General features: G+C 40.7%; 2 protein-coding genes and 1 pseudogene across 8 annotated transcripts; 1 reads left to right on the top strand and 2 right to left on the bottom strand.

Moving 5' to 3' along the window:
- Positions 1-19,113: 19,113 nt before the first annotated feature.
- Positions 19,114-48,281, bottom strand: dctn3 (dynactin 3 (p22)). The gene is made up of 7 exons (XM_043683946.2): positions 48,162-48,281; positions 33,634-33,718; positions 25,642-25,728; positions 24,105-24,188; positions 23,705-23,763; positions 23,384-23,443; positions 19,114-20,954 (listed from the first exon to the last, which is right to left on the bottom strand). The coding sequence occupies exons 1-7, from the start codon at positions 48,243-48,245 to the stop codon at positions 20,865-20,867; spliced, it is 549 nt and encodes a 182-aa protein (XP_043539881.1). The 5' UTR covers positions 48,246-48,281; the 3' UTR covers positions 19,114-20,864.
- rpp25l (ribonuclease P/MRP 25 subunit-like) lies at positions 48,280-52,424 on the top strand. Of its 7 annotated transcripts, none has more exons than XM_043683576.2 (3): positions 48,391-48,448; positions 49,507-49,604; positions 51,735-52,424. In XM_043683576.2, the coding sequence occupies exon 3, from the start codon at positions 51,778-51,780 to the stop codon at positions 52,330-52,332; it is 555 nt and encodes a 184-aa protein (XP_043539511.1). In that variant the 5' UTR covers positions 48,391-48,448; positions 49,507-49,604; positions 51,735-51,777; the 3' UTR covers positions 52,333-52,424. The 7 variants fall into 7 exon arrangements, with proteins under 7 accessions (XP_043539800.1, XP_043539427.1, XP_043539588.1 ...); XM_043683708.2 differs by lacking the exon at positions 48,391-48,448 and adding an exon at positions 48,464-48,482; XM_043683865.2 differs by lacking the exons at positions 48,391-48,448; positions 49,507-49,604 and adding an exon at positions 48,280-48,301.
- Positions 52,425-57,482: 5,058 nt separating this feature from the next.
- LOC148152199 (uncharacterized) lies at positions 57,483-58,814 on the bottom strand (annotated as a pseudogene).
- Between the last annotated feature and the right edge of the window lie 13,275 nt (positions 58,815-72,089).

Below are 72,089 nucleotides of genomic sequence, written 5' to 3'. Positions count from 1 at the left end.
CCACATTCTAATTTCTACCAAGTCTGGTTCCCCCATTGCTCGCCTGCTTGCTGACCCCACACCAGCTTCTAATTGAGCATCGACATGATTTTAAAATTCTCATTCTATTGTCAAAACCCTCACCTCTCCCTATTCCTGTAAACTCCTCCAGCTGTACAATCCTCCAAGGTATCTGTACTCCTCCAATTCTGGCCTCATGAGAATTCCTAATTTCCATTGTTCCATCATTCACAACCATGATCTGAAATGTTCAGCCTAAAAATCTCTGTCTCAACACCTCTCTTTCCTTCTCGGTGACATTCCTTCAAACCTACTTCATTGATTAAGCTTTTGGCTCATATGCCCTCGTAATTTATCTTGTGATTTTGTGTCAAATTGTATTCAACAATCTTCTTGTGAAGTACCTTGGACAAATTTACTTCATTAAGGTTGTTGTATAAATTCAAATTGTTGTCAGTGTTGGTTTAATCGAACCTTTAGCTGCACAGCTAAAACCATGGATCATAAGTACATAAGAGTCACTAATAATTCAGGAGAATCACCCTTGTTTACAAATTGTCCAAGACATGGTACACTTCACTGCATGAACTTCAAGGTCTTCCTGAGCCACAGGCTACTGATTGTCTCCACTGGTTGTATATATACACAAGTATTAGACTAGGTTTAAATCTGCATCGCATTTCCTAATAACTAATGAGATTAATACCACAGAACTACTCAAAATCTACAACACTAACACAGCTGGAGTAATTCTCAGATGGTCCTGGGCAGCAAGGGAATTGCTCATCAGAAGTTAAATCTTCTCAAGTAGTTCCTGTATAGATCTGCACATCAGGTCTCCACAGGTTCCTGACATTTGCCACTAATTCAGTCTCTTCCTGATTATTAATTAGTTTGAAACAGACTGCAGTCTCAACAACTTACTTGGTCCCAGTTCAGTTTCCAACTTAATATTGTCTCCATTATCAAAGCTAATTAATTCAACCTTTGAAATACCACCAATGCCTGCCCCATCTCTTCTGTTGCCTCTACCCACCAATTCAAGCTCTCTTTAGCCACCATGTGACCATATTCCTTCATCCTTTTTCCTTCATTCATCTGTTCAAACAAATCTTCACTGCATTCAGTTTATATCTTAACCACCAAACCCTGGAACTGAATTTCACAATTCCACACTGGTCTTTTTTAATTTCTTCTGCCTCTTTTCCAAATGTCTTAAATTTAATCTTCTATCTATGACCCTTGTTCACAATCCCTAAACTACTGGAAACAGTCTGATTCTGTCTACCCTATCCCATCATTTCATAATTAGAAATTCTTCCATGATGCTGAGTTTTATTTTTATATGGGATCAGTCATTCACTGTCACTAAAGTTTTAATTAACAGTTACTTTTAACAGTTGACATCATCTTGTTTCTTTTCAAGCTTTCTTCAAGCTTCCCATAATTTACCTTTCAGTGTTGCCCACCATCCAATTTTTCTTCTTCCTCTTTTGTTTTTCCTCATCTCCCACTTGAATTGTTGTCAGGACAAGACTATCAGACATTTTTTCAATGTCTCTTATTGGCTATCTTTCTTCATACAACTGTACTTAGCAATCTTTTGATTCCTGACCTTCTATTCCTGATCAACTCATTTGTCTTTCTGTCCATTCAGCTAGTTCCGAGCAGCCCACCACCTCGCCCCGACCCCCCAAAAACATGTGCGTGCACACACACACGCGCGCGAGCGCACACACACGTCAAAAACTATTATTCTCCCCTCATATTCTTCCTTCTAGCTGCTTAGACATCACAATTCTGACTTGTACCTTGCAAATAGAATCATAGAATCATAGAATATAGGAGCAGGCGTAAGTCGTTCAGCCATTTGAGCCTGCTCCATCACTCAGTATGATCATGACTGATGATCTAAAATGTACCTGCTCCCACCTCTCCCCTTTAGATGCAAAACAATATCTACATCTTTCTTGAAAGTCTTCAATGTTTCAGCTCCAACAGTTTCCTTTGGCAGAGAATTACACAAGAACATAGATGTAACTGGTGAGTGGGGGAGGGGATGAAGGTGATAGGTCGGGGGCGGGGAGGAGGGTGGAGTGGATAGGTGGAAAAGAAGATAGGCAGGTAGGACAGGTAATGGGGACAGTGCTGAGCTAGAAGTTTGGAACTAGGGTGAGGTGGGGGACGGGGAAATGAGGAAACTGTTGAAGTAGCGAGTTTGTTTCAGGACATGGTTGAAGAGCTTCAGGGCAGAGGAAATGACCTGGGAGTTGCAGTCGGAGAGGGACTCCCTGAGATTCTTGTAGAGTGAGGAGGAAAACTTCTTCAAGGCAGGCATCCTTGCAAGAGGATTCGCAGTAGGGTTAAAATCAACGAGGTAAAAACAATGACTGCAGATGCTGGAAACCTGGATTAGAGATTATGAAGAGGTAAAACAAGTTTATGTGTTTATGAATTGGTACCAGAAACATATAGACAGCAGTTCAGAAACATAAAGAAGGAACCAGGTCAGACTTATGTTGAGTTTGAAAGAATAAAGCATAGTCATTTTGATAGATGGATGCGTGCTTTAGAAATAGATAGGGCCTTTGAGACTCTACGAGAGATTTTTCTGCTGGAGTTTAAAAATTCACGTCGAGAGTTGGTAAGAATTCACGTGGAGGAACAGAAGGTTCAGAAAGTGAGAAGGGCAGCAGAATTAGCAGATGAGTACACGGTGCATAAGACAAGTTTCTGGCCAGAATTTCACCCTATGGGGGATAGAAATTGGAAGAATGGGAAATCTTACACTATGAAAGAAAGAGTAGAGAACACTAATAAGATTTTACCACAGGTTAAAGAATGAAGCCCAAGAGGGTGGAAAGGAGGTGAAAGGTCTCAGGTGTTTCCACCGTGTTAAAGTGTAAAGTCACAGTGCTGGTCGTTAAAGAATGGCACTGTGGGAAAAGATGTGGTAAAAGAAGCTAAGCCAGTGGCATTAGTGAAGGTAGTAAAGGAGACCCCAAATGATCCTGAAGAGCTGCAGGAGAGAGCACAGCCTAGGCAGCAGCTGGTTATGAAGTTAGTACCTGATCTCTCCAAAGAATTTGCCTCTATGGGTAAAGTTTACTCAGGGAGAACAGGGGAGAAGGACAAAAAGTTATAATCTTGAGAGATACAGGATCTAACCAGTTGCTGATAGTAAGAGCTGAGCGAATATGCACTCTTTCTGATCTGTTACCCGAGAGTATGGTAATTTGTAGGATAGATTGACAGAAATTTAGCATTTTCCCTATGTAGGATCAGGTTGGAGTGTGAACTCAAGAATGGGGAAGTAACAGTGGTAGTGATTGACAGAGTGTCAGTTCCAGGGATCCAGTTTTTTCTTGGGAATGATTTGATAGGATCCAAGGATAGGAGTGACATCCCTTGTTGTGGAGAAGCCCAAGGAAGACCAAGAAACTGAGGAGGTAAAACAGAAATACCCTGGCAGAGGGTCAGACAGAAGTGTTCAGTCTTGAAAGACATGCAACAGTGCTGCTCAATGTAAAACAGAAATACCCTGGCAGAGGGTCAGACAGAAGTGTTCAGTCTGTGAAAGACATGCAACAGCAAGACAAGATGGTAAATTATATATACGTGGATGCATACTCTGAAAAGAAGAGAATATTCCGTGGAGGGTTATTATCTGAAAGATAAAATCCTAAGACGGAAATAGAGACCACAGCACGTTAGTGTAGAGGAGAAATGGTCCGAAGTGACAGCATACAGACAAGAGGTGTTACGGGTAGCACATGAATGACCTGTTGGAGGTCATCTAGGGGTACGAAACACTCAGGCTAAGGTTCAAAAATATTTTTATTGGCCTGGAATGCAAAGAATGTGGTTAATTTTGCCATATGTCTCATACATGCCAAATGGTCGATAAACCACAGGCGGCAATAAAACCAGTACCTTTGTTGCCAATTGAAGAATCTTTCATGCTGGTTATAATTGATTGTGTAGGTCCCCTCCTGAGAACTAAAAGTGGGAACCAGTACTTGTTAACAATAATGCATGAGTCTACCAGATTTCTGGAGGCAATTCTATTACGGACTATCAAGGCAGAAGGGTAGTAGAGACGTTAGCAGCTTTCTGTACATGGTATGGGCTACCCAGAGAGATTTAGTCAGACCAAGGGTCAAATTTTACTGCTAGACTGTTTAAGGAGGTTATGGATGGCTTAGTTAAAAATCACACAACACTAGGTTATAGTCCAACAGGTTTAATTGGAAGCACACTAGCTTTCGGAGCGTCACTCCTTCATCAGGTGATAGTGGAGGGCTCAATCCTAACACAGAATTTATAGCAAAAATTTACAGTGTGATGTAACTGAAATTATACATTGAAAAATTGATTGTCTGTTAAGTCTTTCATCTGTTTGAATACCATGATAGTTTCACTTCTTTCATGTGTAAATCACAAAACCTTTTTTTAAAAGTTGCATTCTCAGGTTAGCTGTTAAGAATAGTGATAGTAGACAATACGTTGAAGGTGTTAGCCCCCTGTGTTTTCTGTCTATGCCATGATATTTAGATTGATTCTAATCTAAAAAGTGAGATAATGGAGTTTTACATAAATTCATGCAGTTTTTGAGCTCAGAGTTTTACATGAATGTATGCAGTTTTTGAACAAAGTACAATGTAACCCTGCAAGTACAAATTCACCCCATAAAATATATGTGTGCATGTGGGTCTTTGTCTGTCTGTGTGTGTGTGTGTCTGTCTGGGTTGGGGGTTGTGAGTGTGAGAAAGTGTATGTGTGTGTAGTGAGTGTAGAGTGTCTTAAGTTTGTGAGGGGGTGCATGTGTGAGTGTGGGAGTGTGTGTGTCTGTCAGGATGTGTGTGGGTGTCTGTGTATACGTGTGTCCATATGTATGTGTGTATAGGAGTGCCTCTGTGTGTGTGTGTGTGTGATTTTTAACTTTGTACACCCCAGTCCAACACCAGGATCACCAAATCATGGATAGCTTAGGTATACAACACTTTAAATCCAATGCGTATCATCCTGAATCCCAGGGAGCTTGAGAAAGGTGGCATCAAACCTTGAAGATCATGTTGAGAACATACTGTCAGGATTGCCCAAATAATTGGGATTAAGGTATCCCATTTATATTGTTTGCCATTAGAGATGCCCCAAATGAACCTACTCAGTTCACTCCCTTCAAGTTAATATTTGGGCATGATGTGAGAGGTCTTTTGAATTGCATTGAATTGAATTGAATTTATTGTCACGTTTACCAAGAGACAGTGAAAAGCTTTGTCTTGCGAGCAATACAGGCAGATCATATAGTTAAGTTGTACAGATAAGTAAATAATCGGAAACAGCAGCAAAAGCAAAAACACAGGTACAGGCAAATGTTAAGAGTTTGTGAGTCCATTCAGTATTCTAACAACAGTAGGGTAGAAACTATTGCAAAACCGCTGGTACGTGTGTTCAGGCTTCTGTACCTTCTCCCCGATGGTAGAGATTGTATAAAAACATTGCTAGTGTGGGATGGATCTTTGAGAATGCAACTATTCGTTGACAGCAGGCCTGGTAGATGAATTCTATAGATGGGAAGTTGGCCTTTGTGATTGTCCGGGCTGAGTTCACCATTCTTGTAACCATCTCCGATCTTGAATGGTACAGTTGGCATACCAGGTAGTTATACATCCAGACAGAGTTCTCTCGATGGTGCATCTATAAAAGTTGGCAAAGGTATTCGACGACATCCCAAATTTTCTCAGCTGCCTGAGGAAGAAGAGAATTGGGCCTTTGTAACCAGTGCGTCCACATGAAGAGTCCAAGGAAGCTTGTTGTGAATGAGGATAGGAGATCGCTTCAAAGCCAGGTTTAGTGGTCCCTATCAAATTGAGAAAAAGTTGATTCAGGTGAACTATCTCGTAAAGATGCCAGATAGAAAAAAAGGCATTGGATATGTCATGTGAACATGTTGAAACCTCACATACTAGAGAGAAATAGGTGTTAGATACTGCCATGCAAAGTGAGGGATCAAATCCAAATGATGTGACTTTTGATGTGCGTCAAAATAGAATTTTAAAAATGAAGAGATCTTTGAGGAGTGGGATAGCTTAGTAAGCTATCTGTCTCAGCAGCATAGAAAGCTGTTGAAAGATTTGTTACTGCAGTACAAGGACAGATGTAAGGACTATTGCTATTAGATATGAAGTAGACGTAGAAAATACTGCTCTGATAAAACAACACCCCTATCAGCTTAATCCTTTCAAAGTCTGACAGGTCCAGAAGGAGGTGGAGGCCATGCTCAATGAGGATATCATCGAACCAAGCCAGAGTGAGTGGAGTTCATTGATCGTCTTAGTTCCCACACCGGATGGGACTCAACGATTATCGGAAGGTCAATGCCGTTACAAAATCGGACTCATATCCAATTCCAAGTTTGGAAGACTGAATCAAGACAGTTGAACATGTCAGTTACATCACCAAGTTGGATTTACTGCGTGGTTACCGGCAGGTACCTTTATCAGAGACAGCAAAAGAAATTTCTGCGTTTGTAACCCCAAATGGGCTATATCAATTTAAAGTTGTCCCAGCCAAACTCTGTTCATGAGTTTTTGGAATGAAGAAGGCACCTGCCACATTCCAAAGACTCATGAACAGAGTTATGGCTGGGATAACAAACTGTGCAGTTTATTTGAGTGATACAGTGAACTTTAGTAAGCCCTGGAAAGATCACATGGCAGAGCTCTTTGAATGACTACGAGAAGCAAAATTGATAATAAACTTACATAAAACTGAATTTGCGAAATCAGAGGTGACGTTCTTGGGACATAACATTGGTCATGGAAGATTGGCCTCACGGAATACAAACAACGAAGGCCATTGAGGAATTTCCATGACCAACCTCGAAGAAAGAGGTGCTTCGATTCTTAGGACTCAGTGGATTCTATTGGAGGCTTGTTCTAAACTTCAGCGGTGTTGCTGCACCATTAAGTGATTTGCTGAAGAAGAAAACAAAGTTTCTGTGGACAGAACAATGCCAGGAGGCATTTGACCATTTGAAAGCAATATTAACCATCAAACCAGTTTTAGCTGCAGCAAACTTTTCAAGACGTTTTAAAGTCGCTATCAATGCTAGAGACATAGGAGTTGGAGCTGTACTGCCACAGGAAGATGGGGATAGGATTGAACTGCTAGTTGGTTACTTTTCGAAGAAGCTCAATATCCACCAGAGGAAATACTTCATGACCGAAAAAGAACTATTGAGTTTGTATTAGCCATACAACATTTTAATGTGTATACCACGAACAATGTGTTGAAGACGGTTGTGTGCACGGATCACAATCCTCTTACATTAAAGACAAGAATATGAGACTATTTTGTTGGACTTTTATGTTACAGACTTCTAATTTAAAACTCATACATGTTGCGGATAGTAAGAATGTAATCACAGATACATTATCATGAATTTAACTGTCAAAGTTTAGATGAGATTTGTATTTATCCAAAGTTACATAATATATAGGGAAGAAGTTAAGGTGAATTTAGATGAAAGTTATCTGTATTTTATGGTAATGTGTTTAAAGAATAGAAAAAAAAATGAAGATACCTTTTCATTATGAGGATTCATTTTTTTCTTAAGGATGGAGGTGTTATGTAGTTTTAGGAGTACTGTACCTTTAAGAGAGTAAAAAAGCTAGAAAGGACTTAGAGAAGCACACAGAGTACTGGAAAATTTAAAACATAACATTTGGTTAAACAGCTAGATTAGATGGGTTGCCTGGATACAAAAACAAATTCAAATTCAGTCATTGAGTTTAAATTATGCCCAAGATAACAAACTCCAATCAAGTTTGAATTTATTAACTTGACAAGATTAAAACCAATGAAATTATCTGATGCTTTGGGGTATAAATATCAGACATTTTGAACAGTTAGCCAGAGCGGCAAAGAGAACTGCCAAGCACCAACACAAAGAGACTGCATGCAGAAACATCTGCTCTCTTAAAGATAGCTTTATCTATCAACAACCTGTGAAACAGAATCCCCCTAAGAAGAAGAAAAGAAGACAGAGAAAAATCTACAGTGGACACTCAGCAAGCTGACTGGTTTTGAAACGTGTCTTTTTTTTAGGCAAATCCTAATCAGGATTTTTTATTGGACCAGTATTACACAGAGGAAGATAAAAGATAGGTTTGCATAAATGAGTTGTAAATAGTTGTTAGTCAATTACTCTCTGTTAGACTTGAAAAAAATGAAGTTGTTAATTTTTACTTTAAATAGTAACTTTTGGGATAGCTCTTTGCATCTCAAATTTTCACAGATTACAGCACGGGGTAAACCTTTTCTGTGTTGCTGGTTTAAGTTAGCAGGGTGGGGTTTACCCTTTGTCATAACACATACTTAAAATTTAAAATACAAGTTAAAAATACAACCCCATTACTCCTAACAGCATCCAAATACAGTATTGAAACACCAGAGACAATGCTCTTCTCTATCCCACATAGGGTTTGACTTAGCTGTGAACTTAATCCCATTCATGAAAATCTGATAGTCTCTTCCTGATCCATCATACAACTGTGCTCAGACTTCCTCTGCTTCAACCCCTTCAGGGTTTTAACCAAAGTAGTCTGGAATGCCTACTTAACTCCTTACACTAAAGTAACCGAAGTTTAATAATCCAAAGCTATCTTAGACCAGCAGACCTGGGAGCAGAAATTAGGCCGCTCAGCCCATCGAGTCCACTCTGCCATTTAATCATGGCTGATAAGTTTCTCAACTCCATTCTCCTACTTTCTTCCCATAATCCTTGATCCCCTTGGCAATCAAGAACCTATCTATCTCCGTCTTAAATATATTCAATGACCTGGCCTCCACAGCCTTCTTTGGTAGTGAATTCCATAGATTCACCACTCTCTGCCTGAAGAAGTTTCTCCGTATCTTCATTCCAAGAGGTCTTCCCTTTACTCTAAGGCTGTGCCCTTGGCTCCTAGTCTTCTCTTTTCCACCGGAGTGACAGCTTGACATAGCCAGCTTCAGCTAAGAACCTTGCATACCTTTCTAAATGAAAACTAAGAAACTGTTTTCCAACTTATATGTGTTCCACCTACAAAAGACTCTGAATCTTCACCTGAAAAGTTTATGCATGAAACTGTTTACTTTGTTTGCTTGTAAATTCTCCCAACATAAACATATTTTAAAAGCAATCACCATGGCTATAGATATACTTTCAAGTTAATTAAACTCTTTCAGACACACTGAACAGCCATCTGTCACGAGTTCAAACTCATAAATTCAAACAAAAAAAAGACATTAATATATATTCCTCACATCACAATAATTTCTGCCAGGACTCTAGCAGGGAGCCTGACTCACTTGCAGTGCATGTTGAAAATGAACAGCATTCTGTGGAGGAATTCGAAACAATACACTGGTAGCTGAGGTCAGTGTATTTTATCAAAGTCACCACTAACTACAGAGAATTACACAGAACATGCAACACAGACACCGACTGTTTGGCCAATCATATCCAGCATAGTACTAATTCTCCACAACAGCTTCCAATCCTCTCCAAACCCAATTGACATAAAATTCAACTCCTCTCTCACTGGTGTCTATATCATTTACCTTTAAATACATAATGAGTGGGGAAGCAATACATCAGAATATACTCAATATCGAAACATGCTGATTATTCTGACAGGTCAAATGCTTTTTTTAACTCAAATGTCATCTTTTTAGGCATTCTCTAGCTGCATTCTGACAAATTCTAGGTCATTTGTCTTTCTGTCTGTCAGGTCTCCATCTAACATTATACTGTGCAGCACCTTTCCTCAATTGCTCACCTTTGCTCTAACTGTTTAATGGTGCAGATGAAGCAATTCTACTTGATTGCAGTTTTTTCATAACTTAAGTTTCACACGGGAGTCAAATTACATAGTTTGTTGTAAAATTCCTGCATCCATTAAAGGAAAGGCATTTTGTAATTAAGTAAATTGGTAAATTTCTTGCTGGAATGTTTTTATGAATAAGGACAAGCACAATAAACAAGGGGAAAACATTAAGCAGTTGGCTGGACTTTGTGCAGTTTTCCATAAACATTCTGCTCTTGCTCTGTAATTGAATTTAAAAAAAACATGAATAGCCCAATTCTTATACAGCTATATATGCTAGTTTGTGAGCTCTGGGGTTTATCCACTCCCTGCAGTCGATTTGATGAAAACTCTTGAAGAAATACCAGTCCCAGAAATTGCTGGGACATTAATAGTAGGTTTATGTAACACATAGAGAAACAGAAATTGATGTATAATAGACAGCCCATAAGTTGTGAATTGCTACAAGTTGCTAGGTGATTTGTATTGCTTCATTAACCTTGCAAAAGCAGGAAATCACTACCAGTGTCCCTGACCAATGGTAAGAAATTGCTGAATTTGCACCATAAACATTAACAAAATGCACTGCAGGCACTTAGGGTTGGATTTTCACCTGATAAAGACAAAGTTACTAGTGAAAGTCAACCTTTCAGGCTGAAAAAAAAACAAAAGAAAACAATGGAGTGTCACACCTGCAGAACTCAAAGCATTTTCACAATGATTTTATTAACTTTTCATTTCTTGGATTTTTGTTTCTTTCAATCACCTCCTTTTCTGCACCTGATTTGACCATTTCATTATGTTTCCTTCTCTGTCTTGTTTTCAACCTTTGCATGAGACTTATTAAAGAGATGTCCTTTTGGATTCAGAATCACAAGGTCTTAGACACGTTGCTACAAGGATGAATCCTAGCGTCTCACTTATTTACTACCTATTTAACTGGCTTGGAGGAGAGGTCAGTGTAATGTATCCAAATTTGCTGACAGCACAGAAATAGGTGGGAAGGTAACTTGTCATGAGTACATAAACTTGGCAAATGGAGTTTAATGTTGGAAAGTGTGAGGTCATGCACTTTGCTCAGAAGAATCAAAAGATTACTTAAACGGAGTCTGAAAAACTGCAGCACAGAAAGATCTGAATGCTTTTCTGCACGAAACACAAAAGATAGCATGCAGATGCAGAAAATAATTAGGAAAGCAAGTGGAATTTTTGCCCTAATCGTTAGGATTTGGAGTTTAAAAATATGTAAGTCTTGTTACAACTGTGCAGAGTGTTGGTGAGGCCACACCTTGAGTTATTGTATTTGAGAAAGGATATACTGGCTTTGTAAGCAATTTAAAATTGATTCATTACATTTATTTTTGGGACATGTCTTACCAAAGGTGTTGTCTTACCAAGAATGGCGAAACAGGAGCCCTACGCTTGCTCCTATATTTTTAGCGTTCTTATGTATCAACTAATCCTGGTTAAATAAATTCTTTCCAAAAAAACAAAACACCTGAACATCCAAAAAATACTTTTACTTTCACTGAGTTACTTTTGATCCTAGTTTAAAATATCTCTGCTTTCTCACCTCCCTCCAAAACAAAAATACCAAGGAATGTTTATTACAGATTTGGTTCCATTGTAAATAAAGCAATTTCTTGTTTAGAATTAGGTACAATGAGACTGCTACCCTTAAGGGTTCAAAATGAACAATTTATAAAATAGAAATCTCAAGGGAGATAGTTAGGTGCTCCAGGAGTGAGCCAAGAACCATACATTAGAAATTTGTAATATATAAATTGTAGGCCTATATTTGTGTGTTCCAGTTTGGAACTCCTACTCAAATATTCTTTCTTGTTCTGATGGTACTGATCATTTGCTTATAATTCTGTAAAGTGCTCTAGGAAATTTTATTCTTTTAAGTGCCATATAAATGCAGGTTGTCATTATTTGTAGTAACATACGCTCAGTAATTCAGCCAAAAAAAAATTACCCCGATCAATGTATAATGAGATATATGATGTGAAACATAGAAATCTAGAAATACAGAAGATGGGGACAGGAGTAGGACATTGGATCCCTCCAGCCTGCTCCACCATTCAATATGATCCTGCCTATCACTAAGCTCAATACCCTAATCCCTCCCCTCCTGCCCTCCCCATATCCCTTGATGTTGGAGGCAGAGAGTAGGATTAAAGGGGTCTTTTTCATAATGGCAGCCAGTGACTAGTGGAGTTCCACAGGGGTTCATGTTGGGACCACAACTATTTGCATTATACATTAACGATCTGGACGAAGGAACTAAGAGCATTGTTGCTAAATTTATAGATGACACAAAGATAGGCAGAGGTTTACAAGAATAATCTCAGGAGTGAAGAGCTTATTCTGAGGAATGGTTGACGACTGTAAGTTTGTACTCAGTAGAGGTTAGAAGGATGAGGGAGGATCTGATTGAGACTTAGAGAATACTGAGCAGCATTGATAGAGTGGACAGGGAGAAAGTGCTTCCATTAGTAAGAGAGACTAGGACCCAAGGGCACAGCCTCAGAGTGAAGTGATAGAACTCAATTGAGGAGGGATTTCTTCAGCCAGAGGGTGGTTAATCTTTGGAACGGATTGCTGCAGAAAACTATCTAGGCCACGTCATTGAAAGTATTTAAGACAGAGATAGATACTTGATTGGTACGGGGATCAGGGGTTACAGGGAGAAGGCAGGAGAATGGGATTGAGAAACATATCAGCCATGACCAAATGGTGGAGACTCGATAGGGTGAATGGCCGAATTCTGCTCCGATATCTCATGGTCTTGTCCCATTAGCCACAAGAGCTATATCTACTTCCTTCTTGAAAATCACAATGGCCTCAACCACTTTCTGTGATAGTGAATTCCACAGACTCATCATTCTCTGGGTGAAAAACGTGTCTCCTCATCACAGTCCTAAAATGTTTGCCTCTTATTCTTAAATCATGACACCTGGTTCTGAACTCCCCACCATCAAGAACAGTCTTCCTGGATCTATACTGTCTAATCCTGTGAGAATTGTTTAGGTTTCTATGAGATCCACCCGCATTCTTCTAAACGTCTGTAAATGAAACCCTAATTCAATCTTTTCTCATACATCAGTCTTGCTATCTCAAGTATTGATTTGGTAATCCTTTTCCACACTCCCTCTACAAGACCAGACTACATACAGTATTCCAGGTGTGGCCTCACTAATGCTTTGTACAATTGCAGCAAGATGTCTTTGTTCCTGTGCTTGAATCCTCTTACTATGAAGCCCAACAAATAGTTTGGCACCTTTACTACCTACTGTACCTGCACACTTACTTTCACCAACTGGTGCATGTGGACACCAGGTCTCTCTGACAATTCCCCTCTCTCAAGTTACAGCCATTCAAGTAATGATCTGCCTTCTTATTTTCATACTAAAACATTCATTCACATTATACTGCATTTGCCCGACTCAGCCTGTCTGAATCACACTGCAACATTTCTGCATCCTCCTTACAATTTACAATCCCACCCAGCTTTGTCTCATCCGCAAATTTTGAGATATTACATTCAGTTCCCACATTTATATCCTTTAATATACATTGTGAACAGCTGAGATCCCAGTACCGGTCTCTGCAAGACCCCTACCTTTCAGAAAGAGACCTATTTATTCTTTCTCTTTGTTTCTTGTCTGACAATGTTCTAATCATTTCTATACACTACCCCAATTCTATGCACTTTAATTTTACACATTAATTTCAAATAGGACTTTGTCAGAAGCTCCCTGATAGTGCAAATGAACCACATCCACTGGCTCTCCTGATGAAATCTGCTATGTTCTCAGATTTGTTAGAAATAACTTCGCATTTTGTAAATCCATACTGTCTGATTCTGTCATTGATTTTCAATTGCTCTGCTATAAACTCTTGATAATAGGCTCTAGCAACTTCAGTACTACTGACTTCAGACTCATTGGTCTATAATTCCGATTCCTCCTATGTCCCTTTTTAAATCATGGGGCTATATTAGCTACTCTTCAACCTGTAGGAATTGTTACAGAGTCTAAACTATCTTGGAAGTTGACGTCAGCATCATCATCAGCTGCTGGAGATTCCATTACAATAGAACTGCAGTAAGAAACAGGGTTTTCTTTACCTTTTTCAATGCAACAAACTGCTGATTAGTGTGTAAAGTCTCTACAAACTGCTTCCAGGAGGAGGAACTTTACTGATAAAGATAGACTTGAGAATATAATCATAGAATTTTACAGTACAAATGCAGACCATTCAACCTATCATCTCTGTACCTGATCCCAAAAGAGCTACCCAGCTAGTGCAATATCCACCCGTCATCCCACTCCCCCCCACCCTACTATACAGCTCTCTAACTTCATTCCTCTCAAATATATATCCAGCTTTTCTTTGAACCCTCCTCCATCACTCTCCCAAGAAGCATAGTTGAAGTCCTTACAACTCTCTGAGTAAAGACATTTCTCTTAATCTCACTCCTAGCTCTCTTGCTTACAACCTTGAAGCTGTGATCCCTCGTTACTTACATCCCAACTAGTGGAAATAGAATGTCTTTCTTTACCCTGTCAAAATTGTTTGTAATCCTGTCAAAATTGTTTGTAATCACCTTAATCAGGCCACCTCTTAATCTTCTCTGCTCAAAGGAGATCAAGCCCAATCTCTCTAATCTTTCCTTGTATCAAAAATACCTAATTTTTGGCATCATTTTAATAAATCTTCTTTGAACTCTCTCCAGAACTTTAATATCTTTCTTTAAATAACTGAACACAATACTCAAAATGTAGTCTTCAAAATGATTTGTCAAGGTGTAGCATCACTTCCTTGCTTTTATGCTCTATGCCACTATTTATAAACCAAATGAATCTATAAGCCTTTCTAACAACTGTTTCAACTTGCCTGGCCACCTTCAAAGAATCATGTACTTGAACCCCGAGGTCCCTCTGTTCCTGTACTCTCATCAAATTTGTGCCATTAAGCCTGTATTGCCTTTCCATGTTTCGTCAAGCAAAATGCATTGCCTCATTTTTTTGCATTGAATCTTTGCTAACTTGTCAACCTCCCTCCGCAGTCAGTCAGTATTATCCTCACAATTATTCTCCTTAGAGAATAAAATCTACAAATGTAGAAATTTTGTCAAAACCATCTCCAAGTTGTTTAAAATATATCAGAAAAGGCGAGGGTTCCAATACCAATTTCTGGGGAACACTACTTTCAACTCATCTCCAATCTGAGAAGTGCCCATCTATAATTACTCTCTCTTTCCAATCCTTTAGCCACCTTCGAAGCTATGCTGCCAAGGGCCCATCAATCCCAAACATTTCTAATTTGCTAATTTCCATGTGGTACCATTTCAAATGCTTTTTAAAAGTTTTAATATACAACATCCACAGCACTACCTTCAACTACTGCCTCTGTCACTTTGTCAAAGAACTCAATTAAATTTATCAGACATGACCTGCTCTTGCCAAAGCCAGATTGACTGTCTTGTATTAATTTAGAAGTTAAGATTATTTTCCTCAAAGGGTTCAGAAAAAGTTTGATAGCAGTATTCAAAATTATGAGTAATCTGTACAATGTGAAAGGGGTCGAGTGTGTTGTTGATTATGAAGTGATAAAGAGGAATAGATTTCAAAAATTAGCTGAAAAAGCAAAAACAATAAAAACAAGTATTATTGTGCAGCAAGTGGTTAGGTTCAGGCATGCATTGCCTGAAAGTGTGATGGAGGCAGGTGCAGTCAAGATATTTAAAAGCATGTTAGATAATTTGAAACAAAAACATTGAGGATTTGACTCCTGTTTCAGATGTTAATACATCTTGACAAGTACTTCAGTGCATCACTATGTATGCAATGTATTTTTCAGAGCTATGATTCCTCAGACAAGATGCTCAGAGCCCATGGCCCTATCTGAAGAAGTGCAGGGAAATCTTCTGATGTCCTGGCAAATATTAACTTAAATCAACACAATGAAAAAAAAGGAGAAAGTGAGGACTGCAGATGCTGGAGATCAGAGCTGAAAAATGTGTTGCTGGAAAAGCGCAGCAGGTCAGGCAGCATCCAAGGAGCAGGATTCCTGAAGAAGGGCTTATGCCCGAAATGTCGATTCTCCTGCTCCTTGGATGCTGCCTGACCTGCTGTGCTTTTCAGGCAACACATTTTTCAACCATGAGAAAAAAATCTAGTCACTCATTTGTCTTTTGTCACACTGTGCAGTACCTTTGGTTGATGATTTTGGCCAAATGACTGTAATTAAAGCCAATTTGAGTGAGTGCTTTGAGGCAGATAACCAAATGCTGTGCACTCCAAAATTGAAACCTAATCTTGCAATGTTATTTCAAAACTAATTTCAAAACTCGTTTAGTGAGCATTCTTGAATGAGAATTTTATTAGTTAATGCCACTTTAAAGTCAGACAGCTAATCAGAAGGGAACTAGACTGTTCTTCTGACAGTCAAACTGTTCAAATTGAAATAGGATTTTTCCACATAATCATGGAACTTTAGGTTTATAACATTTGGGAGTTCTAGGCATATTTTATTTAAAAAGAAAATCAATTCTCACAACTGCAGAGAAAAAAATAACTTGGGAATTGATGGCGCCTAAATCTCTGATGGCTGCTGTAAAAGTAAAAACATGCTAGGACATATTAGCAGAACAATTCAAGACAAAATTGCTCCTCAAATCAGGGCAGTCAGCTGAAATACATTGGTTCATTTGTAGATATTTTTAATCAACCTGTTCAGATATGTTATAACACATATCTGGAGCAATGATTTGGAGGTGCTGGTGTTGGATTGGGGTGTATAAAAATCACACATCAGGTATAGTCCAACAGATTTATTTGGAAGCACCAGCTTTCAGAGCGCTGTTCCTTCATTAGGTGGTTGCAGAGTATATGATCATAGGACAGAATTTATACCAAAAGTTACAATGTGATGTAACTGAAATTATATATTGAGAAAAACTTGGTATGTTTGTTAAGTCTCTCATCTTATAGAATGGGCATGTTGGTTTCAGTTCTTTCATATGTAAATCTCAGAACTTGCTTAAAAGTTACATTTGCAAGTAAACTTCAACAATAGGTGTCACGTTGGCCCAAATAATGCATTGAAGGTAAAAGATGCCCTGTGTGAAGCCATCTGTGCCCCAATGTTCAGATTGATTCTAATCAAAAAAATGGATTTACAGAATCTTACATAGATTCATAGTTTTTGAGCAAAATAAGATGTCGAAATTCACCCCACAAATGTATATGTACTTGCATGTGTGTGCGCACATGTGGGTGTGCAGCAGGCAGGCAGTTATGAGTGTCTGTGAGAGAGTGTATGTGTGTGTGAGTGTAAAGGGTTTTAAGTCTGAGAGGGTCTGCGCATGTGTGTGTGTGTGTGTGTGGTGCTGTGGGGGCACCTATAGTGTGACATAAACTCAAGGTCCTAGTTAAGGCCATCCCCATGGGTACTGAACTTGGCTATCAGCCTCTACTCGGCCACTTTGCGTTGTTGCCTGTCCTGAAGTCAACCTTGGAGGATGGTCACCCAAAGATCAGAGTCCGAATGTCACAGACTGCTGAAGTGTTCTCCGGCTGGGAGGGAATACGCCAGTCTGTTGATTGTTGTGTGGTGTCCATTCATCCATTGCCGTAGCTTCTGCTCAGTCTCACCAATGTACCATACATGAAAGCATCTTTGCTTGCAGTGTATGAAATAGACAATGTTGGCCGAGTTACATGAGTACCTGCCATGTACATAGTGGGTGGTTTCCCCACGTGTAATGGCGGTATCCGTGTCGACACTCTGACACATCTCGCAGCCTCTGCCGTGACAAGGTTGGATGGTGTTGTCCTGAAAGCCAGGCAGTTTGCTGCAACAATGATCTGTTTGCAGTGTAGTGGTTGTTTAAAGGCGAGAAGTGGAGGCTTAGGGAAAGTCGCACCAAGAGTCTAGGTTGTTTGACCTCCGACCTCTGGGTGACCACCCTCCAAGTCTGACTTCAGGACAGGCAAAAACACAAAGTGACTGAACAGAGGCTGATAGCCACATTCGGTACCCATGGGGTGGCCTCAACTGGGACCTTGGGTTCATGTCACACGACAGGTGACCCTACAGCACCACACACACACACACACACACACACACACAGACCCTCTCTCATATGCTCACACATTCCTATATGCACCCTTTTATACACTTATACCCCTTTACACTCTCACACATACACACACACAGGTTTGTGGGGTGAATTTGTACTTACAGAATTACATTTTATTTTGGTCAAAAACTGCATGAATCCATGCAAGGTTCTGTAAATCCCTTCTTTAGATTAGAATCAGTCTGACCATTGGGGCGTAGACAGCATCACACAGGGCACCTCACACTTTCAATGCATTAACAATAGGTGCCATGTTGGCCTAGTTAAAATTCATTTGAAAATGTAACTTTAAGAAAGTTCTGGGATTTATGTATGAAAGAACGGAAACCAACACGCCCATTCTAAAAGATGAGAGGCTTAACAAACAATCCAGGTCTTTCTCAATATATAATTTCAGTTACATCACATTGTAAACTTTTGCTATAGATTCTGTGCCCTACAATCTTATTCTCCACAACCACTTGATGAAGGAGCAGCACTCCAAAAGCTAGTGATTCCAAATAAACCAAGTATTGTGCGATTTTTAACTTTATATCTGGAGAAAGTGGGACTTGAAACCAAGCCCCCTGATTCAGAGGTAGGGACATGACCGCTATACATCCTGAGCCCCATGCTCGGTTCTCTTAAATACTGGACATGATCGAAACCTTGCAAAAGGTTCATTTGACAGCTAATAAACTGTTACACTGTTTAATAACCATCAATTACCACAACATAGCACATGGGAAATTTTTAAACTGTTGAATAGCAGAAATTTCAGATATTATAAAAGTTAACCTTAGTTGAGACACACAGGGAATGAGGCTGGAAGATACAATTATTACCTACACGGCACAGTCCTATATTAGACAGTGAAAGATCCGGGACTGTTGGAAGAAATTGTTGGCGCATGCAGCGTGTGGGTGCGCCACAAGTGTTCAGAAATTACCTCAGTGAATTCAAAAGTGGTCAATATAAAATCAGATGTTTCTCACTGTAGTCTCCTGCAACTTCCCTTCACAACGTTAAGGGAGGAACATTCCAGCTTAGCCCTGAACAGCAGACCCAGATTAACACATGAATGAGCTCATATCCTAGGTAAACCCACTATGAAAACTTCAGTCACTGCACTAAAGTTACCATTGCACTTTAATAAAAAATATTGTCAAGGAAGCAAGACAAAGTTGGCAGTTTTGTTACAATATAAATATTGACACGTGCCATTGCAGTTCACATATTACCAAAGATTTATTTGTTCAGATATGAGAAAACTTAGAAGCAGTGGCATTAAGAACATTGAACGAATAAAAAAAAGATGGTCGATATGGAAAAGAAACTCCACAACTTTAAAAAAAATATAGAATTACTTAAGATACCAGATGGTAGATGACTGACACCCCAATGTGGAAGGAAAAGATATTCAAGTAATATTTTATATTTTAATGGATGGAATAAGGGCAGAGGAAAGAAAAAAAATTAAGCAGGGAAAACAAAGCTGCTGCTAGATAAGTTCTGAGCCCAGACTGTTTTACTTCTCTTGGCTGAGGGGGAAATGGGATGAAAGCTTGGAAAGGTTATGCCTAGCCCAGATGCACGATAGCTCAATTGACTGGTTAGTCATCACCTGCCCCTTTCTGCATGTGTACATGTACATGTGCACAGCTCAGTGGATAACTCATGGTTTACTGCCTAGAATTCTTGTGATGACATTCCTGTGAAATGACACACTGCAATCCAGTTATTGTAGTGAATGGAATACTTCCATGACCACTAAGTTTTGGGACTTTAATATATGCATTTGATTTAGTTATTTAGATTTGGTTTATTTTAACAATATTACATGAGTCATATCTCCCTCACGAGCTTTTCATAGCTTTGTCCTCTTAATGGGAAACACCTGCTGCATCATCATAAAATTGGATTAGCTCCACCATTCCATTAGCTCAAATTAAAACAGAACCTGAACCAGGTCTGAGCTTGTTAACACTTAGATGGGAAACTGTCTGGGAATATCGGACACAGATGACTTTCAAACCTCTTTAAATTTAATCAAGAGTCCTTTCTTCAGGGGGAGGTGTCTTAATATTTCCTTGGGAGTGGGCAATAGCAAATTAATCTAATGGCTAATACAAAGGAAGAACCTTGCTTGGCATAACCAGGTGACTTTATTAGCTATTTTCGCTAATACCAATTTTTGCTCAAGACTTTAAGTGTATAATGTATTCTTTAAGCATATTGCTCAAACCAAACCATCCCCCTTTCATATTGTGCTCAGTGAACTCTTTTGGTATCTAGCCATAATTGGCAGGGATTGCACTGGAACTTATTAAATTCCTCCCCCCTCCCATAACATTGTATTTAGTTCTCAGACTGCAGATTAATTATCATAGTAGCCAACAAAACAGAAAAGGATTTAATATAACTATATACAATCCTCTTAACAAACTGTCGAATGAGATAGTAAACTGCAAAATATTCTATATTACAGAGGTTGCACAAAATAGTTTTGCATCATATTATACTAATACCCAATCTTTAAATGCTGTAAAAGGAAGGCAATCATTGGCAAATATGAATAAACCATTGCTTTTAAAATATGAATAATTACATTATATGGTTAGCTCAAGTTTTAAATATTAGAATGTAAACCTAGAAATGTGACACTCCAAATTAATAGGACATTCATCCTGCCACACTATAATACAATGCTAGTTCTCCAATTGCAAGACATTTTAATAGGAAATACATCCTAGAGAATATTTTCAAATAATAATATTTTCAGTATTACTAATTACATATACAATACTATATAGATAGCAAAAAGAATGGTTTGTTCCACTTCCACATAATATTTTGATCCACCCAGGGTATGTGATGTGATATCAGTCAGCGATTGGCTTCATTTGCTTTGCCGCTTCAAGCTTGGTTAGTAGTTCTTCCCACTGAACAAACTGCTTTGAGAGGAGTAGAATCTGAAGGTCATTGTCAAGATCAAACTATCTATAGGATCCTGAAAGGTCTCAAACTGTAAAATTTAAATATTTACTCCAAATGTAAATTAAATTCCATTCAATAAATCAAGTTGATTTTAAAAAGTTACTTATTCATGTGCTTCGGAAGCACAAAGTGTCAAAATGAGAAATATGTCAATAACAATTTCATGTTGAAGTTACCATGAGGGATGGATTCACTAAAAGCAACTGCTATAACACACTTAAAATGACATAGCCCACTTTTGGACCAAAGCTCAATGCATCTTTCATTTTGTCTCAAATCTGTTGACCCCTGTCAATGAGATTCTTGAAATATTAGCAGTTCAATTCCCTGCAGAAGTCCCTATTCTAACAAGAATATAAGAACTAGGATCAGGAGTAGGTAACTCAGCCCTTGAGTCTGCTCTGCCAGTTAACTTGATTATGGCTGATCTCATCTCAGCCTTAAATCCACTTTTCTGCCTGCTTTACATAACCCTTTAACCTGTTACTAATTAATAATAGCTCTGTAACCTCCTTAAGTGCCCCTGCATCCATTGCACTCTGGGGTAGTGAATTCCACAGTCTCACAACCCTTTGAGAGAAATAATTTTTCCTCAGCTGTTTTAAATCTGCTACCCCTTACTCTAAAACTATGATTTTCTGTTTTAGATTGGCTCACGAGGAAACATCCTTCTATGTTTACTTTACCAATTCCCTTTGCCATTGTGTTTCAAGTACACCTCGTCTTGTTCTTCTAAACTCCAAAACGTATAGGTCTAAACCACTCAATCTCTCTTATTAAGACAACCTTGAGAACCAATCTAGTGAAACTTCTCTGAACTGCCTCCAGTGCAACTACAGAACAATCTCGGTTATCCGAACATCAATTATCCGAATTCCGGATTATCTGAACAAGATCTCAAGATCCCATAAATGCTTCCTTTGCTTATGATCAGATCAGTTATCCGAACAAAATACTCCCCACCCATCTTGTTTGGATAATCGAGGTTGTTTTATACATTCTTCCTCAAATAAGGGGACCAAAATTATGTACAAAATTCCAGATGCGGTCTCACTAATGCTTATACAGTTGCAGTATTACTTCCCTACTTTTATACACTTCTCCTTTAGCAACAAAAGCCAAAATTCCAATTTGCCATAATTACCTGTTGTACCTGCAAAGCCGTTTTCTGCAAATCATGCATGAGACACCCACACCACTTTACACCAAAGCACCCTGACATTTCTATTTAAATAAGTTGCTTTTCTATTTCTCTGACCAAAATGGATAACTTCACACTTACCTATGTTAAACTCCATCTACCAAGTTTTAGCCAATGACCTATTCTATCCATATCTATTTGTAAATTTCTTATTACAACTTATCTCTAGAGTGTCACTTGCAAATTTGGCCATGGTAAATACTAGAAACCTTGTTAACAAAATCAATGAAATATATTTTTACAACCATCTAAAAATATATTTAATTGATGAGACGGTTTAAATTTCAAATCATCTAGATGTCATTTGGATTAGCTACAAGTGATGGTATTTAAACGAAAAAAAGGGTTTGGCGATGGAGGAGGCCCAGGACCTGCATGCATTGGTGGAGTAGGAGAGGGAGTTGAAATGTTTAGTCATGGGGTGTTGGGGTTGGTTGGTGCGGGTGCCCTAGACATGCTCTCTGAAACAATCCGCAACCCTTACCACCTGACTCCTGGAGGAAGAATGCCGCATATTCTGCCTTGGGGTCCTGCAACCACACAGGGTCAATGTGGTTTGCACTAGTTTCCTCATTTCCCCTCCGCCCACATTATCCCAGTCCCAAGCCTCCAACTTGGCACGGTCCTCTCTGACCTGTCCATCACCTTTCCCTTCTCCCCACTTTCATCTACCTATTGCATTCTCAGCTACCCTCGCTCCCACTCTCTTCTCCTTTCCTCCCCCCCCCCCCGCCACCCTCCCATTTTATCTCTCAGCACCCCGGAACACAAGCCTCAATTCTGATGAAGAGTTTATGCCCGAAAAGTCGATTCTCCTACTCCTCAGATGCTGCTTGACCTGTTGTGCTTTTCCAGCATCACACTCTCAACCCTGATCTCCAGCCCTCACTTTCTCCTCCCTGAATATTAAACATGACAAGATCAATCCATATTAGAACCCAAAAGTAATTCAAAATAGTGAAACAAGGAAGTGGATTCTGACTGCATTACAATCACAAGATTAAAAGACTCAAGTCAGGTCTGGGGCTAAACAGACCTCCCACCCACCCCTATATCCAGATGAGTTGCCCCTAAAGGAGGCAGCTGTGACTCTTTCAAACCACATAAAGAGGAGGTAATGTTACTGTGGTAAGTGAGAATTCTATAATCAAGTTAATCTGATAGACCATTACAAAAACCTGGATTATAGAAACCAAAGGATACCATTTTGTTATACTCATCCAGCATCTTGCTTACATCTTTTGTAATCGCATTACATTGATCCTGCAATAAAACATGAGAAAAAATTGACAGAAAGAGGATTACCAATGAAAACAAAATGATCAATAAAAATGATGAAAGGACTGGCAGATTTTATTTATTTTGTTGCATTTATTTCAAAAAAATAGAAAGAATTAAAACAACACATATAGAAAGAAAGCCTGTAGTATCACAAGTTTTACCACAATTGATCATTAACTGACGTTCATTCCATATAAGAAAATCAATTAGAGAAATACTAAATATTTGCAGTACATACAGTACCTGCTCCTGAATTTGAACCTGGGTCAATGCTTGCACCTTTGATGAATAGTTTGGAACAGCTGCAAGTACATAAGCAACAAATTGGATTTTTGCATTATATCCTTTAATCTCGAGAATTTGTCCCCACACATTCAAAGCAACGAGGTGGAAATGAGAGCAATTTGGGGGGGGAGAGAGAACTGGGCTAAGGGATAGAAGTGGGAAAAGACAAGGGCAGTTTTGGTTGTAACCAACCATTTCACATCCTTAATCCAATTTTAAGAGCAAACTTGTACCCAGAAGACAGTAAATTTGAAGAAAATGAGAACCATTGGCTGGATAAATAAGCAGTGCTATGATTAAAAAAACTGACAGGATTGAGTTAAGTGATACACTTTCTCAGGTAATTGCTTGCACTTACCTTTAATGTGTTCACTCTCAAGGTATGGTTGATGCTTTTTCACAGATTCTAAAAGGCGCACTTGAGAATGGATAAAATGTTCCTCTGTAATGCAAAGAAAACAGAGTTAATAAAAATAGTGTCTCTCAAATAATGCACACATATCCTGTTCTCAGAATTAAATGCAAAATAAATATTTTCATATTAAAAACTATTTCCTTAATCAAGACAGGAAATCAGTCATAATGGTCACTGAAACTGCAATGACAACAACAATTGTCAAATTGGTAATTTTGTTTAATGATCAGGTGAGAAACTGCAATACATTATGCCCTTGATAAGAGAGCTCTTTTGGTACAGTGGTAGTGACCCACCTCTGGGCCAGAAGGTTGGGGTTCAATCCCTATCTGCCCCAGACATGTCTCATAACGTGTTTGAATGGATTAATTAGAAATATCTACATCTGTACCCTTTATGTCGTGCACTCCTTTAGTAAAGGAGCATATGGTGTAGTCCTCAAAGCTGAGTTGGATTTGTAGCACTACTGTCACAATTAATTACTTACCAATTCACTCTCCTTCAATTTCACCAATTATCCTTTTCCAGATTCTAATAGCAGTCCAATGAATTCAAATTATTATTTAGCACTTTGACCACAAATAAAATGTCAGCAGACATCAACTATAGGATGCAAGAATGTCACTGAAACTCAGCCAGTTCCAGCCATAACATGTCCATGGCACCCACCGCTTAAGTAAGTACACTATCAAATTATGGTTGACTGTAGATTGCTGAAACTATTTTATTGGTTAGTGGTGACATCCTAGTACAAGCGGAGTACGATATTTGCTGATTAGAAAATTACAAATACAGTCATTGTGGATATGAATGTCCCATAACAATTATTTGACTCTTATAAACTTTTGGAGGGCTCGACAGTTGCATACATGATGTAGACTTTACAACTACTGGTTATAGTTTCAGATCAAGGAGGACCAAATTGGAAGGACCTAAGAGGACTCAAGCTCGTAGCTTTTAAAAACATTGTGAAAGTTCATTGCATAATGCACTTGTACTGGACATGGCATAGTAATAGGTGAATAAGCAATGTTGTGAGAAAATAGAGTTGATGCCGAAGATCAGCCATAGTTATAGTGGATGAAGAAGCAGACTTAAAGGGTCGTATGGCCCACTCCTCCTCCTATTTATCTTCTCACTGATGTCCACTGGCATGCTTGTTAATGAGTCAGCAGTGTATTATAATTTCTGTAGAATCTCTTTTATTCACTCCTTCAATTTTTGTGAACTTGAAGGATCAAACAATAATTTTCTAGAAATTAAAGCAAACTCAAGTACACACATCTTTCACTTTGAAAGTAAAGTTAATCATGAATGAATAATCAGAGGTAATTTGTGAAGTACCTTTGAACATTAAAGTTTAACAGATAACATTCAATTTTCTTCCTGCACTCCTTTTTTTCCCCCCTCAAAATCTGTCTTAAATTTCAAAACATTTAAAAGATCATTGTTCTCCTTACCTCAATAAACAGACAGTTACCTGCTAGGATGAATTCTAGTTTCATGGCATCTGGTATAGCAATTCTATCAATATACTGAGGGTCCAAGTACTTTATCAGATCATCAACTGAAAGTATAGAAATTATACAATAACTAGTTACATTCTTATATTAAAAAGGGGAAAATTAGTAGTTTTTTTTGGATTCTACATGAATGGATTATATCAGCATCCAGAAACAAAAGTGTTTTGAATATTTTTTTTGAAAAGGATGAATTCCAGAATATCAACAGTATGCTTAAGGACTTTTAATAAAATTTGATCAAACATGCCAACTGATAATAGACAATGACAAACAAGGTTCTGCATATTCTTCTACAAGAGATAACAAGGTGATGTTGTAAAGTTAGTTGTTTGATTACATACCATGACCTAAAGCTAAAACGTTATTCGGCTTTGATGTACAAAGATTACTAGGTGATGACAAGAACAAAAGAATGTCCTTAATCTCTTCAACTTATTTCCAGAAATGTATGCTGACCTAAACTGTGCTACAGCAGCTTCTCCAAAAATCCTATCACACAAAACTATTGAAAGTAAAAGCCACCAAAGTAAGCATGTTAAATATAAAGGGAAGACATCCAAACAGAACAACTAGAAAAGCAGCCCATTATTTGAAATATTTTACTATAATGTACATAGCACAATAAAGACAGTTTATCAGAAATCATTAAGGCATATTATCGCTTTACATTGGACCATCAAATATTGTAATACTGAAACTGGACAAGTTATTTTTTTTAAAAGGGTATGGATTCTCCACACAAAATAGCACCTACTGAAATAATGGACCACCTTGATAAAAGTCTCTTGGACAAGATACTAACTATATTCTCACAGAGGAAATATAGATCTTCTTCTTTAGATCAAGGATGGACAGCTGAGACCTTCTGTTTGCATTCTCAGTGACATGTGATATTAAGAGTTGTTTCATGAGCATTGGGGAATGGTGTGTGGAGGAGCAGTCTCTAGCTGCTGAAGCCCAAGCGCAGAATTTCCAAATGTTTCCTGGATTTTATGTCCCGAGAGACGTCTACCCAGACAATGAGAGCTCAGTACAGTTGATGGACAGTCATCCGGAAGTGGAACTGCAAAGAAGTGCAGGAGTTTTTGGAGATGCGCCACTCCCAACCAGTCCTCAGCACTGGAATCAGCCAAAAATGATAACAATTAAAGTAGTGCAGTCCAGATCATGGCAGCAATGAGCAAGTGACTACATGAGATTCCAGAGTTTAGGGAATAGCAACTCACTTCTATAACTACCATTAGAGTCCTACATGTTGTGTTGCTTCTCTGGTTCCAGAACTGAAGGCATCACCAAAGGGGGTAATATTATCCAGAAAAGTAAGTGAGCCAGAGGTTTTGCAACACAGCCGTACTAATGATAGAAAAGCAAGATATTGTGGTCATAGGGCAGATTTTCAGGCTTTAAGGAGGAAGGTTAATAGTATTATAAAGGTACTGATCTCAGGATTAGTTCCAGCGCCGTATGCTATTATGGTTAAATAGGTAACACAAACATAGAACATTACAGTATAGTACAGGCCCTTCGGCACCTGATGCTGCGCCAACCTGTGGAACCAATCTGAAGCCTATCTGTCCTATACTATTCCATTTTCATCCATATGTTTATCCAATGACCATTTAAATGTCCTTACAGTTGGCGAGTCGAATACTGTTGCAGGCAGTGCGGTCCACACCCCTACTACTCTCTGAATAAAGATTAGATTAGATTAGATTAGATTAGATTACAGTGTGGAAACAGGCCCTTCGGCCCAACAAGTCCACACCGACCCGCCGAAGCGAAACCCACCTATACCCCAACATTTACCCATTTCCTAACACTACGGGCAATTTAGTATGGCCAATTCACCTGACCCTGCACATCTTTGGACTGTGGGAGGAAACCGGAGCACCCGGAGGAAACCCACGCAGACACGGGGAGAACGTGCAAACTCCACACAGTCAGTCGCCTGAGTCGGGAATTGAACCCGGGTCTCTGGCGCTGCGAGGCAGCAGTGCTAACCACTGTGCCATCGTGCCGCCCACAAAGAAACAATAAAGAAACTATCTCTGACATCTGTCCTATATCTATCATCCCTCAACTTAAAGCTATGTCCCCCGTGCATGCCATCATCATCCGAGGAAAAAGGATCTCAATGTCCACCCTACCTAACCCTCTGATTATCTTGTATGTCTCAATTAAGTCACCTCTCAGCCTTCTACTCTCTAATGAAAACAGCTCAAGTCCCTCAGCCCTTCCACATAAGACCTTCCCTCCATACCAGGCAACATCAGAGTAAATTTCCTCTGAACTCTTTCCAAAGCCAAACAGCCTGTACTGCGCTGTAATGTTCTATATCCTTTCTGTAATGTGGTGTTCGTAATACTTCAAGTGAGGCCTCACCAGAGTTTCATACAGCTGCAGTATGACCTTGTGACGCTGAAACTCAATCTCTCTACTAATAAAAGCTAACACACCGTATGCCTTCTTAACAATCCTATCAACCTGGGTGGCAACTTTCAGGGATCAATGCACATGGACACCAAGATCTTTCTGCTCATCTACACTACCAAGAACCTTACCATTAGCCCAGTACCCTGTATTCCTGTACTCCTTCCAAAGTGAATCATCTCACACTTTTCTGCATTAAACTCCATTTGCCACCTCTTAGGCCAGCTCTGCAGCTTACCCATGTCCCTCTGTAACCTGTAGCATCCTTCAGCAATATCCACAACTCCACAGATCTTAGTGTCATCTGCAAATTTACTAACCCATCCTTCTACGCCCTCATCTAGGTCATTTATAAAAATTACCAACAGCAGTGGCTCCAAAACAGATCCTTGCGGTACACTACTAGTGACTGAACTCCAGGATGAACATTTTCCATCAACCACCATCCTCCGTCTTCTTTCAACTAGCAAATCTCAAATTCAAACCACTAAATCACCCTCAATCCCATGCCTCTGTATTTTGCGCAATAGCCTACTGTGGGGAACCTTATCAAATGCCTTATTGAAATCCATACACACTACATCAACTGCTTTACTCACATCCACCTGTTTGGTCACCATCTCAAAGAACACAGTAAGGTTTGTGAGGCACGATCTACCCTTCACAAAACCATGTTGACTACCCCTAATCAACTTATTCCTCTCTAGATGATCATAAATCCTATCTCTCCTAACCTTTTCCAACACTTTACCCACAACTGAAGCAAGGCTCACTGGTCTATAATTAACAGACCAGTCTCTACTCCCCTTCTTGAACAAGGGGATAACATTTTCTATCCTCCAGTTTTCTGACACTATTCCTGTAGATAATGACGACATAAAGATCAAAGCCAAAGGCTTGGCAATTTCCTTCCTGGCTTCCCAGAGAATCCTAGAATAAATCCCTGTATTCCTGATGAAGGGCTTTTGCCCGAAACGTCGATTTTACAGCTCCTCGGATACTAATCCAGAATCTGGTTTCCAGCATCTACAGTCATTGTTTTTACCTAATCCTAGAATAAATCCCATCCAGCCTGGGGACTTGACTATTTTCACACATTCCAAAATTACCAACACCTCCTCCTTGTGAACCTCAATCTTGTTTAGTCTAGTAGCCTGCATCTCAGTATTCTCCTCGACAACACTGTCTTTTCCATTTGTGAATTCTGATGAAAAATATTCATTTAGTGCTTCCTCTCGCTCCTTGAACCCCATGTGCAACTACAATTATCCTTGATTGGCCCTAATCTTTCTCCAGTCATTTTTTCATTCCTGATATACCTATAGAAAGTTTTGGGGTGTTCCTTGATGTCATCTGCCAATGACTTCTCACGTTCCCTCCTAGCTTCTCTTCACACTCTCTTTAGGTCTTTCCTAGCTAACTTGTAACTCTCATGTGCCCTAACTGAGCCTTCACGTCTCATCCTAACATAAGCCTCCTTCTTCCTCTTGACAAGAGATTTGATTTCTTTAGTAAACCACAGCTTCCTAGCTTGACTACTTCCTATGAGGCTGGCTGAGTCTTAGTGATGACAAAGAAAATGACATATGCTTCGAGGTGTAGAGGAAAATAAGAATACTTATTGAGTACTTTTAATTAACGTTTACCAAGGAACAGGATACAAACAAAATATCAGCAGAAGCAGTGATAATAGAAGTAACTCATCATGTGAAAACGGACAGATGGGGTATGCTGGAAAGGCTGGCTATACTTACAGTGGAAAACATTACCTGTCTGGATGATGTGTACTTCAGAAATACAAAGGAAGTGGAGGTGAAGATAGCAGAAGGATTCCTCATAATCTTTCAGTTTTCACAGCACACGAGGGAAGGTTATGAAGAGTGGAGTATAGCAAATGTAACACCTTTATTCAAGAAAGGTCATAAGGGCATTTGGAGTAACTACGTGCTGGTTGGTTTACCACCAATTATACGTATGGCTAACAGGTGCTTGGAGAAATTTGAATTAATTATGGGAAGTCAGTATAGATTTGTAAAATATTTGTAAGTATTTGTAAAATCACACTTGACTAATCTATTTGCACTTTTGAATCAAAACCAGAGTAAATGGGATTCAAGGGAAATCCCTCAAGTTGGAGTCATACCTGGCACAAAGGAACATAAATATGGTTATTGGAGGTCAGCCAGCTCAGCTCAGCTCTGGGACACCTCTGCAAGAGTTCCACATGGCAATGTCTTAAGCACAGACATCTTGCTGCTTCATAAGGCCAAAACCTGAGAGGTTTGCTGATGGCTGCCCAACATTAAGCACCATTTGCAACTTCTCGGATACTGAAGCAGTTCCCTGACTAAATGCAGCAAGATCTGGATAATATCCAGGCTTGGGCTGACAAGTGGCAAGTAACATGCATGCCACACAAACACCAGACAATATATATTTCTATTTCTTCAGTATTGCTGGAGCAAAATCCTGGAACTCTCTCCCTAACAGCATTGAAGTCTACCCACAGGACGTGCAGTGCAGTGGTTCAAGGAAGCAGCTCACCACTACCTTCTTAAGGGCAACTAAGGAATGGCTATTAATGCTGGTTCAGGCAACCCATGAGTAAATAAATTAGTGGAGAAGATTATTGAAGATAATACAATGAATGCTTCTATATGGATTTTCAAGAAAACAACTAACCAAGTATAGACAACAGGCTTTTTATCAGAATTCAGTCTCAAGGAATTGGGGAACCATTGTCAACTTTGATAAAAAGGAAATAAAACAGCAAGTGGTGGTAAGTTGTTTTGCAGACTGGGGGATAGTAGAAGGAGGTGTTCTTCAAGGACCAGTGCATGGACCACTGCTGTTTTGATATATGTAAAAACATTGGATATGGAATGCAAAGTAAGTAGGCCAATTTGCCGATGATACCAAACTTGAAGATGTACCAAACAGTGATGATACCAATGCCTACTGAAAAGGAGTGACGTAGGAAGCATAAAGCAGAGAAGTACAGAGAGGTGCGATAGGTGTTATGGCACAATTGCATAGGAAATTGTGCTTAAGCTTTGTAATGTTTTGGCCAGGCTGCAGTTAGAGATCTGCACAGTTTTGTGCAACAATTTAGGAGATATGTGAAGGACCATGACATGGTTAAGAGAAGACTTTCCAATTCAGGGAGAGAGAATTTATGTTTTCTCTGTAAGGTCAAGTTGGAGAAATTAGGACAGTTTTTTTTGAGATATCAGATCACAAGGAAAAATCGAAGAGATGCACAAGATGATGATATGGATAAAGGCAGACAAAGAAATGCTACTGCTATGAGCATCTGCTTCTTTGACCAACTTCAAATGAATTCTGGAAAGCCCAATTTCTTTGAGATGCCTTGTGATGCGTAACAGCTTTACTCCATCCATTTATGTACCTATAAAATTAGAGTCAATTGCACAATGCATTAACTGAGCACTTCAAACCTCAATTCTTAGTTCCCGTATGAAATTGCCATGAGGAATCCGTCTAGATGTTCAATGTTCTTTAATGGATCAGGTACGTTCTTCAGCAATAAGAAAAACACATTTTGTTTTTCTCAATGTTTGTAATATTTCTTCTTCCTTGGCTTATCCAAATAAATGACTTATGTCCCTTGCCACCTTTGCAATTCACAAGTATATTTTTGTATTCAAAAAGGGATAGAGACAAAAAAGGTAATTGTGGGCAAGTTAGCTTAACAAGTGCTATTGTGAAACTGTTAAGAGTCTATTATAAGGAACATAAAGCAGAGCACTTAGAAATGTATAATATAATTACAATCAGCATGGCTTCATGAAATGAAAGTCATGCCTCACAAAAGTATCAGAAATCTTTGAGGATGTATTAAGCAAGATACATTACATAGAAACCAGTGGGTGCAATATATTTGAATTTCCAAAATAGGATATTGCATATAAAGCTACTGAAGAGCCCACAGGGTTGGGAATAGAATATGAGCATGGATACAGGATTGGCTAATTGCAAGAGTTAGGAAGGGGGTGCATATGCTAACTAGTGAGATACTGAAGCACTATTACACATAACATGACTTGAATGATACAAGCAAATGTACGATTGCATTTGTAGATGTTTGTAGATGACACAAAAATAGGTGGGAAGCAAGTGGTGAGGATGATACAAAGAGGGTACAGGGTTTTTGGGACAGGTGGAGTAAAAGGCACTGCCATTTTCGATCAACGATTATCATATTAAACAGCAGGGCACGCTCAATTCTTGTTCCTATCTTTCTACCCGAAGGATGTTGTGAAACTTGAACAGGTTCAGAAAAAACTTTACAAGGATGTCGCCAGTGTTGGAGGATTTGAGCTGTAGGGAGAGGTTGAATAGGCTGGGGCTGTTTTCCCTGGAGCGTCGGAGGCTGAGAGGTGACCTTATAGAAGTTTATAAAATCATGAGGGGCATGGATAGGGTAAATAAACAAAGTCTTTTCCCTGGGGTGGGGGAGTCCAGAACTAGAGGGCATAGGTTTAGGGTGAGAGGGGAAAGATATAAAAGAGACCTAAGGGGCAATCTTTTCACTCAGAGGGTGGTACGTATATGGAATGAGCTGCCAGAGGAAGTGGTGGAGGTTAGTACAATTGCAACATTTAAAAGGCATCTGGATGGGTATATGAATAGGATGGGTTTGGAGGGATATGGTCCAGGTGCTGGCAGGTGGTTCTAGATTGTGTTGGGATATCTGGTCGGCATGGACAAGTTGGACCAAAGGGTCTGTTTCTGTGCTGTACATCTCTATGACCAGATAGCTATATTCGCATTAGACAGCGACATCTAGTCACGGCTTATTTTAAGGATCACCACACCTCAGGCGAGATAAACAAGGAAGAAACTTTATAATGACTTCAGCAAGTACAGGAATTGAGTTCACAATGTTGGAATCACTCTGCATCGCAAACAGACATCCAGTAACAGAGCCAACCAAATCCTCTTTCCTCCTAGTACAGCTGAGAGCAATAATCACCTGACTAGAAACAGATTATCAGTACCACCTCCACTGCTGAAGCTGTCACCAACAACTTAAGTCTCATTTTTTCCCTCAACACTCTGTTCCCTATATATTCTAAAAATGGTCAAGATTGTCTTGCATCTAAAAGGGCCAACATTATTCTACTGTGTGGACTTCCAATTTCTCTTCCTAAAAACATGAAAGTTCTCACTTTTCTGTTTAACGTACACTACCAAAGCTCTGAAGCCTAAACTTGCAGTTACTTGATTACCACTTCTTGATTCATCCTTTCTCTATTTCTCCAATTTTTTCATCTATGGGTTTCAAACAGCTGTGCTATTTGTTTTCCATCTTAGCTCCTAAATTTAAGAAAATGACTTTTAAAAGGAAATGGGTCAAGAGATACTTTTATGAGCAATAGCGAAATGAAGGATGTAAATGTTCAAAATCTCTTTGCAGACAAGAAAAACATGAAGAATTAGCACAAGTGCAATCTACATAGCTCAAACTTGCTTTAAACAGAGTAGTCTGTACTTACTCTTCTTATACAAAGTTTTTATCCTCTCTCTTTTGCTGGAAATATTCCCCAGTGCAGCCTGAACTTTTACGATGCCATCTGTAAACTGGAAACAACAAAGTAAATTATGGGTCAATAATGCTTAAACAAACTAATTTTAAATTTGACCTTTCCTTGTATTTTCAGTAAAAAGCTGTAACTGATCTCCAAAAGAAACTCATGAGTTTTTGAGAAGATTTGTAGCTCAGGTTGAGGTTCTGGATGGAGGTTTGCTCGCTGAGCTCGAAGGTTCATTTTCAGACGTTTCATCACCATACTAGATAACATCTTCAGTGAGCCTCCAGATGAAGTGAAGCCTCTGTTTGGATACTCGTGGGTACCCAATGAACACAGTCTGCTGATTTGATAGCAACAAACCCAAACAAGCAGATAAAACGCATCCAGAAACCCTAGCCACTCTCCCCTACATCAACGACATCTTGGAAATGACTGCCAGACTACTCAGACCCCTTGGCATCATGGTATCCCACAAACCCACCAACACACTAAAAGTGGAGCTAATGAACTTGGAGCACCCTATACAGACAACAAGCAAAATTAATGTCATTTACTAAATACCATGTAAGAATTGTAACACACACTACATTGGACAAACAGGCAGGAAACTAGCCACCAGGATACCTGAACATCCTCAACTAGCCACAAAATGACATGATCCTCTCTCACTAGTATCCTTACATACCCGATAAGGAAGGACACCACTTCAACTGGGACATCCTAGGACAAGCCAAACAGAGATACGCATGAGAATTCCTAGAAGCATGGCATTCCAACTGGAACTCTATCAACAAACACATTGACTTGGACCCCATTTACCACCCCTGAGAAAAAGAACAAGAAATGACATCACAATCCAAAGAAACCTGAACATATAAATAGAAAGCAGGACTCATCAGCAGTGCTTCGTCTGGAGGCTCACTGAAGATGTTACCTAGTATGGTGATGAAACGTCTGAAAACAAACTTTCCAGCTCAGTGAGCAAACCTACATCCAAAGAAACTAGAAACCTGAAATAAAAACAAAAACGATGGAAATATGCAGCAGATTTGGCAAGAAATGTACAGGTAACGTCTCAGGTTTGTGATTTTCCATCTACATGGGGTAAAATTAGAAAAGCAATAACTTTAAACATATTATTTTGGGATGGTTTGGGGGTTGGGAGGGTGGAAAAACAGGACAAAAGGGTGGAGCTCCACCCTATCACAAACTATCCTTCTCTCACCTCCCCTTCTTAGAACTAGAATAGGGTACCCCATGATCTCATCATGTGCTTCTGCCATTTCTGACACATCCTATGACATGAAGCTTTCAAGAACATCTTCACTCTACTCTAACATAAAAGTGAAAGGATGAGAAAAGAAGTGCATTAATTAAAATAGGTTACTTCTACTTGTATTTTTCAAGATTTCTGAGCATGTGTTTAATAGTGTTACTCTTTTAATATTCTGTTAATGTATTCTTAGAGGAGGTAGCTGCCTGATGTTGGCTGGTGGGATTCCACCTTTTGAATTCTTTTCTCTAAATGAGATGTTGATAGCTGTCGCTCAACAATTTCTCTGAAAAGACATTTATAAGAATGGAAAGTCATTTTCTGTGCAGTTACTAAGGAGCACTGTCAGTGTGCACAAGACCTCAGCTGAGTAGAACAAAGACTGAGCAAGATACTGACTATTCTATTGGAAATTTGGTTCAAAGTGGAAAAGGAGGACAGAAGTGCTTTAACTAGGGTCTTTGTAAGAAGTACATTGTCCAGAGCGACAGGCAGATGAAGAGGATAAAAGACATGGATCAAGAGACTGACCTCCAGTGAAACCAGTTACTTGGTGAGGATTGTTGAATATTTTTATTCTTTAAAGAAAAAGTAAGGTCTTTAGTTTCTTTAGGTCTCTACTGTTTTACTTCAATATTTTCTTAAAAATAATTGCTCAAGTATTAGATTAATATTGGTGAGTTTTTTTTCCTTTAGTTTATAAAAGAACAAAATATCATTAGAGTGAAGTGTAAAGAGCAGGAAATCTCAACTAATAAATCGTCAGTTAAACCAAATACAACAGTGATGGCATGACAGGTGTTCTTGCTGAAACATGTGGAAACTGTTGGACATCAATATGATTCAGAGCAAACATCTGTACTCAGTCTTTACAGCTCAAGGAAGTTCAGATCCAAGTTGAGGAGCTGTAGTTTGAATTGTAGAGATTGTGCCACCTTAGGAAACAGGAAAGTTACCTGGACATTTTGCTCCAGATAATCTCTGAATTAGTACCAGTCATGGGCAAACTGACACAGGGTAAAGGAAGTCAAAGAGATAAATGAGTGGCTCAAAGATTGCTGTGGGTGAAATAGTTTTCAGTTTATGGTGTATAGGACCAGACCTGGGATAGAAGGAAGCTGACCTGGTTATATGTGCCTCATTTGAACCATACAGGGACCAATGTTCTGGCAAATCAAATAACTAGTGCTCTACAGAGGACATAAATTAATCAGAAGGGGAATGGATTTAATAAGCGGGAAAACATAGGCTTACAAGGCAAAGGGATATTGCAGCTATTTAGATAACAATATCCATCGTGGGTCAGAAAGGGACAGAGTCTACAAACATAACTAAACAACAATAAATAGTGTCAAAGGGGGAAAAGACAAAATTAGTAGTTCTTTACCTGAATGCACACAGTATTCAGAACAAAATAAATGACTTAACAGCACAAATACACATTAAAGGGTCTGATCTTACGACCATGTGATTTTAAGGAGATTAAAGCTAGGAACTGAACATCAGCAGTATGTGATTTTTCAAAGGACAGACAGGAAAGAAACAAGAGGATTGTTGATATGGATGGAATAAGTACAATTGCAAGAAATAATCTTAGATCCATTTGGATGGAGGTAGAACATAAAAAGGGAAAGAAGAGTAGAAATAGTCTACAGGACCCCAACAGTAGCTATATGGTGGAATATAGAATAAATCAGGAGATCATGGCAGCATGTAACAAATGCAGTATATTAATCATGGGTGACTTTAATCTTTATGTAACTTGGGATAATCAAATTGGCACAGGAAGCCATGAGAATGAATTCAGAGTATATTTGGGACAGCTTCCTAGAAAAGTATCCTGTGATTCCAACAGGCTATTTTAGACCTAGTGATGTGTAATAAATGATGCCAAAGTAAAAGGTTCCCTAGGACACCGTGACTATATTGTTACAGAGTTTAACATTCAGCTTGAGAGGGAGAAACTTGAGTCGGAAACAACTGTTCTAAACTTAATTAACGGTAATTACAAAGTAATGAAGGTGGAAATGGCGGGAGTGGACTGGGGAAAAGGCATTTAGCAGCAAAGATAGTTAAGGAACAACATTCAACATTTAAGAAAATAATTCATGGCTCACAGCAAAGGCACATTCTTGTGAAGTTGAAGGAGTTAAAGAAGGGAATAAGCTAACCATGGTTAACTGGAGAAGTTAAAAATAGCATCAAATTGAATGAAAAAGCATATAACGTTACGAAGATTAGTAGTAAGTCAGAGGATTGGGAAAGTTTTAAAAACCAACAAAAGATAAACTAAAAAAAATGAGAAGGGTGAAAGTAAACTCACAAGTCATATCAAGCTTATTTAAATATTTATAAGGAAAAAGAAGCTGAGGGGCTAATAATGGGGAACTATGAAATGACAAATACTATGCATCAGGTTTCACAGTAGAAAACATTAATAGCATTACAAAATTACCAAATAATCAAGGGGCAAAAGGAGAGAAAATAAATACAAGAAATGTCACTTAAAAGTGCTAGGGAAATCAGTGGAGCTAGAGAAGATAAAATCCCCTAGACCTGACAGGATGCATCCTAGTACATTAAAGGAAGCAGCTACAGAGCAAGTTGATATATTGCTAGCAATCTTCCAGAAATCATTAGAAAAGTCCTCCACAGTATTGGGAAACAGTCAATATAACAGCTTTATTAAAAAGGGAAGAAGCCGAAAAAATAACAAAAGGCCAGTTAGCTTAATAAGTGTTATTGGAAAAATGCTAGACTGTGTTCTAAAAGTTGTATTTTCAAAGCATTTAAAAATACATAATATGTTCAAAGTTTGTGAGAAGATTTGTAGCTCGGGTGCTCGTTGTTATGGTTCTGTTCGCCGAGCTGGGAATTTGTGTTGCAGACGTTTCGTCCCCTGTCTAGGTGACATCCTCAGTGCTTGGGAGCCTCCTGTGAAGCGCTTCTGTGTTGTTTCCTCTGGCATTTATACTGGTTTGTCTCTGCCGCTTCCGGTTGTCAGTTCCAGCTGTCCGCTGCAGTGGCCGGTATATTGGGTCCAGGTCGATGTGTTTGTTGATAGAATCTGTGGATGAGTGCCATGCCTCTAGGAATTCCCTGGCTGTTCTCGGTTTGGCTTGTCCTATAACAGTAGTGTTGTCCCAGTCGAACTCATATTGCTTGATATCTGCATGTGTGGCTACTAAGAATAGCTGGTCGTGTTGTTTCATGGCTACTTGGTGTTCATAATACATAATATGATCGAACAGAATTAGCATGGCTTCATGAAGGGGAAATCATATCGACAAATTTATCAAACTTTTTTCGAGGTGGAACAAAGAACAAAAAGCATAGGAACAGGATCCTTGGCTCTCCAAGCCTGCGTGACACATTTTGCCCTTCCATACTAAAACTGTCTTCACTCACAATATCTGCATCCCTCTATTCCCTTCCTATTCACATTCTTCCAGGTGCTTCTTGAATGCTACTATTGTGTCTGCTTCCATCACCTCCTCTGGCAATGTACTCCAGGCACTCTCCACCTTTTGTGGTGGAAATATTCCCTCACACATCTCTTTTAAACAGTGCACCCCGCACCTCCCCACACCTTGAACTTGTGCCCCCTAGTAATTGACACCTCCATCCTGAGAAAATCCACTCTCTCCATGCCATTTACAATCATATAAATCCTTGGCCCTCCAAGCCTGCGCCGACACATTTTGCCCTTCCATACTAAAACTGTCTTCACTCACAGTATCTGCAAGGATTGGAGGGCCATTCGTGGGTGGCACGGTGGCACAGTGGTTAGCACTGCTGCCTCACAGCACCTGAGACCCGGGTTCAATTCCCGCCTTAGGTGACTGACTGTGTGGAGTTTGCACGTTCTCCCTGTGTCTGCGTGGATTTCCTCCGGGTGCTCCGGTTTACTCCCACAGTCCAAAGATGTGCAGGTCAGGTGAATTGGCCATGCTAAATTGCCCGTAGTGTTAGGTAAGGGGTAAATGTAGGGGCATGGGTGGGTTGCGCTTCGGCGGGTCGGTGTGAACTTGTTGGGCCGAAGGGCCTGTTTCCACGCTGTAATGTAATCTAATCTAATCTAATATAAACTTCTATCAGGTTGCCCCTCAATCTCCTGGTTCCAGTGAAAACAAACCCAGTCTATCCAACTGAGTAGCAGTGGATGTAATATATTTGGATTTTCAGGAAGTGTTTGATAAAATACCACACATTAGATTACTTAATAAGAAAAGAGCCTATGGCATTGAAGATAGCATATTAGTGTGGATGGAGGATTGGCTAACTAATAGAAGAGAGGGAGAGTTGGGATAAGAGGTCATTTTCAGGATGGCAACCTGTAACTAGTTGAATGCTACAGGTATCAGTGCTGGGATCACAATTATTTACAATATATATTAATGGCCTTGATGAGGAAAGTGAACATACTATAGGCAAGTTTGGAGATGACAGAAAAATAAATGGGAATGCAAGTGGTGAGGATGTCACAAAGTCTGTAGAGGGTTGTGACCCAGTTGAATAAGTGAGGAAAAACTTGGCAGACGGAACTTAATGTGGGAAAACGACAGGTTATGCATCTTAGCAGAACGATAAAGAAGTTCAATGTTATTTAAATAGAGAAAGACTGCAGAATACTACACAACGATATGGGTGAGTTCATCTATGAATCACAAAAAGCTAGCATCAGGATCCAGCAGGTAATAGGGAAGACAAATGGAATGTTGGTCTTTATTCAAAGTGAATAGAGTTCAAAGTTCGGAAAGTTACGCTCAAACAATATGAGGCACTAGTCAGACCATAGCTGGAACAGTGTGAACAGTTCTGAGGCCCTTATCGAAAGACAAATATCCGGACATTGGAGCTGGTCCACAGTAGCTCACTAGGTTGACAGCAGGTATGGAGGGGCTGTCTTATGAGCAGAGGTTGAGCAGGTTAGATTTGTACTCATTGGTATTTCGAAGAATCAAAGGTGATTTTATTGAAAGACAGAAGATTCTTAGAAGACATGACAGGAGAGACGCATTCTCTTGAAGGAGTCCAAGACCAGAGAGCATATCGCAGAATAAGGAGCTTTACATTTGAGACAGAGATGAGGAGAAACGTCTTCTCTCAGAGGATAAAGAAGCTGTGGTATTCTTTACAAGAAGGCTGTCGAGGCTAGGTCATTAAGTACATTCAAGGCGGAGATAGATTTTTAATCAGTAAGAGAATCAAGAGTTATGGGAAAAAGGCTGTACAGTGCAGTTGAGAATTATCAGATCAGCCACGGACCCACTGAATGGTGGAGCAGACTTGTTGGGCTACATGTCAAACTTACTGTTCATACACCTTTAGGTCCAATGAGTAGGATGTTGAAAATAAGTGAAATTCCAAACACGCATTGCCTTTGAAGCTTACGGTTTGATCTATGCAACAAAGTGGGCTTTCTCGAAAAATTCCAGTTTAGCTGACAATCTTTTAACAGAACTGATTAATGGTAATTATAGTTTTAATATTGCCAAGATTTTATCTCATCTCCTTTGTTTTCAGTTCATCAATTGTGAAATTCAAATTATCACATACTGAAGACCACCAATTAACCATGAGAAGGTAACCCACAAATGGGTCATTTTTCTTAAGTGCATTTATTTTTATCATCTAGAATGGATTATTTGAGGAGGAATATTGTGAACTATGATCCCCAAGAGCTGAAAATACCAAATAAAAATCTCTTGTAAACCTGATTTGGAGATGTGGGTGTTGGACTGGGGTGTACAAAGTTAAAAATCACACAACACCAGGTTACAGCCCAACAGGTTTAATTGGAAGCACTAGCTTTGGGAGCACCTCTCCTTCGTCAGGTGGTTTCGGACCGCCGCTCCTTCATCCACCTGATGAAGGAGTGGTGTTCTGAAAGCTAGTGCTTCGAATTAAACCTATTGGACTATAACCTGATGTTGTGTGATTTTTAACCTTGTAAACCTGAAATACTTAATGTTGGCCACTAGAGCCTGCAAGTGATCCGAAACAAAAGAAGCAAAATCTTTCCAGAATTATCAAATGTAAGACAAGTCAGTAAACAAGCAGGTAACTGGAAAATGGCTTTCAAAAATCAGTCCATATAAATATTCCTAAGCAATTTTTATGCATTGATTGACTTTTTAAAACAAATAAGCTATTCATTGAAGTTCATTTTTAAAACTGACAATATTTAAATTTATTGAAAATTGTGAATGAACCAAGAGTTCTGTCCTCTCTAACTGCAAGTGGGAGTTCCGAAAGTTGTGTTTTTCACAAGTTGTGGAAGCATACTTCGAATTACCAATGATGTAATTCCTCAAACTCACCTGATTCCATGGTCAAAAGTAAGATGATGGTGGCATAGAAATAATGTCACTGGACTAATAATTCACAACCCAGCCTAATGTAATGAATATGAATTCTACTGTGGCAGATGGATTTTGAGTATAATTTTTAAAAACTGAAATTAAAAGTCAAATGATGTCCATAAAATTATTTGTCATTAAAAACCCATCTCATTGTCCTTTAGGGGTGGAAAATGCCATCCTTGCCTGGCATCCATGATTCCAGACTCACAGCAATGTACGTGACCTGTAACTGCTGTCCAGGCAATTAGAAAAAGGCAATAAATGCAAGCAATGACCACATCCCAGCAACGTATAATAAAAAAATGTCACAACGTCTGATTAATTTACTGAGCCACACAGCTACTGGCATAATGTACAGCAAATTCAAACATCAATGTGGTGACTCAAAGAATGGTGTAAGAAAAAAGGCCTTTGATTCTTAACAGAAATACAGAGGGAGCTGTTCAAATGGGTTTCATGTGAATTAGGATGAGATCTCTGGCCTGACAAAATAAGCAGGGACATGGAGAACATTTAAACTCAAAGGGAGGAAGGGAAGGGAAATTAAACTGCTCATTGGTTTATTTTCCTTGTTTCATGCATTCAGACAGTCACTCAGATAGAGGTAAATAACTGAAATTGCAGGGATACAGCTACAAGGTAACCAAGACATTTAATATATTGAAAAAAACAATAGAAAGACAGTAGTGAGAAAGGATCTTGGCTCAGAAGATAAGAAAGCCAAAACAGTATGCGCTAAGATCAGAAATAACAAGGGAAACATTGGTGGGAGAGTTTATAGGATCCTAATAATAGCAATACTATGTCACAGTAGGCGACAACTGGTATCAGACTGCAAGGATCAATTTAGGGCACAGGTATTCATAATGTACTTGTAGATAAAGCAACTAAGAGTAACAAATCCATACTTGTAGAAGATACAAAGATGGTTGGGAATCTAAGCTATAAAGTGAGGAAGACATAAAGAGGCTCCAAGGAAATATGGACAGACTAAGCGAGTGGGCAACAATGTGGCAAATGGAATGATATGCTGGGTAGTGCAAGGTGAGTATTCATTTTGGTATTAAAAACAAGAAAAGCAGAATATTTAAAAAGGTGTGAAACTTATAAATGCTGATGTTCAGAAAGAGTTGGCATTCATACATATTCAGGCACAGTAAGCAATTAAGGCAAATAGCATGTTTGCCTGTATTACAATATGATCAGAATACAGGAATAGGATCTGTTCATTGACACCAGTACACAAATGATTCCATACTATACATGTGGCACTGTGATTATTGCAGATTGCAAAGAAAACTTTACTTCGTAGTCTGTAACCCGTTATACTATTTCATTAAAATTGTCTCATTAATTGGTATTTTTATTCTTATATGTATAACAGATATCATTGCTAATGGTGGCAGAAAACACTGCCACAGAAATAAGGAAGGCTTGCTTAAACACTGGGACCAGACCTGTAAGGCTGACTGTAGCTTCAATCTCTATATTTAGGGACAGAATTGAGTTGGAGGCTGTACAGTGGTTTCAATAGATTGACTCGTGTGATAAAAGGCTAAGTACACTGGATCTATATTATTTGGAAAACAGACAAATGAGGGATGTTTCCACATAATACACAAGATTTTGAAGGGGCTTAGACTATAATGAGAAACTAGGGAACTACAGACCTATGAGTCCAACTTTGGTTGTGGATAAGTTGCTGGAAGTGATTATAAAAGATAGGATTATGGACATTTAGAGAGGCAAAAGTTGATTAAGAATAATCAGCATGATTTTGTGTGAGGAAAACCACGTCTCAAAACTTGATTGAGTGTTTTTGAGAAAGTTACCAAAAAGACTGATGATGGCAGAGCAGCAGACGTTGTTTATTTGGACTTTAGTAAAACCTTTGACAAGGTTTCACATGGTAGACTAATTAGTAAAGTTAGGACACATGGGATTCAGGATGAGCTAGCCAGTTGGATACATAATTAGCTGAGCAGCAAAAGACAGTAAGATGGAGGGTTGCTTTTCAGACTGGAGGCCTATGACCAAGAGTGTTCCATGTGGATCTTTTCTGGGTCCTCTTTTGCTTGTCATTTATATAGATGATTTGGATGAGAATATAGAAGGCATTGTTAGTAAGTTTGCGGATGACACCAACACTGCTGGCATTGTAGACAATGAAAAAGGTTTTCTACGATTACAAAGGGATCTTGATCAAATGGGTCAATGGGCTGAAAAATGGCAGACGGAGTTCAATCTGGAAAAATGTGAGGTATTGCATTTTGGTACAACAAACAAGGGTAGGGCTTACACAACTAATGGTAGGGCCTTGGGGAAGTGTTATAGGACAGAGGGACTTAGGGATGCGGATACATAATTCTTTGAAGTTTACATCACATATAAACAGGTGGTTTAAAAGGCATTTGGAACGCTTGCCTTCACTGCTCAGTCCTTTGAGTAAAGGAGTTAGAAAGTCATGTTGATGTTGTACAGGACATTGGTGAGGCTTTGTCTGGAATGCTGTGTCTAGATCTGGTCGCCCAGTTACAGCAAGGATATTATCAAGCTGGAGAGGGTTCAGAAGACGTTGACCAGTATGTTACCAGGTATGGAAGGTTTGAGTTATAAAGAAAGGTTTGATAGGCTGGGATTTTCTTCACTGGAGTGCAGGAGGTTGAGAGGCGATACAATAGAAGTTTATGAAATAGTGTGGGGTATAGACAGGTAGAGTTAATGGTAGTTGTGTCATCCCTAGGATGGGGGATTTACTTTTAAGAGGAGAGAAATTTAAAAAAGACAAGAGGCAAATCTTTTATACAGAGGGTGGTGCACGTGTGGAATGAACTTGCTGAGAAAGTGGTGGATATAATTATAAAGTTTAAAAGACGTTTGGAGAGATACATGAATAGGAAAAATTTGGAGGGATTTGGGGCAGGTGCAGGCAGGTGGACGAGTTTAGTTTGGGATTATATTTGGCATGGATTGGTTGGTCTGAAGGGTCTGTTTCTGTGCTATATGACTACTACCTGAAAGGGTGGATAGAGAACCCAATTCAAACCCCATCACCATGCTCCACATTCCTGTCCCCGATTCTATCCCCTCCCTTCACTCCTTCATCTCTCTCCCCTTTCTCCATTGTGCTATCCCTGCACAAATGTGAGGTACTGGATTTTGGAAGGGCAAATCAGGACAGGACTGATACAGTTAATGGTAAGGTCCTGAGAGTGTTGCTGAACAAAGAGATCTTGAAGTGCAGGTTCAGAGTTCCTTGAAAGCGGAGTTGTATTTTGGATAGTGAAGAAGCATTTGGTATGTTTTCTTTTATTGGTCAGAGCTACAGCTATACAGGACATTGGGTAGCCACTTTTGGAATAGTGTGTGCAATTCTGGTCTCGTCAGAAGGATGTTGTGAAAATTGAAACAGTTCAGAAAAGACTTACAAGAATGTTGCCAGGGTTGGAGAATTTGAGCCAAAGGGAGAGGCTGAATAGGCTGGGGCTGTTCTCCCTGGAGCATCAGAGGCTGAAGGGTAACCTTATAGAGGTTTACAAGATCATGAGGGGTGTGGATACAGTAAATAGACATGATCTTTTCCCTGCAGTCAGGCAGTCCAGAACTATAGGGCATAGGCTTAGGGTGAGAGGGAAAAGATTTAAAAGGGAACTAAAGGGCAACGTTTTCACAGAAGGTGGTGCGTGTATGGAACGAGCTGCCAGAGGAAGTGGGGGAGGCTGGTACAATTGCAACGAAGTATATGAATTGAAGTATACGAAATAAGGTAGGTGAACTTGCAGCGTGGGTTGGTACCAGGGACTTCGATGTTGTGGCTATTACGGAGACATGGGTAGAACAGGGACAGGATTGGCTGTTGCAGGTTCCAGGGTTTAAATGTTTTAGTAGGGTCAGAGGTGGGGGTAAAAGAGGGGGAGGTGTGGCATTGCTTGTCAAAGATAGTATTACAGCTGTGGAAAGGATGATGGATGAAGACTCGCCATCTGAGGTAGTTTGGGCTGAGGTTAGGAATAGGAAAGGTGAGCTCACCCTGTTAGGAGTTTTTTGCAGGCCTCCTAATAGTCCTAGAAACGTAGAAGAAAGGATTGCGAGGATGATTCAAGAGAAGAGTGAAAGTAATAGGGTGGTTGTTATGAGGGACTTTAACTTTCCTGATATTGATTGGGAAAGCTATAGCTCAAGTTCATTAGATGGGTCAGTGTTTGTCCAATATGTGCAGGAGGGTTACCTGACACAATATGTAGATAGGCCAACAAGAGGTGAGGCCATACTGGATTTGGTTCTGGGTAATGAACCAGGCCAGGTGTTAAAATTAGAGGTAGGTGAGCACTTTGGGGACAGTGACCACAATTCGGTGACTTTTACTCTAGTGATGGAGAGGGATAAGTGTGCACTACAGGGCAAGAGTTATAGCTGGGGGCAGGGAAATTATGATGCGGTGAGGCATGACTTAGGATGTGTGGCTTGGAAAAGTAAGCTTCAAGGCAAGGGCGTAATTGATATGTGGAACTTGTTCAAGGAGCAACTATTGAGTGTCCTTGATAAGTATGTACCCCTCAGGCAGGGAGGAAAGGGTCGTGTGAGGGAGCCGTGGTTTAATAAGGAATTGGAATCCCTTGTTAAATGGAAGAGGGCGGCCTATATAAAGATGAGGCGTGAAGGTTCAATTGGGGCGATTGAGAGTTATAAGGTAGCCAGGAAGGACCTGAAGAGGGAGCTAAGAGCAGCAAGGAGGGGACATGAAAGGTCCTTAGTTGGTAGGATTAGGGAAAACTCTAAGGCTTTCTATAGGTATGTCAGGAATAAAAGAATGACTAGGGTAGGAATAGGTCCAGTCAAGGATAGTGGTGGGAAGTTGCGTGTGGAGGCTGAAGAGATTGGGGAGACACTGAATGAATACTTTTCGTCAGTATTCACTCAGGAACAGGACATTGTTGTCAATGTGAGTACTGAGTCACAATTAAGTAGAATGGATGGCTTTGAGGTATGTAGAGAAGAGGTGTTGGAAATTCTGGAAAGGGTGAAAATAGATAAGTCCCCTGGGCCTGATGGCATTTATCCTAGGATTATCTGGGAAGCAAGGGAGGAGATTGCAGAGCCATTGGCCTCGATTTTTATGTCCTCGTTGTCTACAGGAGTAGTGCCAGAAGATTGGAGGCTAGCAAATGTGGTTCCCTTGTTCAAGAAGGGGAGTAGGGATAACCCTAGTAACTATAGGCCGGTGAGTCTCACTTCTGTTGTGGGCAAAATCTTAGAGAGAATTGTAAGGGATAGGATTTATGAACATCTGGATAGGAATAATGTGATCAAGGATAGTCAGCATGGTTTTGTGAAGGGCAGGTCGTGCCTCACAAACCTTATTGAATTCTTTGAGAAGGTGACTAAGGAGGTGGACGAGGGGAAAGCGGTAGATGTGGTGTATATGGATTTTAGTAAGGCATTTGATAAGGTTCCCCATGGTAGACTACTGCAAAAAATACGGAGGTATGGCATTGAGGGTGAGTTGGAGGTTTGGATTAGGAGTTGGCTGGCTGGAAGAAGACAGAGGGTAGTAGTTGATGGTAAAGGTTCATCTTGGAGTGCCGTCACTAGCGGTGTTCCGCAAGGATCTGTTTTGGGACCATTGCTGTTTGTCATTTTTATAAATGACCTGGAGGAGGGGTTAGAAGGTTGGGTGAGCAAGTTTGCGGATGATACGAAAGTCGGAGGAGTTGTAGACAGTGAGGAAGGATGTGGCAGGTTATAGCGGGATATAGATAAGCTGCAGAACTGGGCAGAAAGGTGGCAAATGGAGTTCAATGTAGCTAAGTGTGAGGTGATTCACTTTGGTAAGAGTAATAAAAAGATGGGGTACTGGGCTAATGGTCAGATACTTGGTAGTGTGGATGAGCAGAGGGATCTTAGTGTCCATGTACACAGATCTTTGAAAGTTGCCACCCAGGTAAATAGTGCGGTGAAGAAGGCATATGGCGTACTGGCTTTTATTGGTAGAGGAATTGAGTTCCGGAGTACTGAGGTCATGTTGCAGTTGTATAAGACTCTGGTGCGGCCACATCTGGAGTATTGTGTGCAGTTTTGGTCGCCATAATCTAGGAAGGATGTGGAGGCACTGGACCGGGTGCAGAGGAGGTTTACCAGGATGTTGCCTGGTATGGTAGAAAGATCGTATGAGGAAAGGCTGAGGCACTTGGGGTTGTTTTCATTGGAGAAAAGAAGGTTTAGGGGTGACTTGATAGAGGTGTACAAGATGATTAGGGGTTTAGATAGGGTCGACAGTGAGAATCTTTTTTCACATATGGAGTCAGCTATTACAAGGGGGCATAGCTTTAAATTAAGGTGGGGGTAGGTATAGGACAGATGTTAGGGGTAGGTTCTTTACTCAGCGAGTCGTGAGTTCATGGAATGCCCTGCCAGTAGCAGTGGTGGACTCTCCCTCTTTATGGGCATTTAAGCGGGCATTGGATAGGCATATGGAGGATAGTGGGCTAGTGTAGGTTAGGTGGGCTTGGATCGGCGCAACATCGAGGGCCGAAGGGCTTGTACTGCGCTGTATTCTTCTATGTTCTATTTAAAAAAGCATCTGGATGGGTATATGAACAGGGAGGGCTATGGGCCAAATGCTAGCATTGGTTAGACCAGACAATCTGTTTCCGTGCTTTACATCTCTGACTCTATTCTCTCTCAACTCAGTCCCAATTCATTCCACTCCCTCATCCCTCTACCATTCTCCTGCCCCCTCATTCTCTCACACACTACCCCTCCCCAGCCTCCTACTTCTCGCCTCGCTCTCACCAACAGCCTTCTCTGCACCACACCAGCTCCCAGGCGCTCTCCTTCCCCCCTCCCCCCGGTACCTGTCCGGCCTGTCTCCCTCTCTCTCCGTACAGCTGAGTCTCGAGCTTCTCCAGACGGTTCTGCAACCTCTTCAGCTCCGCCATTGTCAGCGCCACTTCCGCCCACCGGCAGGAAATTACGTCAGAGGGCCGAGGACAAGGTGTGGGGCCTGGTGGTGGTGGTGGGACCCCGGAGCGGCGGGCGGACTCGGGGCCGGGATCCCGGGGAGGGTTCGTGAGAACTCGGGGCCCGGGAGCTGCGGGGAGGGGCACCGTCAGGAGCTGGAAGAGCAGCTGCTGAACATTCGGTGCGTTGGCAACGAAACTGGAAAAGCTCGGCAGGTCTAGTAAAGAAAAACAGTTAACGTTTGTTGAGAAGCGGGATGGGTTAGAATATCAGAGCATTGGAGCTGAGAAAGTGAACTCAGTGGTTAGCACTGCACCCTCACAGCACCAGGAACCCAGCCTTGGGTGACTGTGTGGAGGTTTGCACATTCTCCTCGTGTCTGCGTGGGTTTCCTCCCACAGTCCAAAGATGTGCAGGTCGGGTGAATTGGCCACGCTAAATTGCCCGAAGTGTTAGGTGCATTACTTAGAGGGAAAAGGGGTTTGGGTGGGTTACTCTTCGGAGGGTCGGTGTGTACACTGTAGGGAATCTAATCTAATCTACAAATAATGTCAGACGGGAAAGTTGCAAAGTGTAAATGATTAAAGGGGAGAAAGGTGGTGAGGAGCAGCTGTATCAATTCCAGATCATAACAATTGCTGGACACTGCCCTCCCATTTAGTATAGACATGACTGTTAAACACTCGTGTGTTTTACCCACCCCAAGCCCATAACCTCGTATGGCACCAGTTTTCTGAAACGTATCCATCCCCACCTTAAACATACTCAAAGGCTGAGCCTTCACAATCCACTATGATAGAAAATTCTGAAAGTTCACAATTTTCAAAGGTAAAGATTTCTTTTCATCTCAGGCCCATTTGGCAGACCCCTCATTTGAAATCTGCCCCCTATAGACAGAGGAAATATCTCACCTCCATCTGTATTGTCTTGCTTTAAAATACAGTTTTTTTTTTATCAATGAGATCACTATTCATCCTTCAATACTATAGAAAAGGCAGGTCCACTTTGCTCAGTCTCTCTTCGCAGGATAGGTATGCCATACTGGAAAAATTCTGATGAACTTTCACTGCACTCTATCTCAGAAAAGATGTTTTTGCTGAATACAAAGAGACCAAAATTGCACACACTACTGCATGTGTGATCCAAGCCCTTATAAATTGTCACAAATGTGTATTTGATCTGTACAACTTCTTTCTTCTTACACCATCCTTGATCCTCTCATCTCTCTTCCATCCACAGTATCACACCTGCACGTTTTTCCTCATCACCACCTTTGCTTGTCTCTCAACTTGCTTGAAAAATTTTACATCTCCAATTTTGGATAGTTTTGATGAAAGGTAATTAAAAGCATTGTCTCTGGAGAGAGAAGCAGGGTTACTGCCTGGCCTGCTGATGTTTTAAATTCTTATTTTAGATCTCCAGTAGCCATGTACTTTCCTTTATTTAAGTGCCATCCATGACTTAACCTCAGAGTTGGAATGATGGTGTGTTGCAGTCACCACTGGACTGAATTCGACAAAATGTGAAGGCTGATACTCTTGTGTAGTACTGAGGAGTCAGTGATATTGTATTACACATAAGATGTTAAATCAAGGCTCTGGCTGCTCTCATCGAAATAAAAGACCAGATGCTACTGTGGCAGCGAAGAGTAGTTATTCCGAGCTAGAATGAAAATAATTGGATAATTTCCTTGTTCACCTTACTTGGAGAATGAAGTTCCAAGTGCATGGGATTTATTAATTTACTCATGTAATTGGATACAATTATTCTTCACTCAGTGTTTTGCTGCTGAAATCACCCAGCTTTCATATCGTGCATTTTTTGGTGATGCTTTCCCTTTTCTGTGTTTTACAGAAAATTTTCCATGTAGACACCTGTACATTATTTATTATTGTATACTGTCAAGTTGCATTTCCAGCTCATCACTTGATGGTATATTGGAAATTATTTATCTGCATATGCATTTTGAGAAAATCTGTGCGTTTCTGGGGTTTATAGACATCAGAGATTGGAAATGGTGCAGAAGGACCCATTTGACACCCTGTCTGTATAGCGGTAGATTGACAAGCTAAGACGAGAGGGATTCATGCTCAGTTTGTATAAAGTAGAATCCAGAATTCAGTGATTCTCAGGATATAAGAAAATGGACTGGCTGTAATAAAAGTTAGAAAATAGAAATGTTTCAATTGAAATTCAAATACTTAAAATGAAGGTTGGGTAAGAAGGAATTGGTGTGTACAATTAAAATTATGCACAAAGCACTAGCTGCTAAAGTAGCACCACAAGTGCAGGCAGGACCTGAACACCTTAATGGTAAGGTCGGGGGGGGGGGTGTTACTACACAAAGAGACCTTGGAGTGCAGGTTCATAGTTCCTTGAAAGTGGTGTCGCGGGTAGATAGGTTAGTGAAGAATGTATTTGATATAATTTCCTTTATTGGTCAGAGCATTGAGTATAGGAGTTGGGAGGTCATGTTGCAGTTCTACAGTTCATTGGTTAGGCCACTTTGGAATATTGAGTGCAATTCTGGCCTCCCTCCAATAGAAAGGATGTTGTGGAACTTGAAGTAAATTACAAGGATGTTGCCAGGGTTGGAGGTTTGAGCTATAGGGAGAGGCTGAATACGCTGGGGCTGTTTTCCCAGGAGTGTTGGAGACTGAGGGGTGACCTTATAGATGTTTATAAAATCATGAGGGGCATGGATGGGGTAAATAGCTACAGTTTTTTCCCTGGGTGGGGGAGTCCAGAACTAAAGGACATTGGTTTGGGATGAGAGGGGAAAGATTTCAAAGGGGCCTAAGGGGTAATGTTTTCACACAGAGGGTGATGTGTGTATGGAATAAGCTGCCAGAAGAAGTGGTGGAGGCTGGTACAATTCCAACATTTAAAAAGCATCTGGATGGGTATATGAATAGGAAGGGTTTTGAGAGATATGGGCCAAATGCTGGCAAATGGGACTAGATTGGGATATCTGGCCAGCATGGACGAGTTGGACCAAAGGGTCTGTGTCTGTGCTGTGCATCTCTATGACTCTTAAGTGGAATTTTACTCTGAAATGTTTTCTAACATCAAGAATATATGCACCACTCGATTGTAACTGAACAATAGCTTGTGAAGAATCAGTTCAATCTGCTGTCTATGTTGTGCTGGTTTACCTCAGTTGCTGCAGTAGCATGTCTTCAATCTTCTAAATAGCAGAAGCCACACTTGGTGGTATTCTCCAAAATTCAGCACTCGTGCATATTTGAATGTCAGACAATGTCAGTCACCTCCATTGTCAAGTTATTGTCATGTTTAATGGTCGCCAAAAAGAACTACTCGGATTGTCAGTTTCTACCATTAGACTGAGTCAGCACTTTCAGTAAGACACAGTATAATGCATTTTAAAGTTTGTAATAAATTAGAATGAAAGTCAAAGTAGACACTCTAGATTCTTAGTTTTAATATTTATACATTTATGTTTACAGGTTCTGATTTCTATCACCATAGAATTGTAAGGCATTTCTTGAAATGGAAAACTACCAAAAAACGAAGATCACAGAACTCCCTTGTCCACTACCAATTGCCAATCTTCGAAAAGATATTATTGAAATGAAGGTGAAGGAAGGTAGCAAAATCCGAAATCTCATGGGATACGCTATTGGAAAGATGGAATCAGCCAATATCAGAGAGATCCTTTTCACCGGCACTGGGAAGGCTGTCAGCAAAGCAATCACCTGTGTGGAGATCATGAAGAGAAGATTAAAAGGCCTCCATCAAATTACCAAATTGTTTTATAAACAGGTTGAGGAACTCTGGGAGCCTGTTGTTTCAGAGGCAGGGTTAGATAGCTTAACTGTGAAAAGAAACCTTCCTGCTATTTGCATTCTGTTGTCTAAAGACATTCTGCATACAAATGAGCCTGGCTACCAAGCTCCTGGGTCCTTTGATGCTTTGTGGATACATTCTTTAAAAGAGGAGGGTCAGGCTCAAAGGAAAAAAAGACAGGGGGGAGATGGGCTGGGGAAAGGGGGTAAACATCATGGATCTGGAAGAGGAGAAAGGCCTAAAAAGTCCAAAAGTTGAGGTGCTGGGAATACAAAAAAAAATTAGAAGGATGCTGTTGATAACACATGATGTTCTATTTGTTTATCAAATTAAAAAAATTTTGGAAATAACTTTTGCTTTTTATGTGTTCCAGTTTTATTCCTTTTTTTTCTGAAAATGTTAGATTCTTCTTTCTGACACCTTTGCTCAAATGGTCATTCTTCTTGTGTTAAATGTAGACTTATAACAATTTTCTTCAAATTAGTTAATCACATTAATGTTACCCATCGCTAATTGTTTATGACAATCTGATACTGAGGCACCTTCTGGAACCTTTGCTAACCTTGTGATGCAGGTACAACTACAGTTCTGTTATGATAGAAATTCTCCAATTTAGCAGACTATAGTTCCAAACTGGAATGCAGGTGAATTTACAGCTGCTGGTATACAGGCTGCCCTTTATAGTAGTAAAACTCATAAGTTTCATTATTCAACCGCATTTTCACAGTGGACCCTGATCTTGACATCTGAACACGTGGACAATACATCAAGACTGAATAGTAACCAAGAGTGCAAACATTAACCCTTATATTTTTCGATTAGATTAGATTTATTTATTGTCACATTTATTACGTATACAATGAAATGTGGTTTTTAGTGTCATCAGTCTTCAGCACCACCTTGAAACACGGAATATAAAGTTAGAAAATACGGCAATAAAGTTGATCTTGACATTTCCTTCTTGTTTTGGGCTCTGGGATCTTTGAAACGGGCTCTGGGTCTCGAATATGATCATTGCCTCTGCCAGTGCTCCTACAGCTGCCGAGTCCTGGCTGAGCCATGGGCCCGGCTCCGGGCTCCTCCCTGATGCTGCGACTTCTGCATCGAGCGAGAACCGGCATGAGGCTAACCTTTGCTCCCACACTGAGGTCAGCAATGCAAAGCACTCAGCCAGCCTGAGACCCCACTACTCCTTTAGGCACTCGGTGGGCCTAGCAACACTGCTGCTGCAAGGGAGTCTGTGCCAAGCCCACCAATGCATCACTATTGGATCTGGTACCCAGCTTGCCATGAGTCCCAAGGTGTGCCCACTTCGTCACCACTGTCGCTGTGGCTAAGCCCATCAAAAGAAGGCAAAAAGGTAAAAGAAAAGATTGAGAAACGGTAAAAAGAGAAAAATGTGGAGAGAAGAAAGGAGTGGACAAGGCCCAGGTCTAGGAACCTGAATCGAGAGTGTAGGGCTTCCTGATGAAGAGTATATGCCCAAAACGTTGATTCTCCTGCTCCTCAGATGCTGCCTGACCTGCTGTGCTTTTCCAGCACGACACTCAACTCTGAGCTCCAGCATCGGCAGTCCTCACTTTCTCCTTCCGAGACTGAATGCTGCCTATCATGGGGAGGTTTTGAGATCATTAAGACAGCAAGAAACCTGGAATTTGAGCCTCTTGTTCAGGACAAAAGTAATTTTGCTCCCAGTATTTATTGAATTTTGCTGAACTTATATTAGTTCTGATTGCAAAAGATTTGAAAGTCTGATGTTACCAAATGTTGTACGATGGGATGAGTTGAAGCTAAAACTTTGTTTAAGTATTGATAGAACAACTGTTCCTTTTTTTTAAAACTGGAAAAGATAATAGCTATGAGCTGCAAAGAAGTATTCACTTTCATATACAACAAAGCAACTATAAAAGCTAGTGCCTTGCAAACAATATGTTCAAAACATTCCCACTCATTCACTGGAATATTGTTTTATCACAAACTGTTTGATTTAAGATACTAAGAAAATTTTGTTTTAATTAACATTTTATGGATCAAGTTCTTAAAGCTGTGTGTCTCAATAATTATTTCTGAAAGTGCAAGTTTACATCAAAGGATGTTTCAAATATCAGAGTTGGTATTTTTACATTTCAGTTGAGTTGATGAACGCCACTCTTTACTTATGAATAGAACTGTTCTTGCTCTTTCCTGACAGAATTAAATTAAGATTAGGAGAGACAACATGAGCTGAGGACAATTCCATTTGTAATAAAACACATCTCAGCATGCTGGTTTAAGTGAAAATATATGCAGAACATAAGAAACCAACATCTATTTTTGGCAGTTGTCAAATTTTAAACATTTGCCAGGTTCAATAATGAATGGACAATGTGAGCTCATTGCAATTCTGTTAATAGCATGGCAATAATACAAAAGGTCAGCTTCAAAGATTTGAGCTTCTTTTAACTTAAATATTGACAGCTACTGTATGTGGACTGAGTAATGTGTTTTAATGAATTGTGCCCCTTTATTGTTTACTAATGCCTGGAATTCATTAGCATCAACTGTGAAGAACTGAGTTTTCAGTAAAGGATCACTTGTTCACAGATTCATTTATGATGCAAAAAAAGGCCATTCAGGCTATCAAGTCTGATCCAGCTTTCTGTGCAGTCAGTCCCATTTGCCTGCTCAATTCTGGAAGACCTGTAAGTTTATCATGTATATTTTATACTACGTGGAATATTGAAATTGTGAACATGTCACTTATTAAAAATTTTTGTTTATGTAAGAGCTTCTTTTTGAATCAGTTCCAATTATTAAATTTACAAATTATTTTCATCTCTAACTTTATTGTCTAATACTTTGAGGATATGAAAAATTGCAATCATCTTTCAACATAAATTTAAAGCTAATATGTTTGAGAAAATATTTATGATTTGTGTATTAGTAAAATATTTAGAGTAACTATTAAGATTTTATCTGGTTTGTTCAGTTGTAGACCAAGATCCAATATACCGATCACTGCAATGAACTACTGGAACCGGAACAGCAACATGAACAAAACCAAACAAATTCCAACCCTCACAGTACAGCAGCACTGCACAGGAGGCTCCACACCACTGAGGATGTCACCTAGAAAGGGGATGAAACATCTGTAAACCAACTTCCCAGCTCGGTGAACATACCCACAACAGCTGTTATACGTGTGTCTTTATTCCAGATGAAGTTTATCAAATGGATCAAAAGTTGTCAGATTCCATATATGCAGTCCCTTAATATTGCAGTAAGATGTACATCTGCTGTTGATTTATTTATTGGCAATGCTGAGAGCCAAGCTGGTTATCTTCCTCTGAGACAGCAGCCCTATGGTCTGGCAAGTCTCGTGACTTTACCCTCCAATATTGCAATGAATACGAAGATAAAAAAATAAACAGCAGCTCTTAGATTATCCTGAAGGTGGCAGCATATGAGCTGCAATCAGTTATTCCATTATAGTAACGATAAAGTTGCCATTGTCTTAACTCTGTCATTAGACAGAAGTGGTGATGTAACCCAAACGACACCACACCTCAGGCAAGGGGAAAGGTTGTTCTGGTGAATCCTTCACAGTCATAGCTGGTATAAGAATTAAACCCATGTTGTGGTATCACTCTACTTTGGAAACTAGCAGTTGAGAGTGTGGTGCTGGAGAAGCACAGCAGGTCAGGCAACATCTGAGGAGCTGGAGAATCAATGTTTTGGGCAAAAGCCCTTCATTCCTGATGAATGGCTTTTGCCTGAAACTTCGATTCTCCTGCTCCTCGGATGCTGCCTGGCCTTCTGTGCTCCTCCAGCACCACACTCTTGACTAATCTCCAGCATCAGCAGTCCTCACGTTCGCCTTTGCAAACTAGCATTCCAGGCAGCTGGCCCACATGCCGATATGATGAATAATACACATAGCAACTGACTGAAAATAACAGCTACACAACATCTGAAAAACCAGGAACTTATCGCACAAGCAGGAATTTTCTTAGAATATCTGAACATTTATATATAAGTATAGGGTGACATTTCTGACTAATTACCATGTGGAATTGATACAGTGAGCTTGTAAAATTGAAGTGAACAAAGTTTCTACACTTCTCAAGTTTCTACACTGCACAGGGTCATTTCAAGGCAGCTACAACTAACAATTTGCAACATCAGCCAGGGAGCAATAAGAACATTTTTCCAAATCACCGATGTAGAGAGTTGCAGCCCAGTAAAAACTCCAGCAAGTCAGCAGAGAAGCAGAGCCATATCATTTTCTGTGTGGCTGATTTCCCCAAGACTCTCAGTGTAATAGATGATAATTGCATTTCTTTGAGGGTAGTTACAGAACACGCATTCACTTCTGCAGACAGGAAGGGATATACCTAAACAATGGTAGTATCGTGCAAGTGAATTGCAGCTTTCACCATTCCACTTGGCACTGGATCTGTGGCTCCAACTACCAACGCATATTTAGATGAGCAGAAGCTGCCAGAATTGTAAGGCCCTGAGAAATGTTTGTCACAATGTCTGGGAGCTACATTTCATTCTGCACTCCATCCGGTCCCCTATTTCTTCCAACTTGTGTTTCCATAGAGGTTTAGACACCATCTGTTTAATAGCAGGGTTCAATGATACCACCAGTCACTTCATTGGAGCCTGCAAAGAAGACAGGTTACAGCGATGTTGCCATACAAAGAGTACAGTTAACATATGATATGTTGCACACTGTGAGTGTGCTGGGGTAGGATGGGGGAGAGGGTGACAAATGAGGGGGTAGGTGGAGATTGTGAGAGTGGCTGGTGATCAGGGAGTGGGAAAGAATAGGGTAGCAGGTAAAACTGTCCAGGGAGCAAGGGAGTGCATGGGGATGGGGGAAGTCTTGGTGATCAAGAGAGTGGGTGAGGATTGAAGAAATGGGTGGCAATTGAGAAGTGGACAGGGATTTTGGATTGGGCAGAGAACAGTGTACTCGGGGCAATGGAGGAATACGTAGAAACCAGAGGAATGTGTAGGATCAGGGAAGTGAATGGAACGTGTGCACGGGTTGGGGTGGGACGGCGATTGAGAAATGGGTGGTCAAGGGTATTGGGTGATGGTCATCAGAGGGGAAGGTGGATGCTCATGGGAAACAGGGACAATGGTAACAGTGAGAGTGTAGGACATCAATTTCAGCCCTCTGTTAGTTCTAATAACAACATTTTGTTTATTTCAAAAATATATTTTATTCATAAAATTATTTGGATCTCTATACAATTGGTCATGCCATTCTTGTGCACACATTACATGGCTTTACATAATGACATCGAAATTTATTTTTCATATATACAAGTCTGTACATTTGCTATACAGATCTTCTGCTGAGGCATCAGCAGAGCCCAAATGGCTGGGTGGGCCCCCTGTTCTTTGGCAGGCAGGTGCTACATGGTGGTCTTTCCCCACCGCGCCTTGGCGGCAGCTGCCTCACGCTTCAGCGTATCCCTCAACACGTAGTCCTGGACCTTGGAATGTGCCAGTCTGCAACATTCAGTCGGGGTCAACTCCTTCAGCTGGAAGATCAACAGGTTTCGGACAGACCAAAGAGCATCTTTCACCGAGTTGATGATCCTCCAGGCACAGTTGATGTTCATCTCGGTGTGCGTCCCGGGGAACAGACCGTAGAGCACGGAGTCCTGTGTCACAGTGCTGCTCGGGATGAACCTCGACAAACACCACTGCATTCCTTCTGCATAGGCACATTCCAGAAGGAGGTGTGTGACAGCCTCGTCCCCTCCGCAGCCGCTTCGAGGGCAGCGTGCGGTGTGGCAGAGAGTCCGGGCGTACATAAAGGATCTCACAGGCAGAGCTCTTCTCACCACCAGCCAAGCCATGTCTTGGTGCTTGTTGGAAAGTTGTGGTGATGAGGCATTCTGCCAAATGACTTTGACAGTCTGCTCAGGGAATCGCTCGTTAGGATCAGCCCTCTCCTTTTCTCGAAGAGTCTCAAGGACACTATGTGCTGACCACTTCCTGATGGACTTGTGGTCAAAGGTTTTTTTCTTCATAAACTTCTCCACGAAGGAGAGGTGATACAGAACGGTCCAACTACTCGGAGCGTTCCGCGGCAGCGAGGCCAGGCCCATCCTTCGCAACACCAGGGACAGGTAGAACCTCAATATGTGGTGACACTTGGTGTTTGCGTACCGGGGATCCACGCACAGCTTGATGCAGCAACACACAAAGGTGGCCATCAGGTTGAGGGTGGCATTGGGTGTGTTTTGTCCCCCATTGCCCAGATCTTTATATAACGAATCCCTTCGGACCCGGTCCATCTTTGATCTCCATATAAAACGGAAAATGGCCCGGGTGACTGCAGCGGCACAGGTTCTGGGAATAGGCCAGACCTGTGCCACGTATAACAGCAATGACAGTGCCTCACACCTGATGACCAGGTTTTTTCCCACGATAGAGAGTGACCGTAGCTACCATTTGCCCAGTTTCTGCCTCACCTTGCTGATACGCTCCTCCCAAGACTTGGCCCACGCCCCAGCCCCCCCCCCCCCCCCCCCGCCGTACCAAATACCCAGCACCTTCAGGTGGTCAGTCCTGACAGTGAAGGGGATCGGAGATTGGTCGGCCCAGGTCCCAAAGAGCGTGGCCTCGCTCTTGCCTCGGATTACCTTGGCTCCCGAGGCCGGTTCGAACTGGTCACATATGCACATGATTCTGTGCACGGACAGCGGATCCGAGCAGAAAACAGTGATATGATCCATGCATAGGGAGGCTTAACTTATAGGCTCCTGCTGCCAGGAATAGTCATCCCTCTCAGGCTCGCATCCTTCCTGATGGACTCAGCAACAACATTCTGCAGAATTACATAAGTCTAAATTGTTACACTCAATTTTAACCGTGCAAGGTGAATGTCATGCTTACATCACCTATCTCCATTCATGCAGTGACTGCCAAAACAACAATGGTCATTCATCAGAAAGCAATGTCCAAAGCAATTTCTTTCATCCTGGTGTTTAGATTTTACAGGCAGTTGTGCATTAACTCTTAGAATGCCTCCAACTGCAGTAGAGAATCAAACAAACATTTCTACAGCATTACTGAATTGTTTTGTCTGATCAGATTAATCTGTGCACAATGTCTTTATATCTTAAATTTCAGTGTCATTAAATTTTCAAAGCCCTCAGATTACAATGAGATCTTGATCAGAAGGGCCAATGGGCTGAGAAGTGGCAGATGGAATTTCATTTAGATAAATGTGAGGTGCTGCATTTTGGGAAAGCAATCCTTAGCAGGACTTAAACACTTAATGGTAAGGTCGTGGGGAGTGTTGCTGAGCAAAGAGACCTTGGAGTGCAGGTTCATAGCTCCTTGAAAGTGGAGTCGCAGATAGATAGGATAGTGAAGAAAGTGTTTGGTATGCTTTCCTTTATTAGTCAGAGTATTGAGTACAGGAGTTGGGAGGTCATAGTGAGTTTTGAGAAGATTTGTAGCTCAGATGAAGGTTTGCTTGCTGAGCTGAAAGGTTCATTTCCAGACGTTTTGTTACCTTACGAGGTAACATCTTCAGTGGACCTCAAGCGAAGCAATGCTGAAAATTCCTGCTTTCTATTCATATGTTTGGGTTTCTTTGGGTTGGTGATGTCATTTCCTGTGGTGATGTCACTTCTGGTTCCTTTTCTCAGGGGGTGGTAGATGGGGCCTAACTCGATGTGGTTGTTGATAGAGTTCCAGTTGGAATGCCATCCTTGTAGGAATTCTCGTGATGTCTTTGTTTGGCTTGTCCTCGCATGGATGAATTGTCCCAGTAGAAGTGGTGTCCTTCCTCATCCGTATGTGAGGATACTAGTGAGAGAGGGTCATGTCTTTTTGTGCCTAGTTGGTGTTCATGTATCCTGGTGGCTAGTTTTCTGCCTGTTTGACCAATGTAGTGTTTGTTACAGTCCTTGCACGGTATTTTGTAAATGACGTTAGTTTTGCTCATTGTCTGTATAGGGTCTTTCAAGTTCATTAGTTGCTGTTTTAGTGTGTTGGTGGGTTTGTGGGCTCCCATGATGCCAAGGGGTCTGAGTAGTCTGGCAGTCATTTTTCAGATGTCTTTGATGTAGGGGAGAGTGGCTAGGTTTTCTGGATGTGTTTTGTCTGCTTGTTTGGGTTTGTTACTGAGAAATCGGCGGACTGTGTTCATTGGGTACCCATTCTTTTTGGATACACGGTATAGGTGATTTTCATCTGCTCTGCGTAGTTCCTCTGTGCTGCAGTGTGTGTTGGCTCATTGAAATAATGTTCTGAGGTCATGTTGCGGTTGTACAAGACGTTGGTTAGGCCACTGTTGGAATATTGCGTGCAATTCTGGTCTCCTTCCTATCAGAAAGATGTTGCAAAACTTGAAAGTGTTCAGAAAAGATTTACAAGGATATTGGCAGGGTTGGAGAATTTGAGCTATAGGGAGAGGTTGAACCAGCTGGGGTTGCTTTGCCTGGAGCGTTGGAGGCTTAGTGGTGACCTTATAGAGGTTTATAAAATCATGACGAGCATGAACCGGATAAGTGGACAAAGTCTCTTGCTTGGAGTGGGGGAGTCCAAAACTGGAGGGCATAGGTTTAGAGTGAGAGGGGAAAGATATCAAAGAAACCTAAGGGGCAACGTTTTCACACAAAGGGTTGAGCTGCCGGAGGAAGTGGTGAAAGCTAGTACAATTGCAATATTTAAAAGGCATTGGATGGATATATGAATAGAATGGGTTTGGAGGGATATGGGCCGGGTGCTGGTAGGTGGGACTAGATTAGGATGGGATATCTGGTCGGCATGGACGGGTTGGACCAAAGGGTTTGTTTCTGTGCTGTACATCTCTATGACTCTATGACTCTGATTTCAGCTTTTGAAGTCATAGTTGTCAATTTAATAATAAATAATTATTTGATTCATTCAGCTGTTGATAATGCCTCAAAAGGCATGTACCACCAATGCTTAATCCTTTTGAAGCAGTTTTATCTTCATAAACTCCTTTCCCATGTTTCTCCACCATGAGCTGCAAAGTGCAAAGAACTAACAAACTTCATCACTGAGAGTCTGAGACAATCCAGTCAGTTGCTGCTTTCATGTTCATGCTTTCCCCTAAATCCCAAATGGCAGTCAATTTAAATAAATACAGATAGACTATCACTCATCGTCCTTTTTAACATCTCCGAAGTGTTTGACGTAATTGACCACACTAACCTCCTCCAATGTTTCTGTGCCATTGTCCAGCTGAGTGACTGTTGTCATCCAGTTCCAATTTTATTTCTCTAATCATGCCTGGACTATCAATTGGCTTTCCTTCTGCTCCTGCTGTTGCATCACTACCTTTGGTGTCTCTCAATGGTCTATTCTTAGCTTCCTCATATACCTCATCCATATGTAACTCCTTGGTGGTGTCATGCAAAAATATAATATCAATTTTTGTATGTTCGCTGTAATAAAACAAGTATAATACATGTTTAGATTTGAATATCAACATTAAGGCAGATGGATGTGAAGATATTTCAAAAGGTCAGCAAAAGCTCATCAGCTCTAAGAAGGCATATGACTGCAGTCAAGTGCCAAGCAGACCCTAATGGTTAATGGGCAAAATGTTTATACTTTTGAGTTTATGACAGATCGAATAAACAGGAAAAAAAAATATTGATTTTATTTTGACTTCAATTCAGAAAAAAACAGTTCAGCTCAAAAGGGGAACAGTTTTTTTTTTCTGAACTGGATTTGGAAAGGAACTACCTCTACAGTTTAAGAAAGAAATGAGAAAGCCTCAGTTTAGTCAAGATTAAATCGTTGAGAAAGGAGTGCTTTTCTCTGGAATTGACACTAGTGGATACTATTATGAAGATGTTAAACTTGTTTTTTGATGTTTGTGTTTAGACCTTTCTAATTGTTTGCTTTTTTCTTGTGTAATAAAAAGAATATAAGGTTACCTAAACTCTTCTGCTCATGTCCTAACTTGCACTCAAGTCCTGTTCACCTTTTCTCTCTGCTGACTGACATTGGCACGATGTAAGCAATATTGTGTTTTTGAATTTCTCAACCTTTTCAAATTTCTTCACGACCTTGTCCCTCTCTGTCTCTGTAATCTCTTCCAGCTATACTAAAACCCCTCTATCTCTTGCACATCCTCCTCTCTTTTCTTCTTGACCGAATAAGCTTTTGACCATCTGATGGAATATGTAGCTAGGTGTCAAGATTTTATATTTTTGTGAAGTACCTTACAGTGTTTTGTTATATTAAGAGAATTATAAAAATAAGTTGGGATGTCATGTTGCAATTCTACAAGACATCGGTTAGGCCACTTTTAGAATATTGCGTGCAATTCTGGTCTCTCTGCTACAAGAAGGATGTTGTGAAATTTGAAAGGGTTCAGAAAATATTTACAAGGATGTTGCCAGGGTTGGAGGATTTGAATTACAGGGAGAGGCTGAATAGACTGGAGCTGGTTTCTCTGGAGTGTCGGAGGCTGATGAGTAACCTTACAGAGGTGTATAAAATCATGAGGGGCGTGGATACAGTAACTAGACAAGGTCTTTTCCCTTGGGTTGTGAGTCCAGAACTAGAGGGTATACGTTTAGGATGAGAGGGGGAAAATGTAAAAGGGTCCTAAGGGCAACTTTTTCATGCAGAGGGTGATGTGTGTATGGAATGAGCTGCCAGAGGAAATGGTGGACGCTGGTATAATTTCAATGTTTCAAAGGCATCTGGATGAGTATGTGAACAGGAAAGGTGTTGAGGGAAATGGGTCAAGTGCTGGAAAGTGGGACGAGATTAATTACGGACATTTGGTCAGCATGGATGAGTTGGACTGAAGGGTTTGTTTCCATGGTGTACATCTTTATGACTCCATGACTCTAAATACAGGTTGTTGGTGTCATAAAGCAGAAAATTAACCTAGCAGCTACATATGCATGATAAGTAGACAGGCAGGAGACTGGAAGAACACAGCAAGCCAGGCAGCATCAGGAGGTGGAGAAGTCGACGTTTTGAGTGAAGCCCTTCTTCGGGACTGGGGGTAGGTGTAGGGGGAGTTGCAAATAAAGGGGGTGGCAGGGGCAGGGTGGTGAAGTGGGGATAGGTGAAGAAAGGCAGAGGGTATGACCTGGTTGGTCAATGGGAGGAATGAATCCGGTTTGTGGCAGGGAGGAGTGGAACAAACTATGCAGCAAATTAGTTTGGAAGAGAGTAGAAGAGTGTGGTGGTGGAAAAGCACAGTAGGTCACGCAGCATCCGAGGAGCAAGAGAATCAACGTTTCGGGCATAAGCCCTTCATCAGGAATGAGGCTTGTGGGCCCAGGGGTCTGAAAGATATATGGAAGGGGGTGGGGCTGGGGGGAAGGTACCTGGCAATGCGATAGGTAGGTAAAGGTGAGGATGAAAGTGATATCATATAATAAAACACCCTGAAGCATTCTCCAAATGAAATAATGAACAAGTAGAAATGATGGCAGGAAAACTAAAGGCATGATCAAGACTGGAAGATATTTTTTGATAATGGAGAGGAAAGTAAATTTACATTAAGTATTATATACCTCACTGTCTGATACAGAACATATAAACAGCTCATTTGTTTATCTTTGGGCATATCCAAGCTATTTAGTTTAAGTATAATATGTGAGTAATTATTCTTTATATTGAAGAATGTAGCTGAAAATTATGAACAATGCACAGAATCCAGAACACTGTTTTGGGTCAGGTTTTGAATCAGGCAACTTGTATTGTAATGCTGTACACACATTACAACATAACGAAAGCACATTGTGACGATGTAAATTTCATAACTTTAATAACTTCATGGATTGAAAGAAACAGCATAAACTTTTTCTGGAATAAACTGTTTGCTGAGATGAATGTGGCATGGATAAACTGTTATAAAGGAATTAAAAGCAAAATGTGAATTAGTCATTCCTGGAAAGAAAAAGTTAAACAACAAAATAAACTGTTTTCTGGGAGAGAGGAGAGAACACTGCTTAATAAGCTGCTGCCTCATGACAAATGTACAATTAAGTGTCTGCAGAAGTAATATCCCGAGGTAAAGAGGTTAATTGCGGGAAAAGCTATGCTTTATAAACAGACAGCTAAACCCAAATGTAGAAAAGAAAATGGAAGTTACTTCTGATCAGAAGGCAAGCTACAGACAGGTCTCCACATGTGTAAACAATGTTGGGACTCAAAGAATCTTTTGAATCATCAATAACATCAGGCCACAAACATGAAAGAGAGAAAACTGAATGAGAATCTAACACCAGAACAAGTCAAGGGCAGAACTGGAAAGAACAACACTGTAGAAGGATTGAATCCTGGACACTTCCAAAGATGGACACTTTTGGTTGAAGTCCTGGCCAGATTCCTCGATTACTCATGCAATAGCCATGTTGAGTTGTGAGGCCGAACTTGCTTACTTGAGGGGTCTTACTTTGGCTGCTACATGCAATAAAGTTTAAATCATTGTTTCACTGATTATGACAAGGTAGTTATGAGGGCTGTAACTTTCCAAATATTGACGGGGACTACTATAGGTCAAGTACTTTAGATGGGTCAGTTTTTATCCAATGTGTGCAGGAGGGTTTCCTGACAGTAAGTAGACAGGCCAACAAGGGGGGAGGACACATTGGATTTGGTACTGGGTAATGAATCTGGCCAGGTGTTAGATTTGGAGGTAGATGAGCACTTTGGTGATAGTGACCACAATTCGGTTATGTTTACTTTAGTGATGGAAAGGGATAGGTACATACTGCAGGACAAGAATAATAGCTGGGGGAAAGGCAATGATGATGCAATTAGGCAAGATTTAGGATGCATAGGATGGAGAAGGAAACTGCAGGGGAGTGGAGCTTATTCAAGGACCAGCTACTTACGGATCCTTGATAAGTATGTACTGGTCAGGCAGGGAGGAAGTGGTCAAACGCGGGAGCCATTGTTTACTCAGGAAGTTGTATCTCTTGTCAAGAGGAAGAAGGGGGCTTATGTTAGGATGAGATGTGATGGCTCAGTTAGGGCGCTTGAGAGTTACAACTTAGCCATGAGGGAGCTAAGAAGAGCCAGGAGGGGACATGAGATAGGATCAAGGAAAAGCCTAAGGCTTTCTATAGGTATGTCAAGAATAAAAGAATGACTAGAGTAAGATTAGGGCCAATCAAGAATAGTAATCGGAAGTTATGCGTGGAGTCAGAGGAGATAGGGGAAGCACTAAATGAATACATTTCATCAGTATTCACACTTGAAAAAGACAATGTTGTTGAGAAGAATGCTGAGAAACAGACTACTAGACTAGGTGGGATTGAGGTGCATAAGGAGGTGTAAAAATAGATATCCCCTGGACGTGATCGGATTTATCCGAGGATTCTCTGGGAAGCCAGGGAGGAGATTGAGTTCTTTGAGATGGTGACCAAACAGATGGATGAGGGTAAAGCGGTTGATGTAGTGTATTTGGATTTCAGTAAGGTGCTTGATAAGTTTCCCCGCAGTAGGCTATTGCACAAAATACGGAGCCATGGGATTGAGGGTGATTTAGTGGTTTGGATCAGAAATTGGCTAGCTGAGAAAAGACAGAGGGTGGTGATTGATAGAAAATATTCATCCTGGAGTTCAGTTACTAGAGGGGTACTGCAGGGATCTGTTTTGGGTCCACTGTTGTTTGTCATTTTTATAAATGACCTGATGAGGGCATAGAAGGATGCGTTAGTAAATTTGTGGATGACACTAAGATTGGTAGAGTTGTGAAAAGTAATGAAGGATGTTGTAGGTTACAGAGAGACATAGATAAGCTGCAGAGCTGTGCTGAGAGGTGGCAAATGGAGTTTAATGCGGACAAGTATGAGGTGATTCACTTTGGAAGGAGTAACAGGAATGCAAAGTACTGGGCTAATGGTAAGATTCTTGGTCTTGTAGATGAGCAGAGAGATCTCGTTGTCCAGGTACAGAGATCCCTGAAAGTTGCCACCTTGGTTGAAGGGTTTGTAAAGGCAGCATAGTGTGTTAGCTTTTATTGGTTGAGGGATTAAGTTTTGGAACCATGGGATCATGCTCCAGCTGTACAAAACTCTGATGTGGCCACATTTGGAGTATTGCATACACTTCTAGTCACTGCATTATAGGGAGGATGTGGAAGCTTTGGAAAGGGTTCAGAAGAGATTTACTAGGATGTTACCTGGTATGGAGGGAAGGTCTTATGAGGAAAGGCTGAGGGACTTGAGGCTGTTTTTGTAAGAGCATAGAGATTGAGAGGTGTTTTAATTGAGACATATAAGATAATCAGAAGGTTAGATAGGTTGGACAGTAAGAGCCTTTTTCTTCAGATGGCGATGGCTAGCATGCAGGGACATAGATTTAAGTTGAGAGGTGTTATACATAAGAGAGATGTCAGAGGTAGTTTCTTCACTCAGAGAGTAGTAGGGGCGTGGAACGCACTGCTTGCAACAGTTGTAGACTTGCCAATTTTAAGGGCATTTAAATGCTCATTGGATAGACATTTGGACAAGAATGGAATAGTGGAGGTTAGATGGGCTTCAGATTGGTTCCACAGGTCAGCGCAACATCGAATGCTAAAGGGCCTATACTGTGCTGAAATGTTCTATATTCTATTGTCTGTGAGATTTGTTAATAAGTAACCAAATTAAAAGCAGCTTGAGGTGATTTCCTCATGACCAAAGATGACAATGGAGTAGGACTCTTCATAGAGTCAAAGTCATAGAGATGTACAGCATGGAATCAGACCCTTCGGTCCAACCTGCCTCTGCCAACCAGATATCCCACCACTCCATCCGTTTCTTTTCTTTTCTCATTTCATGCCATTTTTTATTCTTTTCTTCTTACTCCTGTCCTTGAGCTTTGAAGTCATAGAGTCATAGTCATAGAGTCATAGTCATAGAGATGGACAGCACGGAAACAGACCCTTCGGTCCAACTTGTCCATGCCGACCAGATATACCAACGCAATCTTATCCCACCTGCCAGCACCCAGCCCACATCCCTCCACACCCTTCCTATTCATATACCCATCCAAATGCCTTTTGAATGTTGCAATTATACTAGCCTCCACTACTTCCTCTGGCAGCTCATTCCATGCACATATCACCCTCTGCGTGAAAACGTTGTCTCTTGGGTCTCTTTTATACCTTTCCCCTCTCACCCTAAACCTATGCCCTCTAGTTCTGGACTCCCCCACCCCAGGGAAAATACTTTGTCTATTTATTCTATCCATGCCCCTCATGATGTTGTAAACCTCGATAAGGTCACCCCTCAGCCTCCGACGGTCCAGGGAAAACAGCCCTAGCTTATTCAACCTCTCCCTCTAGCTCAAATCCTCCAACCCTGGCAACATCCTTGCAAATCTTTTCTGAACCCTTTCAAGTTTCACACCATCCTTCCAATAGGAAGGAGATCAGAATTGCACACAATATTCCAACAGTGGCCTAACCGTTGTCCTGTACAGCCACAGCATGACCTCCCAACTCCTGTACTCAATACTCTGACCAATAAAGGAAAGCATACCATTGTGGACTTCCAGCCTCAGTGTGAACTCCCGGCCTCAAGAGCATCCAGGTGAAGCCAGTGCAGACCCTCGGCCTTGAGGTGAAGCCAGTGCAGACTCTAGGCCTTGAGGTGAAGCCAGTGTGGACACTCGGCTTTGAGGTGAACCAGTGCGCGGACTCCCAGCACTCCTGCTCTCGTGAGCCTTACAGTGAACATCGGTGCTGCCTGGACGCTAGGTGTTAGCATGGACTGGACTTTTTATTTCTTTATTTCTTTATTTTTCTTATTTATTCCATTGATTTTATACTTTTATAACTAAGATGGCACAAAGGTCTATTGTTCTGGACTTTTTGTTTATTTTTCTGATTTTGTTTTCCGAAGAATTTGAACTTAAAATTTGTACCTAGGTACATTTGTATCTAAGATGGCGCCAGAAGTAGCGACTTGTAAACTTTTCACTGTACTCATGTGAGTACATGTGACAACAAAGCTAATTCTAAAAACAACATGAGAGTCTGCACAATCATGCTTTAAATGTACAAAGGCCTTTTAGCAAGTGCAAATAAATTCATCCTTGCATGAATTAGTAGATAGTGTGGCTCAGAAGGTAGCACTCTTGCTTCTGAGGTACAAGGATTTGAGCTCTACTCCAGAGATAAATCCACAAGGGCGGAGGGAATATTGCACTGTGGAGATGGTTGCTTTCAAAAGAGATATTAAAGTGACTGTTGAGGTGGATGTAAAAGATCCTTCACAAAGAAGCAAGTTATTCATGATTACAAACAAAAATAGAAATGGCTGGAAAAGCTCAGCAGGTCTAGCAGCATTTGTGGAGAAAAATCAGAGCTAACGTTTTGGGTCAAGTGACCCTTCCTCAGAATCGTTATAACAGTGGTTAAGTGAATCGGCCATGTTAAATTGTCCATAGTGTATAGGAATGTGCAGGCTACAATGGATTGGCCATGGGAAATGCAGGGTTATGGGGATAGGATAGGTAACTGGGATCTGGGCGGAATGTTCTTTGGAGGGATGGCTGCTTTTTTTAAAAATTCCAATAGTGTGGAAGCAGGCCATTCAGCCCATTATGTCCACACCAACTCTCCAAAGAGCATCCTACCAAGACCCTACCCATCCATTCCTGTCACTCTGCATTTCCCATGGCTAACCCACCCAGCCTGTACATCCCTGGATACTGTGGGCAATTAACATAGCCAATCCACCTAACCTACATATCTTTGGATTGTAGGAGAAACCTGGAGCAGACAGAGGAAGCCCATGCAGACAGGGGAGAATGTACAAACTCCACACAGAGAGTTGCCCATGGGTGGAATCGAACCCAAGTCCCTGACCTGGTAAGGCAGCAGTGCTAACCACTGAGCCACCATGCCAGCAAAGCAATAATACCACTAGGCTATCACCTCTCCTCAATGGGCTGAATGGCCTCTTTTCATATTGTCAGGATTCTCTCATTCTATGAATCTAATGACTGTTACTGCAAAAAATGGATTGAATTGATAATTAGGGAATGGAATTTGGAGTAGGGGCTGAAAACAATAGATTCAATCTTGCCAAATTCAATTCAAGGAAATTTACACTCATCCCGCCATAGACATCAGACCAGCAATCTGATACGATAGCAGCGGTGGAGTGGTCAGCCAAGGTGGTGGTGGTGCAGTCGTGCTGGGAGTTGTCAACATACAGATGCAGGAAGTGGATGTTAGTCATGATGGTACATGGGTGCGAGATGTCCCATGGTGATGCATTTACTATAAAACCATAAGATGTAGGAGCATACATAATCCATGTCTAGGCAAAAATGAGGAATGCAGATACTAGAGATTAGAATTGAGAGTGTGCTGCTGGAAAAGCACAGCAGATCAGGCAGCAACCGAGGAGCAGGAAAATTGGCATTTTGGGCAAAAGCCCTTCATTAGGGTTGAGGCTGAAAGCCTTGGGGATGGAGAGACAAATGGTGGGGGGTTGGGATGGGGGGGAAGGTAGCTGAGACTACAATAGGTGGATGGAGGTGGCGGTAATGGTGATAGGTCGGAGGGGAGGGTGGCGTGGATAGGTGGGAAGGAAGATGGACAGGTAGGACAGGTCATGAAGGCAGAGCTAAGCTGGTAAGTTGGAACAGGGATAAGGTAGAAGGAGGGAAAATGAGGAAATTGGTGAATTCCACATTGATACCATTGGGTTGGAAGGTCCCAAGGTGGATGATGAGGTGTTCTTCCTCCAGGCATCGGGTGGTTAGGGGGTGTAACTATGGAGATTCACCTGGACCATCTCAGACACCTCCCTCCCCTTCCTGGACCTCTCCATCACCATTAGTGATGACAAACTCAACACTGACATCTTTTACAAATCTTATGACCTCCACAGCTACCTGGATTGCATCTCCTCCCACCCTGTCTCCTGTAAAAGTGCTACCCTTATTGCCAATTCCTCCACCTCCACCCCATCTGCTCCCAGGAGGACCAATTCCACCAATGAACACACCAGATGGCCTCCTTCTTTAAAGACTGCAATTTCCCAACCCAAGTGGTTGATAATGCCCTCCAGTGCACTCATTCACCTCCGGCACCTCCATCCCTGAACCCCACTCCTCCAACTGCAACAAAGCCAGAACCCTCCCTGGACCTCACCTTCCACCCCACCAATCTCCATATACATCACATCATCCTCCGCCATTTTGCCACCTACAAACGTACTCCACCACCAGAGATGTATTTCCCTCTCCACTCCTATCCACTTTACACAAAGACCATTCCCTCTGTGACTGCCTCATCAGGTCCACACATCCCCCCCCCCCACCAACCGACCCTCCCCTCCTGGCACCTTCCCCTGCCACTGCAGGAATTGCAAAACCTGCACCTACTCAGCGTCCCTCACCTCCATACCAAAGTTTATAAGACTCTTCTTTATTGTAGCATTGTGTCGTTGACACTGATTACTTTGTTACTGTTTGGCTTCATATAGTCTCATTCCTGATGAAAGGCTTTCGCCCAAAACGTTGATTTTCCTGCTCCTCAGATGCTGCCTGACCTGCTGTGTTTTTCCAGCACCACTCTAACCTTGACTTTTCACCTGCTGCTTTACAATGCAGAGTGATGCCAATGGTATGGGTTCAATTCCCGCACTGTCTGAGGTTACCATGAAGGATTCTCCTTTTCGAGCTCTCCCCTTGTCTGAGGCATGGTGACCCTCAGATTAAACTACCACCAGTTTTATCTCTCTCTCTCTCTCTCTAGTGGCAGAATAGGGCTATGGCGGCTACTGCACCACAAGGACTCCCCTCAACCATATATAGTAATCATGAAACACATTGTTTTCAATATAATTAAATTAATGTCATTTACAAAAACAAGAAAATGAAAACAGAGTAAATGTTTCCGAGGGATTTTATCTAAAAATGGGATTTATCTTGCTGCCAACAAGTACTGAAGTTATTGAACGCCAATTTCTGACATCTGACAGGACAACATTTCATTATGTTTTTCTCACAGATCGAACATGATTCATTGTATGTTTTTCTTTCAACAACTTTGAAAATCTCAGCACTTCCTGCCTAAAATAAACAAAATGAGCTTCAATCGAATACTTATAGCTGCCAAGGCAAGGAAATGCTGCAGAACATATAAACCTAGTTAATAACTACAGGGATAAATATTTTAAATCTTCAATTCTACCAAACTTTAAACAATGTGACTGTGAACAATTGCAACATCCGAATACTTGCTTGTTTTATTGTTATACTATTTTTATCAGTTTTTTCTGTCTTACTTCAAATACACCAAAAATTATACATTTCTCCAGCACCATTAATAAACCTGTCATCTCTGTGACTGTTTTTCCATCAGATTGAAGGACAGTTGACAATGACAGATTGTTGGAATATTTTTGGATGCAATCAGGCTGGACTGAATTATAAAGTAAGCTGAGGCAAGATTTTCTTGATAATAGAATATCTCTGCTGTTTTCCCCCAATGTGCTTTTGTTTAATTTTTCTTTAGCTCATCAATTACCAAGTATCTGCTTTGTTTGTATTAAAGTGGTAATGAAGTGAATGGCAGCAGCTTGACAATGTATCACACATAGTAGCCTGGAAATACATTATACAGAACAACCTCGATTATCTGAACGAAACTGACTGGGAGTATTTTGTTCGAGTAACTGGGAGTTCAGATAACAAATTGTTCGGATAACGGGTAGCATCTTTATGGGACGTTAAGATCTTGTTCGGATAATCTGAAATTCGGATAATTGATGTTTGGATAATCAAGGTTGATCTGTACACCTTTTCTCTTTACATTTCCAATGTCTTGTGCTGGCGATATTCTGTCTGTCATATTGGATATGGCTACTCCATAGATGTCCTGGATATTGGCTTTCCTGTGAAATTAGTAGGAAATGAAATGGTTCTCACCCTTACTTATGAGAAAATTGCACTGTAACATCAGGCAAGGGTAGATGAGCAGTGAAAAGAAAGGATCCAGTAATTTATGGACAAGGTGTGCTGCCTCTCAGTAAACTGATTGAGAATGG

Source organism: Chiloscyllium plagiosum, unplaced genomic scaffold (genome assembly GCF_037043375.1).
Source record: "Chiloscyllium plagiosum isolate Xiang-an unplaced genomic scaffold, Cpla_swu_hap1 HiC_scaffold_1, whole genome shotgun sequence".
NCBI lineage: Eukaryota > Metazoa > Chordata > Chondrichthyes > Orectolobiformes > Hemiscylliidae > Chiloscyllium > Chiloscyllium plagiosum.
This window is presented reverse-complemented; position numbering and strand designations above follow the sequence as displayed.

What these genes read in the sequence shown, in the direction of transcription:
- dctn3 (XM_043683946.2), bottom strand. Translation starts at nt 48,245, where the DNA reads ATGGCGGAGCTGAAGAGGTTGCAGAACCGTCTGGAGAAGCTCGAGACT. An exon ending in GAGGGAGACAGGCCGGACAG is followed by an intron (nt 33,719 to 48,161) that starts GTACCGGGGGGA and finishes TGTTGTTTCCAG; the next exon opens with TTTACAGATGGCATCGTAAA. An exon ending in ACTAGAATTCATCCTAGCAG is followed by an intron (nt 24,189 to 25,641) that starts GTAACTGTCTGT and finishes TTTGCATTACAG; the next exon opens with AGGAACATTTTATCCATTCT.
- rpp25l (XM_043683865.2), top strand. Translation starts at nt 51,778, where the DNA reads ATGGAAAACTACCAAAAAACGAAGATCACAGAACTCCCTTGTCCACTA.